Consider the following 71843-nt stretch of genomic DNA (forward strand, 5'->3'; position numbering starts at 1 on the left):
CAAGAAAAAATACTTTTTTCACTAAAAATCTTAGCATACGCTGAAAACTTACTCAAATGAGCTCTAGTATGGCCGGAGTCCTTAAAAACCAATGAGGATAATCCCTATAAGCTTCGTTGTGATCAACAAAAAAACGTGAAGTTCACTTATCTTTTACATAGCCAGAACAAATGAAAAAAAAATATTTCAATTGTATGTATGTATGTATGTATGTATGTATGTATGTATGTATGTATGTATGTAGTTGAACCCACCAGTGGCTGATAGGTCTTTCGACACGAGGCGGTACGGGAAGTCTCGATCGCACATTCAAATATTGTTCAAGCTTAATTCATCAACAATATTTGCAACACACCCAAGGGGTCCGTTACCACTGGCTTGGGACAGGTTTGACTCATCTTACTCCCTTCAAACTGTTCGAAACAAATAAAGAATCCTGAAAAGGTACTTAAGTAAGTAACCTACTCATAATTCTAAATTTGCCGAGATACTCCGGCTGGCTTGAACCCACAGTCCATTGTATATCAGTCTTCAGTTCGATCGATGCCCTATCCAACCCCCTCAACGTCCCCATCAATAGAGTTAAGCTATTTTGATTATTAAAATATAATAAAAAAAAGTTGCACATTTTTAATATCTTACCTCGTACCATTTTAAACGGATACTAGAACTTCTTCAATGAAAAGGTACTTATCTTTCTTAATAAATGGTTTCGTGAATTTTCAACTTTTCAACTGGATCGCCTATTCTACCCATATAATCCATGCGAATTTTGATCATTTCTCCAATCAAATTTACTGATGAACCTTAAATAAATTCATGATGATTATAACAGCATTTTTCCCGTAACTATAATCTCAAAATACAGTAAAAAGAAATAAAATATAGAAAATCAGGAATGTCATTTTCGTCAAATCTCAAACTTTTTGATTGAATTGAAGTGAAAATTTAAACATTAATTTAACAGCTTGGCTGTTTTAAAGATCAGTTTATCGATGAAAATTGAACTTAGTTTTTAATGACATATAAGAAGTTGAAACTAGAGTTAAGAATGTTTTCTATTTGTTTGCACGAAAAACTGAACAAGAAATAAAGGCTCCAAAAAAAAGTTGGAAATGTATGTATTCAACAAACTCATCATAAATTCCTTACTTGTTTCCCTTATAAACATACAAATTTCCGAAATGATTAGTTAATTTAGCAGATCTATTCTACAAATCGAGTTCTCTAAAATGTATTTAAACAAAATTTTATACGAAGTTTTTAAGTCAATTCTGAACTTTCAAAGAACTTGCTAACCATTTAAAATTTTATAATATAAGCCGCAAATTTATAATTTTCAACAATTAATAATTTTAAAATATTGTTTTTCTCTTAAAATATAGTTAAAAAAACAAATGAAATAAGTTACTTTTAGAAATTAAAAGACAATTCGGAAACCTAGGAGACAAGTGAAAAATGTACTCATGAATTGTTATAAATATTCCTTGAGAAAACAAAGACTTTAGACGCAGAATAAAATGAAATAAACGCGATTATTTAGCTTTAATACTTATACTGCTGATGAGTAAACAAATTTGGTTTCAAGCTCCAAAAGTCCTACAGGTATCCATTTGTCCATCGTTGGCCAGTTCGATGCTGCAACTAACACCCATGTACCGTTTGTTTACAGTCCGTTGAGAAGAAAGTACGGTCCGCCGCTTGATCCGCTTACACTAGTTGACCGCTTGTTGGACTGACCGTGGCGGTTGGCCGTGCTTATGGCTCGGAAGAATCCTCCGAAACTTTTTCGAATTCTTCATTAAGGATCTTCTGCACCGACATAATGATGATTATTCTTAATATTCTAAAATTTTCACTTTTGAAATTAACTAGAAATTTAACCAAAATATAATTTTTAAATTGCATATTAAAAATGTTTTATAGGTATTTTGTTTTAGATGAATTTCAAAGCGAAATGTTTTGTTTGGCCTGCTAGCAAAACTCGTTTCTAAATTTTGACCCGCGTGCCTGTTGGAAATGTTGGCCACCTTTGATCTAGCCGAACCAATGAAAGAAATACGATGATGGAATCCGTTAGCGCGTTAGTTGGGATGAATATTGAAATGCTTCGTTATAAAGAACGTATCTCCGATTAGAAGTTTTTCAACAAGTTTTCCGTATAGATGCCCCGAATAAGTTCTAAAAGATAAAATTCAAAAATTAACTACGGATCACTTAGTATGGCTGACGATCTGTGAGTGCGGTAATTTCAGTATTTCAGTAAGTCGTTCATAACGATTACCCAATCAAAAGCCAAATGTTTGAAGAAAAATGACTTTAAAAGCAACCGATACCCTTTTATAGGACCTACAAACTGTAAACCTACTCTGTTTTGTTTTGCTCTGGAATCGTGCCATTGCGCGAAATCAGTGATTGAGTGGTATGAAGTCTATAGAATGATGATATTGTGCTGAAAGAAGAAACTCATCATCACTAAACTTGGTAAAACGACGTTCAAAAGGAAAAAAATTGGTTTCATAAAATAGAGAAAGTATTAGAATGTGCCAAACATGTTTAAAAACAGTGCTGAAAGTTTTTTTTATTCTATGATCTTCTTTTTTGGAAGCAATCATAAAAACAAATTTACAGTTTCTCACAATAAATACCTACACTTACAAACACACATGTACACATTTAAATTAAGTTTTGCTCATCAATTTTCATCATTGTAACCTAGAGTTAATCACTAAAGAAAGTGCAACATTATTTCAAGACAAATCTTAATAGATTGACCGACTCTGTATAATTATATTTTTTTTTCTAACGTTTGGCATTTGGCTCCAGTTGTATGGAGACGCATGGTGATTTAGCTTGGATAAAAAAAACATCCAACTTCTGACGATATCTGTGAAGGTTTTTCACATTAAATCGATTGAGAAGTGAAAAAATTAACCAAATTTTCAGTTTCGAATCTTATTGTATAACATGCATTATAGTTTATTATCTCTTAATTATAAATTTTCTACACGAAAATTTTTACTTATGTTACACTGTAAAACATTTTCGAGGTCATTTGGTGGAAACTTTTTGCTATTTTTGAAGAACACATGAAAACTAAGAAAACCTCCATAGGATTTTTCGATCATATCAAAGAGTAACCAGGAGTTACTTTTTACTTCTTTGGAGATTTTACACAAAAATCTGAAAATCTATGCTGTTTAAAAAATCAAATTTTTTTTATGGTTCATAGATGGTAAACTCTCCGTAATATTTCTACCGTTTCGTCAACAAAGTTTAGGATAAAGATAATCACTATCGAAATGAAAAATAAACTTATTGGATCAAACTTCATCATCGGGGCCTCATATTTACAAACAAAGTTTATAAGTTTTCGCTAATGTCTTTGACATTTTATGATGTTTGAACCAAGAGATGAAATTGATATGACTTTATTTGTTCAAAACATTGCGTGGTTTCACCAGTTATTCTTAAATTCACAAAAAAACATGCCTTTCAACCTACTTAGAAAAGGGGGTAAGTAGCAACAAACTTTGTTTATAATGAAAACTCAAATAAAAACGTTTGAAAATTTTTAGTCTAAATATTTATGATGTCATAACGCATATAGCACACCTTGCATGGTTTTGTTCGAATTAAATTTTACATTTTTTCAGTCAAAAATGTTTTTAAAGAAAAAAGCATATGGATGCTGCCATACGTTCATGGGTAAAAATTACTACTAACAGAAATTATAAAAAATAATGGATGGATGAAATTTTGAAATTAAAAAATGCGTGATGCCAAACAATCATATTCCAGCATATGGGGACGAGATTTAAAAGGTGATTCTTTGATTTTAATGTATTTAAGCCCAGACTGGTAACTGAATTATAAAAAAAAAATTAAAAATACTTGATGTTTGTCCGAAAAATATGTTTACACAAACAATGTTGGTATAGGATAGTAAAAGCAATTTAAAGTTTTTAGGTGATATCATTAAGCAAACCGTCATAATGGGTAAAGTTTTTTATGGCATCGAAAAATGAAAAAAAATGTACATCCATTGCTATGTAATGCTAATTTTCTATGAGAATCAAAAACTTTAAAAACTATCTCACGATGTGAGAAACTATATCATCATTATGTTGTTATTATTAAATCATAACTTTATTACATTGCAAAAAACGAGCACACACATATACGATCTCAGTGAAACTTCATATTTCTTTGAAGAGATCTAATTTAATTAATTCTTTGGCGTACACCTTTCAAGAACATGATGGTTAGCATTGAATATATTTTCGGTAACATCCACCACATCACGTTACGATGTGATAGCCAAATCCGTTTGAGGAACTAAGTCCATAAAGTCGTAAGTGAGAGAGCTGTGCTCATTTTGTATAAAGAAATAGTTTAGGTAAAACTAATAAATAAATGAACCCTTCTCTTCTGAAGTGACTACAAACCAGTTCGGACGTGTACTTTATTTGTTAAAGCTTACAAATATCAAATCTCCTACTTTAATAAAATGTAAAGATTTTCTCCACTCCTCTCTGTTTGGCTGTAATCTCATTATTAATCTTTATAAACTTTCAACTTCAACAGCCTTAACTTGCGAAACATTGTTAACACTAGAAAGACCACACCAGTCAAAATGACTGGTTGGACACTTTGTTTGTTGAATTACTTCGCTTTAAAAATTCGCAAAAAATAATACTTCTCATGAATTTTGAATCTCTACAAAACTGTGTAAACTTTTTAGGAAAAATAAATCAACGTACAATTTAACAATGTTGATTCATTATTTTTATTTTCACTGTTTTCCGTCATACGACATAACTTGATGCACATAATTCCTAAAATTCACTCGGCCCATGGTAACCGTTCTCCAATTTCTAGGATGTTAATTCAATTACCATTTTATCAGTTAAATATACGATTGCAAAAACCTGTTTTTAATAATAAATAAATAAATTTAATATTTAAAGATATAATTGAAATATTTCTTTTCCAGGAATGAAAAAAACCGGAACTAAAAATAAAAATCATTATTTAAATCGTTTTGTTTCAACATGAAAGACATGGTTTAGACTTTGGTTTAGTTAAGATCTGTCAAAATCCTTTTACTTTAATTTGCAAAAAGTCCAACATTTGATGAAAATGCGGTGAATCCGTGCACCCATAGTGAAAAACCATGTATATAACTCAAATTTTCTTTTGAATCTATAAAAGTCTTTATTATTTACCTTTGGCACGCAAAAAAGTTGGTTTGGATCAATGGCGGTGAATCCGTGCACACATGATAAATTGCTCTACTTATAGAAAAACTATGCTTTGAAACCTACAATATCAGGTATAATTTATAAGCAACACGTTGAAAAATTTCAGAGGGATGGGTGCTAGAAAATATCTACTACGGCAAAATTGAAGTGAAACTGTGCACTTGTGCACCCATTTTCAATACCCATAACCGTTAAACATTGTTTTTTTATATCAGATTGATAATGTGTTTTAATGTTTTGAAAATTATTTGAAATAATCTTTCTATAACATACACGCATTCGTCATCCCATGGTGAAAAAAAATTTCCATTTTATAACAAAAATATTATAGAACAAGTAAAAAAAATATATCGAAAGAAAAAAGTTCAAAATAATATGTAATGAAAAAATTCCCCTAAACCAGTCATTTTGCCTGGTCACGGCCCAAATAATTATATTCAATTTGCCGGTTCTTCTAGTGTTAATTTCACAAGTTTTGTCGTCCATCAAAATTTATCTATCGTCTTGGCTACACAGCCTACGAGCCCTGCAACTAACAAAATTTTGGCTTTTGAGGTTTAGTTTACATGATTGATTGCTGGACAACACTTCTGTCCTTTCAGGGACAAATATTCTGAAAATTTCAGTGATTTACACTGAGTTTGTTTGGTTATTTATTATTTTGAAGTTTGGTATAAGCGGTTGTACTTCATTTCCCCGAAAACGTTTGGCCGTAATGAAAAATTCACAGAATTTCAATCATCAGAAAACGACTTTCCCAGAATTCTTTTCCTCAGAATGAACCACTTCTCAGAAACTGTTTTGCCAGAATGAACCATTTCCCAAACATTTTTTCGTCAGAATAAATCATTTCCTTAAAAAAATTTCACCAGAATGAACCATTTCCCAGAAAAATTTTCGCCCGTATTACTATTTCCTAGAAAATTGAATGTATTATTCCAAACTAATTTTGACAACTTTTATTAAAAAAAATAATTAAAATATGTATATGGATTAATTTTTTTTGAATTTTTTTAATACGTTTTGAAGCCAAGAAACACTGCTTCATTTTGTAGAGAAAAGAATTTATTTATTTATTTATTTATTTTTTATTAATTCATCGAACATGAAAGTCAAATTGAATTAAAAAATCTGGATTGGCGTATACGCCGAACAAAACGACTAGAAGGTTCTCCAAACTGGTATAGATGTTCAGTATCCCGGAACAAACGCATCATTGCACTTAATGGCTCATTGAAGCCGTACGAAGTTCGGTGAATTTGACTTGCGAGTAACGAATTAGATCGTAGATTTCTCGATGGGGCACTGAAGTTTATCAAACTTAGCAGCTTAGGCGATTGCACTTCTCCGTTCATTATTTTTGCGATGTGTGCGGCCTGTTGGGTCTTTCGGCGGCATCCGAGAGTATCGAGACCCAAGAGCTGACATCGGTCTGGATAAGCAGGAAGATCTTCGGGATGGCGCCAGGGCAGATGCCTCAAAGCAAATCTAATAAACCGCTTCTGAACACGCTCTATTCGCAGAATCCAACTTAACTGGTAAGGAGCCCAGACAATGGAAGCATGTTCAATCACTGACCTGACGAGGGCACAGTACAGAGACTTCAAGCATAGAGGATCTGTGAAATCACGTGCCACTTTGGTGATGAATCCGAGTTGACGATTAGCTTTGTTGATGACTGAAGAGCGTTGACTGTTAAACGTGAGTTGCGAATCAAGTATTACTCCAAGGTCATTTACCTCAGAAACCCGGTTCAAAATCTGGTTGCCGATGTTATAATCGTAAAGAAGTGGCGTTTTACCTCGATGGAATGTTATGACAGTGCATTTCGAAACACTAACGGACAGTTTGTTTAGTTTACACCAATCTCCGAAACGATGCAACAGCACTTGAAGGCGAACGCAATCAGCAGTAGTTTCAACGGGAACAAATATTTTTAAATCATCAGCGTATCCAATTTTGGTTCCGTCGTCTAAGCTGAGAATTAGATCATTAAAAAATAGTGCAAACAATAGAGGTCCCAAGTTACTTCCTTGAGGAACGTCAGATTGATTCGTGAAGGGAACAGATATGCTATTGCCAAGCTTTATTCTTATGCATCGCTCAGTAAGAAATGAGTTCAGCCAGACAATCATGTTGTTATGGATTCCCAGCTTGGCCAGCTTAGCTAGAAGAATTCCATGATCAATTGTGTCGAATGCAGCTTTGATGTCGGTGTATACCGCGTCAACTTGTTTTTTCTTTTCCAACTGGTTCAAACAAAAAGATGTGTATTCCAAAAGTTTCGAAGAAACTGATCTGCCTGGTATGAACCCGTGCTGTTCGATGGCTATATATTGCGATGAGGCGCGTAAAAGGGCATCACTTACAATTATTTCAAATAATTTTGATCCTGCTGACAAACTGGTAATGCCACGATATTGTTTCACGTTACGCCGTTCGCCATTCTTAAAGACCGGAAACATGAACGAATTTTTCCACATGTCAGGAAACTTACGTTGCTGAAACGACTGGTTGAAGATTCGAGCTAGGGGCAATGACACAGCTTCGATGCAACGACAGTAAACAACAGAAGGAATTCCATCAAACGACGTTTTAGGTTTCCTTGCCACAGACTCGATTGTTTCTCGATTTACTGTAAACGTATTGAAGTCAATCGCAACAACCGGAACGTGAAGAGTTGCTTCGTTGCGCTCGCTTTCAGATGAAATGATGTCCAGAAAGATCGATCGAAAATGTTCTGCAAACAAGTTGCAACACATGTCTGGGGAATTTTCAACACTTTCATTATAATACACTGAAGATGGCAGCGTGCTAGACTTTCGTTTAGAGTTAACAAAGACCAAAAACTTCGGGGATTTCTGCGTAAACCAGACTGTAAGCGCAAAACATAGCTCTTGTAGAGTAAGGCATTGAGTCTTCTGTAGGCAGTGCTTTTTGTTCTAAACCGTGCTTGCTGGTGTTCTGTTCAATTTTTTCGGAGTTTACGTAAACAGGCATTCCTTTCACGGCGAAGTTGTCGCAAGGTAGGTGTGCTCCAAGCGGGTGAAACAGGCGGTTTGAATTTTGGAACGAACGAATTTAACCACTGACAAATAACATTACAAAACGAAACTGTCATCAGATCAATCGATGAATTGCCAAAAACTGCGTCCCAGTCAATTCCATTCAGATGTTGTGAAAGCAGCGTAAAATTAGTCTTCCGGAAGTTCAACGATGTGCTGTTACTCGCAGGGTTTGATGAGGCTTCAGTGACCAGCATATTAACAGGTAAATCGAAGACGATGGGAGGGTGGTGCGTATCTACCGGTACCAAAACATCGGGAGCAGTGCAAATTATAATTTGGTCATCACTAGGGCCGAAAACGAGATCCAGGGTCCGTCCAAGGTGATTCTTGATTGCATTGAACTGAATCAAACCCAGTGAATTCGTCCCATCAATCAAGGTGGCGGCAGCAGCACTAAGAGGAGTTACAGTTAACAGTTCAGCGCCTTCATCATTGACCTCCCATATCAATCGAGGTTGATTATAGTCTCCACAAACTAATACTGACTCGCCAGGAGAAGCTCGGGTGCACAGTTCACGTATAGTCGCCACGTATAGTCGCCCCCGATCGGACCCCGGGGTACGAAAAACACGTGCTTCGATCCATCCATGTATCATTGTATAGATCAATGCAAAGTCAGCCTATCGACTTTGCTTCTTCTAGACAATAATACGATGTGGGACAAATGGTCTTGTGCGGCAAGAAGTTTTCTCAAATCACGCTCTTGGCAAATTTTCAACACCTTTCATGCTTCCTAATCTAATCTATCCGTCTATAATTTTCATTACTTTCATTTGAAATTCTTCCTATTAGAATGTATAATTCACCGAAATGCCATTAATCATTAAAATTAAAATCATAAACCAGCGGTGATAAACTGTTAACACAAAAAATAATATTTGATGCACACGGAGCGGGGCTAGAAGGCAGATATGCATAACCGGGAGAACTGCTTGAATTACACAAATACTTGCCGTGACATGGCAATTGGAAGCCTCCCCCTAGACCACCTGATCGATAAACGGGACGGCTTGGTGCAGGAACAGTCGATCGATGATGGCCAGAGTAGAGAGCTTCCGAATTGGCATGAGTGGTGCGTCCCGATATCCTAAGAGAATCAGCATCAGTCGATAAGTCCAGCGGCGGGTGGGGTGTACGGTCATCATTAAAAAGGTCCACGAAACTGAGTATTTCGGTCATAGTTTATGAATTCTCGAAAACACAAACCGTTGGACCAGGTGTCTGGGTTCAAAGCCTTGTCCTTAAAGTCAGGATCGAGACCAACTTTAAACGAAACGAAGCGCATGGTACTCACATCGGTTCCTCTAGGCACGAGTTCAATCACTTGAGCGGATTCCGCATCAAGGTTGGCTTTTACCATTGACATTACGCTGTCTTCGCTTACGTCTGGTTTAATTCGCGAAATATACAACCAGAAAAGCTTCTCATTTTCGTTACTGCACAAAGGAACAGAAACAACGTCAGCAGACGATTGTTTCGCGCCCAATTTGCAAGGCTCGTTAACAACAGGGTCGGGAGCCCGGAACCGTTTTAGTGCACGACGAAAATCGGGGCGAGCAGGTGTTAGCGTTGGAATAGGCGTTGGCGGTGGTTTTGAGCTGAGCTGTTTGATTTCCGAACGCAGTTCAGAAATAGCTTCAGTAAGCTGAGCTATTCCTGTTTGCTCTGGAGATGGCGCAAAGGCAAGCCTACGGAAGTGAGCACTTTCAAATAGCTCTGAACATCTCATGTGCTTTTTAAAACGCTCATCAAAAAGCACATGAGATCTAAATTAGAATCCTTCATCCAATGAGTTAAGCCAACAGTCCGTACTTCGGTAGCCTGCCAACCAGCGTTCCCTTAAAAGAGGATCCCCTCACTGGGAACGCATGAAATCTCTGAATCCTCATCGCCTGAATTTAGTTATTCAATAAAACTAATGCCCATGCAAATCTTTTTATCTTCTCGCCAAGGGCCGCCACCGCCCGCCACCACCCACCGCCTCCACCCACCGCCTCCACCCACCGCCTCCACCCACCGCCACCAGTCACCCACACCAGAAAACCCATTTATTAACATTGTTTCTCATATCAAAATGGAAGTGAAAATTGTAAAAAACATTGTAACAACACCGTTGAAAAAATAATTTAAAAAAATCGAATAAAGAAGTGATGAGGAGGTTTTATGCCTTTGGGAGAAGTGGCTTGAAGAGTGCTACACTCCCAGGGGCTTTTCCCTGCTTACAAAAAAAAAAAAAAAAAAAAAAAAAAAAAAAAAAAAAAAAAAAAAAAAAAAAAAAAAAAAAAAAAAAAAACATCCATCACACATCCAGAATGTATTCCTAGAAATCGTTTTAAGTCAGCGGGCAGCAGCATTGGATACGCCGACACAGCTTAAATGAAATTCTTTCCCGCAAATCCCGCGACAGACCATGAATTCGATTCCGCTGATGGCATTGGAGCAACTTGAACATGTCTTAGCCATATTCGCTCGGTAGGTATGCAATATGCAATCCAAAGCAAAGCAGATGTTTACGATTTGTTCCAGTAGATGTCGCTTTGATCACAAAAATAGGGCGCGAATGTACTTCGATGTGGAGACGATACCACTTCAATGCACTGCTCTTTGTGATAAAAACAGACACGAAATATTCACTGTTCGACAGTTCGCAATAACAGACTAAAATATAATTTAGTAAAACACGCACAGCGAGATTCGCACAGAAACTAAACAATGATTTTAGATGTCAGAAATCCTTAAATAAACGACGATAAAAATTAGTCATAAAAAGCACTTGAAAACAAAACAAGCAGTGTTGCAAATTATTTGCTATTTGATTTGTTTATATTAAATGTGATTGTTTTGAAAAGCGAACAAAAACAGTCGCAAATGAGTGAATTCACGTCACAAAAAAGGAAACTGTTCAATTTTACGAGAAAACTTTTACATTTTCTGACATAAAAAATAAGATCTTTTTTGAAAATTATAAGATGATTCTAAAACACTAAGTTTTAAAGAAATCTTTTGGAATCAAACTGAATAAATTCAGTCAACTACCCCGTTCTGTTTAAACTGAGTGAATTCACGTCACAACTTCAAATAAGCATAACTTTGTTTGTTCTTGTTCAATCGAAAAACTACGCACATCAAATTGTGGGTAGTTGATTTTTCTACAACTTATTTGAAGACACCGATATTCTATTTCCTCAGAGAGAACAGGAAATCAAAATTGTATGTACTGAAGTCAAAAATGGTCAATTCTATCGTGAATTTACGTCACAAAAGTAATCGATCACAACAAAATCAACTTAATTTTTTTAAATACCATATTATATTCATTTTGAATGAAATTCAATTTGCAATCGTTAGTTACAACTTTTTTCATTTACAAGTAAATTGGTTGACTTGTAAAATGATAACAGTTCAGAAAAGTCCGGAAAAGCGATTGCACGTCACGGTGGAATGTGTCATAAACGATTTTTTGGGACACTGAAACATGATTCAAAATCTGGTTGTATTTTTGACGAATTCGTTTTTTGACAAAAATCCATGATTTTTGTTGAATAATTCTTGGAATTTTGTCAAATTTTCACGAATATTGACCGGATTTTGGTTTGAAAATTTGGCTCTGAGAGCCTCAATTGTCATAGAAAAAAATTTGTCGCCAAACCCATCCTCCCTCCCTCCCATGAGTCAGCTCTTCCTATGGCCCTGGGGAAGGCCCGTGCGAAGGACCTGTCCATGGGGGGATTGTTTGAAATTCAAATTTAGCTAGAAATAAAAGCAATACAAAAAATGCACAACAAATAAGCTAATTTATTTCAAATCAAATTTTCTTGCTAATGTATGACCATCACACATGCTCTTAAACATAATAAGTTTTGCTGAAAGGTATAATTCAAAATAAATAAAAATCAATGTTTCAAATTAATGCGATTTTCGGTTAATCATTAACCCTCATCCGCATTAGGGTGTCATTTTGACACCATTGCAAGTTTGAAGGCTTGTAACTTTTTTCAGAAGCTTCAAAATACAAAAATTTCTTCGGGGACCCTAAATGAATTCAAAAGTTCTTCAATATTGCATCTTTACTTTTTTTATGGACGAACCCTGGAAGCCTGGACAAAAAAACTCCCTTTTCCGACTTTTGGTGTCATTTTGACACCACAAAAGTAAAATCTATTTAAGTCGTTTGAATTATTATGAACTTCATATGAAACTTATATCAATAGAAACCTTGTAATGTCAGTAAAATATGTTTAGAACATTATATACAGCTAAAGTTACAAGTTTTCTCGTTATTCAGCATGAAAGAAAAAAAATCTGAAAAAACATGCCTCACGAAAACTGCTGTAGTTCATATGTTACACGTCCAAAAAAATATTTGCCTTATGCATATGAAAGCTGAAGTTAATGCCTACATCATGAAGACAAGAAATATTTTTTTAAATTTTTTTTAATGAAATGGTCACATAAAGTTCAAAAAAGTGGTCTAAAAAACCTACTTTTCATTCGATTGCTAGTAAATACTGTTTGAGCGATGGTAGAGTTTTGAAAAAAATATGACTACAAAATGTATTAAAATTCCACCATTTTGCTGTCTTTAGATTTTTGATGTAACAAAAATTGAATTTACTGGAATTTTTCAAAGTTCACTACTTTGCGCGGTTTTTTTACAAATTGAAATTTCATCTGTTTTTGTGGTCTACCGTCAGGTTGTACCCGGATTATCAGTGCTTTTACTTTGTTTGGACCAACCAAGAGTATATTCATTGGAAAGCACATTTAATCTTCATTCTAGTGAGGTGCTGCAACTCACGCTGTGAAACTTCACAAAAATATGAAAATTATAAACGTAAAATCATTCCTGAATTTCTAGAACTACAAGCACCTCGTCCAGCAAAACGTGTTTGTTTGCTCTCCGAGTAGGTACGGTAGGTGGTGATTCGGGCAGAGAGCGAAGCCGACAGACCAAGAAATGCACGACACGCATCGTTATTTCGTCTGTCGGCTTCGCTCTTCGCTCCCGAATCACCACCCACCGTACCTACTCGGAGAGCAAACAAACACGTTTTGCTGGACGAGGTGCTTGTAGTTCTAGAAATTCAGGAATGATTTTACGTTTATAATTTTCATATTTTTGTGAAATTTCACAGCGTGAGTTGCAGCACCTCACTAGAATGAAGATTAAATGTGCTTTCCAATGAATATACTCTTGGTTGGTCCAAACAAAGTAAAAGCACTGATAATCCGGGTACAACCTGACGGTGGACCACAAAAACAGGTGAAATTTCAATTTGTAAAAAAAACGCGCAAAGTAGTGAACTTTGAAAAATTCCAGTAAATTCAATTTTTGTTGCATCAAAAATCTAAAGACAGCAAAATGTTGGAATTTTAATACATTTTGTAGTCATATTTTTTTTCAAAACTCTACCATCGCTCAAACAGTATTTACTAGCAATCGAATGAAAACTAGGTTTTTTAGACCACTTTTTTGAACTTTTTGTGACCATTTCATTAAAAAAAATTTAAAAAAATATTTCTTGTCTTCATGATGTAGGCATTAACTTCAGCTTTCACATGCATAAGGCAAATATTTTTTTGGACGTGTAACATATGAACTACAGCAGTTTTCGTGAGGCATGTTTTTTCGGATTTTTTTTCTTTCATGCTGAATAACGATAAAACTAGTACCTTTAGCTATATATAATGTTCTAAACATATTTTACTGACATTACAAGGATTCTTTTGATGTAAGTTTTGTTTAAATCGGTCTAAAACGCCAAAAGTTATAACGATTTGAGCTTGTGGTGTCAAATTGACACCACAAGTGCTGATTAGGGTAATGAAATCTAATGCGAATGAGGGTTAAGGGGATTTTTTTTATTATCTGACGGGTTTGCGCCGGGGGTCTTCAGATTTTCCCCAAAATTGAAAATGTGGTTCATTTTTGCGACTTAAAAACACATGTATTTTTTCAGATTTCTAACATTTTTATTTTTTGAGTTAGCTTCGGTTAAATTTTTTTGAAAATAAAAAATAACCATTTTTCAAAGCTACATAACTCTGTTATTTTTCAACGGAAATTATAAAATAGCACATCAAAATGCATTGAAATTTTATCAGCTTTCCAAACAAAATATTTGAAAAAAATTAAATAATTACCTTCAACATGAAAAGTTGTAAATAAACTTTAAATGGCGTCTAAAAGTACCGTCTGCACCACCGAATATTTTGCAAAAAATACCATTGTATAGCTTGATTCAGGATGCAACTTTCATCTGAAGACACCAAAGTGGGTCATTAACACCTTGAAGAGTTATAAAAGAAATAATGACAATAAATCTCTTTTTTTGCATCGAAAACATACAATGGTGGAACAATTGCACTCACATATGGAGATAGCAAGCTCTTCTAACAACATGGGAACAAAAGAACTTATCAAAGCAGGTAAAAAACACTTTTTTTTCATCCTTTTCAGACTGCCCCTACTCGCATAACAGTCCCATATGAATTTTCGTCATTTTAGGTCAACATAAGGCTTCAAAATAAAACACTGAAAAAAGAGGTTTTGTTCTAGAAATTTCGAAAAAAAAATATCAATTCGGGGCTGTCCTATAGGAAATATACCTGAATAACAGTCCCATATGTGAAATACCACGGATTTGGTTACTTTTTAATGCTTCTTTCGGCGAAATAGTCTTTGGTTTATTGCTTTGAATCATTTAAACTTTTTTTTTAACTCACTTGATGTCGAATGATGCACAGTAGTTTTCGAAGGCAGGTCTTACTTTCTTAGGAATGACTTCCTGAGCGAAAAACTATCGGATGCAATCAAAAATCGTAAAAAGATTCAACTAACAATGTGGAATTCACGATATTTTTTTCCAAAAGTATGTTTTTTTTCTGGCAATTGCATTTAGAAGTTTAAAAATGATCAAATGTAAGTCCTAGAAAGTAGCTTGGTAAACAAAATATACTATGTATGGGACTGTTATGCGAGTAGATTTGAAATAAGTTTCAAATATGGTCGATTAACAGTCCCATAATCAATAAAAATGGTGCTCTCGACCTTACCAATAACCCAATTTCGAAAATTTCAGTTCTAACGATTTATTATGACAACCTAGAAACGATCTTCGTTTATGCTGAAAGTGGTGGTCACAATTTAAAAATATATTCCAAAACAGAAAAAGCTGATTTTCTCGCTTGCTTATTTTTGTACATGGGACTGTTATGAAAGAAGGGGCGGTAGATTGTTGCAGCTTAACTAACTTCATGTTATATCCAAAAATCTAATAAAGTATTCGTTTATACTCAGTTTTGCACCAGGTCACAACAAGTTATGCACATTTTACTGTCATTTTTAGAAGTTCATGCGCTAAGTTTTGCATCCGTAATTCCCCAGATTTGATTTAAAATGGACGGTGGAACACTGAAGATTCGTTTGTGAGCGATCGAGGTAGCAAAACACTGACGACGAATTATGTTCTTTCTAGTATGGTAAACCTCAAAACTGGTCTAATGTAGAAAACGAATACGGTAAAAGTATCATATTTTCATTATTTTACAGCTTGGGCTGGCCATACTGAGCTCTTCGATTACACTGAGTAACAAAAAAAGATTTTTTGAAAATAGTCCAGGGTTTTCCAACTGAATTAGACTAATATTGCTCTGAGTCCGAAAATGACCATGGTTTTGTTCAATCAGGTCAAAACCCCTATTACTAGCATATTGAAGCGTATATTGCCATATGGCTGTTTCTCAAACCTGATTGATTGTTGATTGTTGACCTGATACAGCAAAATCAATGAGATATTCTAACTCAGGACACAAAAATTAGTCTAAATCAGCTGAGAAACCCCAGACTATTTTTTGCCTGTCACCCAGTGTAATTTCTACAACATTTGTGCCACTTTCTCATACTTTTTTGATCAATGGGAAAGGATTTTGGTGTCCAGTGCATAGCTCCTGATAAAAAAAACAATGTAAAGCACGTCTATATTTCATTTTTTAATCACATTTTTGTGATCCCAAACCCAGGGACTGAACCTTCTTCTATTGGCATTGATTATGCTTTACAATGATCTTTGATCGAAAAGTTAATAAGTTATATAGTATATGGCCAGGTTGTTAAAGCAACATTCCCATTATTAGTTATATCACTTTAACAGTACGATACTAAGAATTTTGGTTAAAATTTAAAGTCAGTTTTGCTGCAAACACTCTACAAAGCACGAAAAAGTAATGTTTTTTACCAGCTTTGATAAGTTCTTTTGTTTCCATGTTGTAAGAAGTGCTTGCTATCTCCATATGTGAGTGCAGTTGTTCCACCATTGTTTGTTTTCGATGCAAAAAAAGAGATTTATTGTCATTATTTGTTTCATAACTCTTCAAGGTGTTAATGGCCCACTTTGGTGTCTTCAAATGAAAGTTGCATCCTGAATCAAGCTATACAATGGTATTTTTTGCAAAATATTCGGTGGTGCAGACGGTACTTTTAGACGCCATTTAAAGTTTATTTACAACTTTTCATGTTGAAGGTAATTATTTAATTTTTTTCAAATATTTTGTTCGGAAAGCTGATAAAATTTCAATGCATTTTGATGTGCTATTTTATAATTTCCGTTGAAAAATAACAGAGTTATGTAGCTTTGAAAAATGGTTATTTTTTATTTTCAAAAAAATTTAACCGAAGCTAACTCAAAAAATAAAAATGTTAGAAATCTGAAAAAATACATGTGTTTTTAAGTCGCAAAAATGAACCAAATTTTCAATTTTGGGGAAAATCTGAAGACCCCCGGCGCAAATTGTCAGATAATAAAAAAAATCCTCTTTACAAGAAGTTTAATAAAAATAAATTTTCAACAGTCTAATTACAAACATGAAATTAATACTTGAGAAACACCAGAATCAGAAAGCGAATCGAAATTTCGAACAAAACCAGAATTTAAAGTTTCATACATAAGATTCAGTGCACAGAAATAGAATGTTTCAAATTTAACACCAGATTTAAAAAGAAATCAAAACCCAATTATAAAATATTTAAATTTCAGACACGGTTAGAAATTGTTCAACAAAATGATAATAATTGTTGATTATTGATTATCTTAAATTATATTTCTTCCTCATTTTTAGTTGAAGGGTTTATGAAACAACATGTTAAATGTATCATTGAAAGCTTACTGACAATGTACAGGTTGGGTAGTGAGTTATTTCTTGAATGATGAATAAGGAACTGATAGAAATAAAAAAAGGAATTCCCAGTAATGTTGAAAGAACAATTCATATAGGGGAGAGTGGGGATACTTGACCCCCTTTTCTTATTTTCACCATATATTTTTGGAAAAATTTAGCAACTCGACAGCGTGTAACTTCAAGTTTCTATGCTCCTCAAATTAGAACGATACTTGAACCCGTAGATGAACTAGAAGCATTTTCGTAAGAGTAAAAAAATTGCGATATTTTTGAAGTTAAAGGAGACTTGATCCTTTATTCAGGAAGCCTTAATCCATGGAAAAAATCAAACAAAACCCCAAGATAGAATGTTAATTGACTATTTTGGTCATGTTTGTTCTCATTTCATAATCAATAATTGTCAGAAAAAAAATTCTATAGCTTATTCTCAACCCTTATGACATTGCATACTTACGGGCGCAATTTTTTATAAACAAGAGAAAATCAATTATTTTAGCCCTTTTCTTCAGATAATTGATGGATGAATATTAGCTATTGGATAAATATTAGTAATTTCGTAATCAGGAATGACCACGATCCATAGAGAAAAATAATATACCGGAATCATTTGTACCCATATACTAGGGATCAATTGTACCCAAAATCTACATTTTAGAAAACCTTTTCTGAAAAAAGTTGGGAGTTTTCCATCGCTTTGAAAATATTGTATTTTCAAGTTTATTTTGAACTCGATGTATTGGAATAAATATTTTTGTTATAATACTTCCATGTTAGGAACATTTTAAAATGATGAAAAAATATCTTCAAGTCACATTTTGTGAAATTTTTCAAACAAAGTTCAATAACCCAAAAACTTATTTTGTTAAAATTTTTTAAGCTTCAACCATTGCTGTTTTGTTCCATTTGGCACATTTTTCTAGAACATTTGATCTTTGTACGACATTCCAGTTTGGAGATATATCTAAGGAAACAAGTATTCCCAGGGATCAAGTATCCTCATTCTCCCCTACTAATTTACTTATCATTGCGCTTTCAAATTTAGCTTTACAGCTGCTACTTCGAGTCATTTTTCGAACTTTTCATGGATTAATTAATTTTTCATTTTTGAGCGCGAGTTTTGTTATCTTAAATATGAAGCACTGAATATTTTGTCGCCATCTTTTGGAACATTGGGCCAATATTATTGGGTTCATGAAGCGACAAAATGTATAAACTATGTTTTAATTACCAAAAAGAAGGCTTTAAGAAGGTTATATTTTCAAAACCAAAAAAAAAAAAAACAAAAATAATGACAAACTAAATAAAAATTTCACGAAAACTTGAAAATTTGTCGTAAAAAATATGTATTTAAAAAACGATTCTGTAAAATTCGGTAATAAATTTAAACAAAATTTTGAAATGTAAAAGATAAGTTTATTAACAAGAAGTTAAAACTTTTTTGAGAATAAAATTTTTCCATAAAAATATCCTAACATTTTAAAATCTCATTTAAAGAATTTAATTGATTACTCAAGGAAACAGCATTTTGGAGCCTCTGTTTTCGAAAATTACTGACTGACTTTCGTCCTGACTCTAATGTTTTGTAAGATTTGGAGATACGATGTTTATGAATTTTTAAATGAAGATGAGTTGAGTTTTGAGTATAATCTATCATTGAAAACTGATGAACTAACATATCTAAAAGAAATTGAAAAAAACGATTCGGAATATACTTTATCCAATTAATGAATAGCATTTTGGTGAAAATGATGTCTATGATCTGAAAAAAATAAATTTTATAATTCCAAAACATTTGAAAACTACCATCACTAGCATAACTAACATTACTGAAGAAAGTTCGAAAAAAAAGGATTTATTGCATTGAACAAATTTGATAAATCTTGCAAAACGATTTGATGTTTGCTCTAAAAGATATTTTAAATTTAATTTGGTTTAAAACTTTTTAACAACCCGTTGTTATTCCCGTAATTTACTAATTGAGGTAAAGGAAAGAATTAGAAATTCTCTATAACTTTTTTTACAGAAGTTGAAAGTACTTGCGGTCTTGAGGAAATATTATTAGTTCAAATACTTCATTCTAATTTTTTTTTTGTAAAAATTATGCAGAAATTTCCTTTATTATTTCACCCTATTTTCAAAAGATATTTTACAAAAAAGCATATAGAAAAAAAAACTAATTGATTAATCGAATTAAAGTTACTCAAATTAATCATAAAAAGTATTTAAACCCTTTTGAAAGTATATTTGAACATTGAGAAAAACAAAAAAAATTGAGTCTGAAATTGGTTTCTCAAACAATATTTCATATTAGCATAGAATTCGTAATGACATAAACAATTTTTTAATAATCAAAAACGATTAGTAATAAAGAAATGAATACTAGGTTTTCGTTTTTTTTTTTTGCTAATTCTTTTGACTTTTGTGAGTATCGAAAACCTGTTACATGACTTACAACTTTTTGATGTGTGAAAATAGTATTCGATGCATGCATTTTGAAGTTAATATGGTTGGTTTCAAATTCTGCCCTTATTTAGTTACACTTCTTAATAAAAAAAAACCCCATTCATAAGGTTGGGTTTTTGTGTGTCATGATTTGTGTTTCAATATTAAATAAATAATAATTAAAATATGTTTAGATCGCAAAGCTATTTAACAATGAGACTACTTTAAACATCCTGAATTGGAAAAGGACATATTTCGATCTTTGCTTTATTCCTTAATTTAGCACGAAAAATTTTGCGAAATTTTGAAGTAAGTTATGAAGTTGTACTAATCCCATAGTTTCATAAATGTTATTGCATACTCAGCAACAGATTCTTCATTTTAAATTTAAACTTCATAATTCTAAATTCATTATAATAAATTCAAAATTCTTAATTCTAAATTCTAAATTCTAAATTCTAAATTCTAAATTCTAAATTCTAAATTCTAAATTCTAAATTCTAAATTCTAAATTCTAAATTCTAAATTCTAAATTCTAAATTCTAAATTCTAAATTCTAAATTCTAAATTCTAAATTCTAAATTCTAAATTCTAAATTCTAAATTCTAAATTCTAAATTCTAAATTCTAAATTCTAAATTCTAAATTCTAAATTCTAAATTCTAAATTCTAAATTCTAAATTCTAAATTCTAAATTCTAAATTCTAAATTCTAAATTCTAAATTCTAAATTCTAAATTCTAAATTCTAAATTCTAAATTCTAAATTCTAAATTCTAAATTCTAAATTCTAAATTCTAAATTCTAAATTCTAAATTCTAAATTCTAAATTCTAAATTCTAAATTCTAAATTCTAAATTCTAAATTCTAAATTCTAAATTCTAAATTCTAAATTCTAAATTCTAAATTCTAAATTCTAAATTCTAAATTCTAAATTCTAAATTCTAAATTCTAAATTCTAAATTCTAAATTCTAAATTCTAAATTCTAAATTCTAAATTCTAAATTCTAAATTCTAAATTCTAAATTCTAAATTCTAAATTCTAAATTCTAAATTCTAAATTCTAAATTCTAAATTCTAAATTCTAAATTCTAAATTCTAAATTCTAAATTCTAAATTCTAAATTCCAAATTCTAAATTCTAAATTCTAAATTCCAAATTCTAAATTCTAAATTCTAAATTCTAAATTCTAAATTCTAAATTCTAAATTCTAAATTCTAAATTCTAAATTCTAAACACTAAATTGTGCACGCAATGTGCAAAAGTTCACTTTTTGACTAACTACATATATGCTGGACGTTCTTATTGGCGATTTGCAGCAAAACTATTTTACATGCAACTCCAACTGGTTGTCACTAATGAAACTAACAAAAGGGTCATGATAGCAGTTTTTCAACATGGAAGTGAATACAAATTGTTTTAAAAACTAAGTTTTATCTGGAAACTATTAAGTTTCGGACAATGATAATAGCAAAGTCTTGTAAGAAAATCATTAATTTACTTGTTCCAATGGTTTTCGCTTAAATAAATATAATTTGCATGTCTTTTTCTGATAAAATTAAATTTTTTATGTTTTCAAATACACCTCAAATTGAAGCTTTGTTTTGAAAGAGTGCGATTTGGTGGACACGCTCGGCTATATTGAACCATTAATGTTTGAAAAATAACCATAATCCAAGTTCTGTGGGTTAAGTCGTTTTATGACTTTTCAGTGAAAACTCATAAAATGAGATTTGGTGGAGAACTTCGATTATGGTTATTTTTCAACCGTGTTCGTATAGGTGGAAAATGCTTGAAAAATAACCGTTTTCAGAAAAAGGGAACGCGATTATTTTTTTTGAAAATTAGAAGGAACATTTCCGCAATGAATTTGATGTTTTTTTTTCAAATTATTATTCCAAATTTTATAAAATTTATAACTTTTTATCATTACATTATCATTATCATTACAAAATATTTGAATAAGAATCCAAGCAATTTTTTTCGATGATTTCCTTTGGGCTAACTGGAACAGCGGGGAACGATGATGAGTGCGCGGAACAAAAAGTCTCCCCAGTTGAATACGGACTGGAATTTGCCAGACTAAGCATCCGGCTCGCGATAAGATCCCGGTGATACATCCTGTTTCCCGAACTAACACGATATTTAGAACGTCTGCTCCAGCTAGCTGCGTTTGTTCCGGAATTTGGATTAGGAATTGGTCGTCTTCATCGGATAACCTGTAAACAAAGAAACGAGAAATAACACTCAAAAAGGTGCTCCGCTAACATAAAATAAAAAACACTCACCTCTTACGCCTTGGACACGATTTCTTCGAAATTAAGCCATCCGGATTTACCTCGTTCGGGAGATACTTCCTTGGCAGATAATTTTTCTCAGCCATTCCAAGGTGTTGATGCTTGCAGACACAATGGCGGACCGATCAAAAAAGAAAATGTTCTAGAATTTTTAACCATTTTTTTAGTTTTAAGCTGGAACTTTGAAAATGGTTGAAATTCAACAGTTTACTATGGTTAAAAAATAACAATAATCGTTGTTTTTAGGAAAAAACCATAAAACGGTTGAAAAAACTCGAAAATGGTTATAAAAAAATGAGCGTGGATGAATGTCAATTCAGGGGGGTGAATAAATCTCTTATTGAGGTGTTGAGGATACCCAGGCTGCATAAATACTTTTTATAATCTAAAGGGTCGTATCCACAAAAATAGTAGGTACCAAGATATATCTTGACAATTTGCAGGAAAATTGAAACAACGATACAGTTAAAATACAATGTACGGTTTTTTGTTTATTATGTTTATAACTATTTTACGAAAATATCAATGAAAACTGTCAAACTCTTAATTGCTCAAAATCGATGTTTTTAAGGTGGACAAGTGGGCCGCATGTTGCTGTGTTGCTTATTTGGATTAAAAAATGCTGATGCTGGATAACATGCGGCTCGGAAAGGCCAGTTTGACATGCCTACTCTTGACTGTGTTGGTGATTCTGTCGGACAGATGTTAGTCATTTTGTTGATACCGTAGAATTACAAACATTCCCTGTCAACGCAGTTTCTTATCGATTCCATCCGTTCTATCACATTCCTTGGCACTTGCTATACAAATGAGCTTGAGTTTTTTTTTTTAAACTGAATAGGTTTCTTTTCTAAATTTTGACACGTATCTGAAAGTAATCTTTAAGAAATATTTTAGTATAACGGACCTTGTAAAAATAAATACAAATATTACGCACAATGAAATCTTCGTCTCAGCTATTCTTCAACAAATTCTTTCCAAGCCGTTTATTCACTCGTTTTTTTTGATTTTTTGTTGTTGTAGCACTTAAATATTCTTTCTCTGTGTAGATTTTCCAAGCTGCTGCTAATTAACACTTAACATTTTTTCCGGAAAACTGAAAATGAATGAATATTAAATATTGAACATGTTTAAAAAGCATAGGCGATTCAAGAATTTACATTTTCTTACCATCTCCCCCAATCAAAACCGACCATATAATTTTCTTAACAGCGAAATCTTCAAAAATAGTCTTGTGTTTTGAAAAACTACTACGCGTTTTGACACTTGCGTCCATAACATCATCATTTTGATCGCAGGGCCCTCTGATAGTCGTTTTGAGCTGCAAATCGCCAATTCGAATAGAATTTAAAATAACATCATGAGGAACTTTTTCCTTTGCCGATTGCTTCGATTGGCAGTTAGAACTGAATGAATTCACCACGGATTGCAGATTGAATGTTCTTCGATCCGATTTTTTCCATGCTTGTGTGGGCCTTTTAAAAATTATACAAATTTTACCAGACCTCACCAGATATCCACGTGGACAGATTTGTAATTGTTTTTTTTTCTATGTCTTATTTAACAGTTAGAAAACACTAATTTTTACCTTCTTGTTATTGAAATGGCTGATTTTGAAAAAAAAAAGCGAATAACCATTTCCAGATATCCTCCCCTCAATTTCTACGGCCATGCTTCCATGTAATGAATAACTAAGCCATTTTTGGAATGAGAAACTAGAACAAAAAATAGCTACACAATTTTCAAACCTTCATTAAATATCACAACCAATAGGTACACGCAAAATAATTTTCAATGAAAAAGTAAGTGACATCTGTAGTAAATTCTCGCCATACGTAATTTCATTTGAATTTTAAGTGATGGATCAAGTGAATTCACTTAAGTGACCGGTCAAGTGAATTGCACTTTGACGTTCGAGTGAATGTTATTTGTTATACCCCCCCCCCCCCCCTCCCCCTCTTCGGAATTTCCAAAAACCCGAATGGGGAAATAAATAAAGTTTGAAGTAGGGGAGATGAGGGCATAACGAGCACCCAGGGCATAATGAGCACTCCTTTTTTCTACATAAGTACGTATTTTCTTAAACAAATTTTCATAAGGACTTGTTTCGTACTACCCATAATATTAATTTTTCACCAAAAAAGAAATATTCTTATCATCTTTACAGAAATATTAAATAAAAACCAGCTAGGTTCTCAAGTGACAAAAATATTATAATTTTTGAGCACCACCAAATAAGCTTTTATGACCTTTAAATCATCTTGATCTGAAATGTACGCACTGCAACATGATCTACACATTGTTTCTCAATTTTCACCATCAAAAATTTTTTGATTTTTCACTTTAATCAATTTTAAAACGCTTTTTTACTGTAATTTGTTCACTAGAGGCGAACAGAGCACTATCAATGAAGGCATAATGAGCGTTTTCTACCGGGGAATCTAGCAGCAAATTCAACTCGATGAAGTCAAGTGAATAATAGAGCTACAGCTCGGCTTGTTTCGTCTGACGATTTGAACTATTGGTAAGGTGTCGGAGAGGTAATCAGTAGACTCGAGTTTGATTCCTGTTCGAGGGTTTTTTTTTGCACATATGATTGATTTTTTTAATTGTTTCATTATACGGCTAATAGCATCAAAGCATCATCCGTCAAACAAAACACCAGAAACATAATGTATGAGCATGTGTTAATTCTTTGAATTCTACAAACAGACCTAGATTATTTTGTTATTGCTTTTTTTGATGAATCTACGCATCACCGTTTAGTGCAATCATGATCATGAATGATAAATGAAAAAAAAATCACCTTGACCAGGAATCGAACTCGAGCCTACTGTTTACCTCTCCGACATCTTACCAATAGGCCAAATCGTCAGACGATACAAGTCAAGCTGTAGCTCTATTACTCAGTTGACTTCATCGAGTCGAATTCGCTGCTAGATTCCCGGGCAGAAAACGCTCATTATGCCTTCATTAATGGTGCTCATACTGCCTCGGGGGGTTTCTCATTATGCCTCTACAGTGACTGGTTTTCAGCTTTCGGCAAAAATTTTTAAAATGCATTTTTAAACGTTTTTATCTACTTTTTCAAGTTTCATCCAATTAGGCAATAGACTATTTGAGTGTCTGAACACGAAACAATGATGTAATTCACATATTACAGCTGTTCTCTATGGTTAAATAAGCGTTTTCCTTAAGGTGGCCATTATGCCCCCATCTCCCCTATTTAATGAAAATTTCGAAAAAAATTCAAGAATCCAAAAGATTAGGGGAGATGGGGGCATAATGGCCACCTTAAGGAAAACGCTTATTTACCCGTAGAGAACAGCTGTAATATGTGAATTACATCATTGTTTCGTGTTCAGACACTCAAATAGTCTATTGCCTAATTGGATGAAACTTGAAAAAGCAGATAAAAACGTTTGAAAATGCATTTTAAAAATTTTTGCCGAAAGCTAAAAACCAGTCACTGTAGAGGCATAATGAGAAACCCCCCGAGGCAGTATGAGCACCATTAATGAAGGCATAATGAGCGTTTTCTGCCGGGGATTCTAGCAGCAAATTCGACTCGATGAAGTCAACTGAGTATTAGAGCTACAGCTTGACTTGTATCGTCTGACGATTTGGCCTATTGGTAAGATGTCGGAGAGGTAATCAGTAGGCTCGAGTTCGATTCCTGGTCGAGGTGATTTTTTTTTTCATTTATCATTCATGATCATGATTGCACTGAACGGTGAGGCGTAGATTCATCAAACAAAGCAATAACAAAATAATCTAGGTCTGTTTGTAGAATTCAAAGAATTAACACATGCTCATACACTGCCGGCCAAAAGTTTGGGATCACCCACTAAAAAACATGCAAATTTTGATCGTTCATATCTCAGCCGTCTTAGGACATATTGAAAATCTTCTGATATCATTTGAAAGAAAATGAGCAATAGCTATCTCGGAGGTATTTTGCCCAAATATAATGTTTTATATTTGAACTTAAAACTTAACCTAAAGTTATACCATTTTCAAAAAATCGCACTCAATATTCAAAGCCGATCATCTCGGGATAGGGTGGACCAAATCTCAAAATTTGAGTGGCATTAGAATTCCTGTTCTTTACTTCTCAAAACACAATCAAAAAAATTTGAGAAAAAAATCAAGAATGTATTTTTAAATAATAAAATAGACACTTGCGTTATCGTCCAAAAGTTTGGGATCACCTCTTTGTATGGTGAGTTTGGGATCATTCTTATAAAAACATGCAAGTTTGTTTTATTCATATCTTTCTCATCTCACATCGTATTGCAGATCTGAAGGGTTCATTTGGAAGCTTAGGAATTGTTGGTTTTTAATAAATTCATTCAAAAATTATATTTTAAGGTGAGAACTATTAAAAAAATCTGGGAAGTTTCAAAAAAACAATTAATTTCAGGTGATTTTTTATGGTTATCACTTCAAAAAATAATTTTTGAATGAATTTATTAAAAAACAACAATTCCTTAGCTTCCAAAAGAACCCTTCAGATCTGCAATACGATGTTAGATGAGAAAGATATGAATAAAATAAATTTGCATGTTTTTATAAGAATGATCCCAAACTCACCATACAAAGAGGTGATCCCAAACTTTTGGACGATAACTCAAGTGTCTATTTTATTAATTAAAAATACATTCTTGATTTTTTTCTCAAATTTTTTTGATTGTGTTTTGAGAAGTAAAGAACAGCAATTCTAATGCCACTCAAATTTTGAGATTTGGTCCACCCTATCCCGAGATGATCGGCTTTGAATATTGAGTGCGATTTTTTGAAAATGGTATAACTTTAGGTTAAGTTTTAAGTTCAAAACTAAAACATTATATTTGGGCAAAATACCTCCGAGATAGCTATTGCTCATTATCTTTCAAATGAGATCAGAAGATTTTCAATATGTCCTAAGACGGCTGAGATATGAACGATCAAAATTTGCATGTTTTTTAGTGGGTGATCCCAAACTTTTGGCCGGCAGTGTACATTATGTTTCTGGTGTTTTGTTTGACGGATGATGCTTTGATGCTATGAGCCGTATAATGTAACAATAAAAAAAAATCAATCATGAATGGAATGTGCAAAAAAAATCCCCTCGAACAGGAATCGAACTCGAGTCTACTGATTACCTCTCCGACACCTTACCAATAGGCCAAATCGACAGACGAAGAAAGCTAAGCTGTAGCTCTATTACTAAGTTGACTTCATCGAGTTGAATTTGCTGCTAGATTCCCCGGTGGAAAATGCTCATTATGCCTTCATTGAAAGTGCTCTGTTCGCCTCTAGTGAATAAATTGAAGTAAAAAAGCGTTTTAAAATTGATTAAAGTGAAAAATCAAAAATTTTATGATGTTGAAAATTGAGAAACAATGTGTAGATCATGTTGCAGTGCATACATTTCAGATCAAGATGATTTAAAGGTCATAAAAGCTTATTTGGTGGTGCTCAAAAATTATAATATTTCCGTCACTTGAGAACCTAGCTGGGTTTTATTTAATATTTCTGTAAAGATGAAAAGGATATTTCTTTTTTGGTGAAAAATTAATAATATGGCTAGTACGAAACAAGTCCTTATGAAAATTTGTTTAAAAAAATACGTACTTATGTAGAAAAAAGGAGTGCTCATTATGCCCCGGGTGCTCGTTATGCCCTCATCTCCCCTACAAGACGAAAAAAAAACAAATTTTGAAGATGGAAGTTATTTCACCTTTTGTATTCTTGGTTTTATTGAATTTTCCGATAAAAAATTACTTATTTTTTAAGTTTTTAAGATGTATTCCAATTTATTTGTTTTTCACATTATTTTTTATTGTCCCCCCCTCGCAATGTTCCAACTCCGAGTGACAAAAGAAGGATTTGAAATTTGTTCCGGCCTTAATAACATACAGTTGGCCAACACTTTTCGAGAAATAATTTCAACTAATCCTCTGCAAGTTACTGTTTTATATTTCGAAAAATTTATGCATCAAGAACCCAGATCCCTGGTTTTCTAGCTTTGCTATAAAAATTCTAAGACTATGCCCATTTTTTGATTAAAAGATATCCTACTTTTTGTTTGTTTTTTTCTGATAAAAGTCCTACTTTGCTGTATTTATTTTCTGGTAAGCCTACGCGTAAAGATTTTATTCAGTATATCAAAATAGACTTGGCGTCCCCATAAAACAAATGAGTTTTAAAAATCTACTTTATTGATGCTTTTTATCTAGATTTAAAGTTTCACATCGAAAGCGCGTTTCAAACGGATTGTGTCTTGGCTAAGCTTTTGCGTCGAGCATGTGGAACATGTGGAAAATTTATAGAAAAGCGTTTTGTGTTTTTGATAATCCAAGGAAGCTACTATTTTATTTTAAAGTGTGCTCAATTCGGCAAGAATCAAAACAATAATCCACGAGATTTATACTAAAAATGTACGCACGAGTTTTTATCCGGCATGTTTGTGGATATCGAGTTCCGGTAGTTCAACCTTTACTGCAAAATACCCAGGTATGCATTTCTAGATAAGCATTTTTTAAAAGAAAATATTAATCTTCAATTCTTAGGTAATCCGCAATGCTTCGTTCCGTTCATCAGAGCCTGTTGGGGATTTGACCCAATTTCCCGAAGTGGAAATTGTGAAAAATCCTTCTGAGTGGAGATTTGTTGAAAGATTGATAGCTCCTCGGGTGGTGCCAGTACCATTGGAACAAAAAGAGTATCCCTCCGGATGGAAGCCACCGAGTCCTAAGCCGGACCTCAAATACCATGTTAACCGCACCAAAAACTTTATGCTTCCGGTATATTTGAAAAGAACCTTCCGTGGGCAGCGTATTCTAACTGCAGTGCGGAGGATCGAAGGGGACATTTGGCAGTTGGAGGCTGAACTAAGATACTTGATAGAAAAAAAGTTTAACAAACCCATCGTGACTCGGATCAACGAAATGAATGGACAGATTGAGCTAAAAGGAGACTACGTAACAATAGTTGAGGAATATCTTCTAAGTAAGGGCCTTTAATCGATATAACTAATAACATGTTGACTAGTTTGCAAGCTAAGAACTATTTAAATCGAATTATATCACAGACCTTCTTTGTAAAAACAAAAACTCGAAACACTTATTGAGCAAATGAATAAAAGAGATTGCAAAGCTTGAGTCTCGGTAAAATGAATAAAATAATGTTGTCTGGTTGGCAGCTGTTTTCAGTTTCTAATGCGATATAAGTTAAACGTATCCTAACGTAACCTTTGTATCATTCTTTGCTAATTTCAAATCACTGTTGAACAAATTCAAATGAATTCAATATTATGTAATAAGAAATATTCATACGATAATTAAAATACTTCACGGTATTATTATTTTTTTGATACAAATTGCGTTGATTTCGTTACAACTAATTGAATGATAAAACTTAACATACCATTGCTTTCTTTCATAGATACAAAGCATACAAGCACTATGTAGATATATTTATTAATTGCCACATTAAAAAGCAATACAAACTCGTCAAGTACAGTACAAAACAGGAAAAAATCATTCGCTGGATATTCGCTTTTTTGTTTTCGAACTCAGGAAGTACTATCGATATTATTTTTCATCTTTATAAACCTTAGCATACCTTACATCCTAATTCGATTGAACATTCATTTATACGGGCTTTTTGCTAGCACAATAAAATTACTTAGGCGGTACAGGTAAATTTTATAAATCTCTACAGCAAATATCAGGTAGCGGCCGCCGTCGATCTTTTCAGCGCCTTTCGTATCGAGGTCCAGTCTTCGAGGATGTCTTCATCTCTCAGCATGTACACTATGTAAGGACCAGACACGGTGACGGCCTTCCGGCGACCTGGACCACGAACCTTCGATGCCCTATGGCTAGCGCCCCAGTCGGCCCATGAGATGTCTACGTTATGGCGATCCTCTTCGAGTCTTCGTATTTTTTCCATCAGTTCCTCGTAGATGGTGTCCATGGCTAGTTGTTTTTCACTCTAGAATAAGAAAAGTAGATAATTCTTGTTTTAGAAACTTACTATTTTGAATGCGTTAGATCAATACTTATGATTGTTAAAAATCTGGTAGGTTTTAAAATCGTTGCAAAAATTTAACTGCTCATATTTGAAGATATACTCGTTTTCCAAGATCAAAATCAACTGAATAACGATGTGATTTCTAGTCAACTAATGCAAGAGTTAAGCAAATAGTATAAATTCAAGGGTAGTTTGAAAATCTAAGGAACATGAGCATGGCTAACGTAGAATCTCATCAATACATAAGGTTTTACGATGAGAAGACAAAGATTCCCATGCTACGTATTCGGTTTACTAAATTAAATTAAATTTACGATACATATATTCGAATCAAATGCAACTCACCTCAAAGTGTTGTCGAGCTGCCTGCAGTTCCGACTCAAATTTGTGCCGAATGTTGTCCATTCGGAAGTTTTTGAGTATCTCGGCCACTTCTTTCCGAGCGTTCATATTATTGGCCAGCCGCTTCAGCGGTTCCACATATTCCTGTGATCGGCCATCACGAATTTCATGCAGCTGCTGTTCAACCTGTTTCAATTTTTCTTTGTACAACTGCTCCTTCAGAATTGCGAATTGCTTCTCCAGATTAGCTGCAAAAGGTGAACAACAAAATCGGGGTAAAATATCCGGTTCCCTCAAATAAATCGCTTTACTTACTAAGATTATCCAAACAATCAGCGCGCCTTCGTTCGCACTCTCCTTCGCTCATCTCGGATGAATCGTCGGAATCAGGTTCATCCGCTTCCTCCGCACTGGAATCATGATCCGGAGCACGGCTTGAAGCGGAATGATCCGATTCTGCTCCGGACATGTCGCCGTCCGCGTCACTTTCTCCTTCGTTCTTAACTGGAGGCATTTTCGATTGGTATTTTTATGTAATGAGTTAGATACACTAATTATCACTGATTTACACAGATAAATTGAAATTTTTTCGACAAATAAATCGCACGAAAAGATGCTAAGTTTCGCTAGAAGAATTTCTCATAGCAGCAGCACCTTCTGACGTATTAGTGCATTTTTTGACACATTTCTCCTCCCCTCCAAAAGTAAGAGTTTCATTTGTTTGAGCTTTTTAAAGCATTATACACTCTTAGATTGTTTTGTCCTATTTTACGTTTGTTTTAATCGTTTCTTTAAAAAAGTTTTCGACATTTTCATTTATATCATTACACATTAAAAAGAGTAATTTGTGCATAAAGAGTATTTTGAGGGTATGTGCAAGGGACTGAAGAAAACAAAAATTCCCGTACCAAGTTTTCAGTCAAGAAACCCGCAGGAAGAAGAAAAATGAAACGGATGAAACACGTATAGGGGCGACATGGCGTCCTCATTGCAAAAATTTCAACCAGAGGCAATTTTTTAATAATCCTTAAAATGGTATCTACGGCTCGGGAATGTCAATCAAAGGGATCTTTGGTAACATTAATAAATTATGGTTGGGCACAAAATGCTGAGTTTTCAGCATAATCCTTGTTAAAATTGATTCTAAATCTGCAGTATGACAACAGCAGATACGTTTGGCAACCAAAATGATACCCTATTTCGAGACTGTTATGGGGTGATGTATTTAATTTCGGGAACCACACTGACGTTCTGGTACCAAAAATTTGGTACGGTGCATTTGTATGCGATTTGACAGCTGGTTCAGTCCTCTGAGTATGTTTACTTATGCAGATAATTTAGATTAACATCAATTCAAAATTGAGGTTTCATAAATAAATATTAGGTGTACAATCGAACTTAATTTTGAAATCGGTCTGAATCTTGGTATATAATAATGAAACATTAGTTTTAAATTTATTTATTTTTTATTCTATATGTTTTAGCAATGATTATTAAAAAATGAATGAATAATATATGAATGTTATTAAGGAGCAGGATAGCCGTGATTACTTCTAATTTAGTGTGAAAGCTTTAAGCCGAGGGGTCTCGCTAAAGTTATTAATAATTGCGCACAGTCAGAGGTGCCAGGAGTCTCGACTTTTCAGGATTTTACCTGATTTTCGGAAACCGTCCTGATTTTTCAAAACTCGCGATGATTTTTGAAAATTGATTTTCAAAATGTGTTGAATTTTCTTGATTTCCAAAATAAAAACATCTAAATTATAATCATATGTGTAGTTAAACCACTGACCACACTGACATGACACTTAGAACAAAATTTCGTTCAAATTTTGTCTAAAAGCCTCCTACCGTCGACATTGCGCGGCAGTAATTCGAGCATAAAAATTTGACTCAATAGCATGGACTCCAACCTGTTCAGTCCGTTCGAGTAGTATGAACTGATCGATATTTATCAAATGTCTGGTTTAATTTTCCAGCCGGGCTACAACATCGATCGAAGCGCCTCTGGTATCGACATTGCTCGTTAATTTTTCGAGTAGCCAAAAAACGAAATCGAGTGTCCAGTCAGTGTGGTCAGTGGTTAAACTATGAGAACATCGAACATATATGTAATAGAATATTTAAAACAATTTAACCGTTGGTAAGCTTCTCGCTTATTTTAAAATTTTCAGAGCCCGGCTCAATTTTACTCAGACATCGCCTTTTGTATGAGCCGTCGCTAGATCTAAAACGACTCAGTTTTCCCGAATGAGACTTCTCAGACGACACGAAAATTGACACTCAGCGAGTTTGATAGCATGAAGGCGACAATTGAGATAAAAGATCAACAGTTTGCTAGCCAACCGACTTTGTTTGTGGCCCCCCTCAAAAAACTTTGAAAAATTTCAGTTTTAATTGTAATTTAAGAACAATACGTATGTTTTATACTATTACAGGGTATATATAGATGAAAATTAACCAAACAATCCTACGGCTGTCCCATCCAGGTGCACTAGGAAACATCCGTGAAAGCGTTTCAAACAGATGGGTGGAAAAGTCTAGGAATGGTAGTTTTAACCTGCTGTTTTTTAAATAAAAATTTATGAGCAATATTTGGACTTGTTTGGCCTAAAAAAGTTAGCGAGTTCGGTTCAGATGATATTAAAATGGTTGTTTTCTATATGAACTGTATATGAAACTTACTGGTATTTCGGTAATAATTACCAATATTTCGGTGAAATATACCGCTTTTTCGGCGAATATTGATGAACTTTTACAGATTTTCGGTAAAAATTTCGCGGTATTTCGGTAATATATACAAATATATCAATAACAATTACAGGTATTTCGGTAATAATTTAACGTATTTCGGTAAAATTTATCCGTTGTTCGGTACATATTACAAATATTTAATAGTTTTTCGGTTATCATTACCAACCTTTTGGTAATAATTACAGGCATTTCGGTTCAACAATACCGGTTGTTCGGTAATGTAGCGAACTGCCACGTTGACAACTGTCAAATTTTTGACAGATATCTAAGATATGATTTACCGAGTTTCGATTATTTTTACCGAAATAGGACCGTAACATTTGACAGCTGTCACTAATCTGCCATGAAATAAATTACCGAACGGTTTAACGAGTTCCACATGTTAGGATTTCGGTAAAAAAATTACCGAACTCGGTAATTTTCGTTTACTGTGTAGTAGGCCAGCTAAGAAGCTGCTCGCTTCTGTTGCATACATTAAGGCGTTTATAGCACATATATTCCGCCTTTATTTATGCAATCACAGCAGAGCTGCAGTTTATTTCCATAAATCTCGTAGTATCCTGAAAATTTCTGATTATTTCTTCATCATGTACTGATTTTTGGCAAAATCACCTGGCACTTCTATGCATATTAGAGATGCCTTTTTCGAGATTCGATTTTAATTGTTCCTGCTCATGAGCCGATGTCCGCGAGTTTGAGCCCAAGAGTAAAGATCGAACTCAGTTGTACCGGATCAGTTTTTCAATAACTGTCCGCCAACTTCTTTTTTAAATTATCCTATGTACGACAGAGAAGACGAAATTTAAACCCCGTCTAAAAGCTGGGTATGGAAAATCGGCAACAAATCGACAAGTATGTACAATATTTGCAACCGAAAAAGTTTTGAAATTAAGGTATTTAGCCCATGAGGTTATGCAATTTTTGAAAAAAAGAATATCAAAAATGTTTCCTGAACGATGTAGGAAATAAGATGAGGATAAATAAATATCTGAATTAATAAATATCTGGTTCGGTTTGTGACTGGCCGCGTATTCAAGCGGTTTAAAAAATATTCGGTCGGTTTCGACAAACGATACAGATTTTCGTCAAACTGAAGTGAAATAGAATTATCAAAATAAACTTCCGTGAATTTTTAAGCGAAAAAAATGGGTTTTAAGGGGTAATGATTTCAATGTTAGAATGTGAGACTACCACTAGAAGTCCTACGCTTTTGAAGTGCTTATTGATGGAAAATTGATCACTCCAATGGAAAATTTGACTGCAATTTGAATTTCATACTTTAACGCTATTTCAAATAATCTCTTCTGTTTGGTAAACACTCCCAAGGAGTAGAAAACTCAAGGGTCTATCAACAAGGAAAATTTCTGAAATTTTATAGAAGTTCGAGCACTTTCGTGTATTTTTGAATGAGTTTTTTTCCGCTTGGGGAGGAAGCATGAAGGAATTTGGGAACTGTGTTTTACTCACTTTCTTCTTTACTTATTCGCTGAATTAAGAATTATTGTTAGTTATTTTTTCAGCTTTTGGATTCGGTATACCATTTGAAAACAGGTAGAAATTTATCTAAAAAATATGTGCTTTTTACCAGGAATTTACCACATTGTGGCATTCTTCGCTACACAAAAAAAAAACACCCAAGTCCGAAAGCTTTATGAACTTTTCAAATAACATGCTGTAGGGGAGATGGGGGCATAATGGCCACCTTAAGGAAAACGCTTATTTAACCATAGAGGACAGCTGTAATATGTGAATTACATCATTTGTTGATTGGTGAAGAAACAGGCGAAGCTTTCCGATTTTTAATAGATTGGTATATTAAAATATCCTACGAATTATATAATCAGAAATTAATCAGACTTATAAATAAATCAGAAATTTGGACTATTACGTTTACTGCTCTTCGTTTGCTTTAGTGCTGTTCTGATTTCAACAAACTTCTAATCGAAGCACGCTGGCGATTTTGATTTGGAACCTGAGATTTTCGTATGTTCTCTATAATTTGATAGTTACATTTTTATCGTATAAATCTTTACCTGCTCAACGGAAACAGTGAACAGAAGTTGAGTTTTCTTAAACTAGGTGACTGCTACCACGATGCTGTTTTAGAACCTGTGATTTGAGTATGTTTTCTTATAATTTTAGTTTTCTTTTATCGTTCCAGGTTTTACCTTCTTCACGGAGTCAGAGGACAGGACTTCCGTTTGCTTTAGGTGACTGCTGGCCCGATTTCACGGAATCACGTTATTGGTCACGAACGATTCTGGTCGCTTCGAAAAACGAATCTGTTTACAGAGTTGCACGAATTGAGTGAAGCAGGAATAAAAACAATGATTGAGAAAATAAACTTACTTATTGTGCTTCTTGCACTTTTCCACGCAACTAGACCTTATCTTTAAACGATGCTAAAGTCCTAACTAGATCACTGTTCACGACTTCCGTTTATCTTCTACTTTTTACAATATTCCGCTCATAGATTTCTTGTTCAAGTTAGCTGCTATCCTTTTCTATTGTAGACTATATTATGCCCTAGATTCCGTTTAGATAAATATACGTTACCCCAGTGATAAAGTGTTTGTTGTTGAAGCTGTGGATGGAGACGCTACGTCTGAGAAGTCGTCACATCATTGTTTCGTGTTCAGACACTCAAATAGTCTATTGCTTAATTGGATGAAACTTGAAAAAGTAAATAAAAACGTTTAAAAATGCATTTTAAAAATTTTTGCCGAAAGCTGAAAACCAGTCACTGTAGAGGCATAATGAGAAACCCCCCGAGGCAGTATGCTCGATGAAGTCAACTGAGTAATAGAGCTACAGCTTGACTTGTATCGTCTAACGATTTGGCCTATTGGTAAGATATCGGAGAGGTTATCAGTAGGCTCGAGTTCGATTCCTGGTCGAGGTGATTTTTTTTTATTTATCATTCATGATCATGATTGTACTAAACGGTGATGAGTAGATTTATCAAACAAGGCAATAACAATCTAGGTCTGTTTGTAGAATTCAAAGAATTAACACATGCTCATACATTATATTTCTGGTGTTTTGTTTGACGGAGTATGCTTTGATGCTATTAGCCGTATAATATAACAATAAAAAAATCAATCATGCAAGGTATGTGCAAAAAAAATCCCCTCGAACAGGAATCGAACTCGAGTCTATTGATTACCACTCCGACACCTTAGCAATAGGCCAAATCGACAGACGAAACAAGCCAAGCTGTAGCTCTATTATTCAGTTGACTTCATCGAGTTGAATTCGCTGCTAGATTCCCCGGCAGAAAATGCTCATTATGCCTTCATTGATAGTGCTCTGTTCGCCTCTAGTGAAAAAATTAAAGTAAAAAAGCGTTTTAAAATTGATTAAAGTGAAAAATCAAAAATGTTATGATGTTGAAAATTGAGAAACAATGTGTAGATCACGTTGCAGTGCATACATTTCAGATCAAGATGATTTAAAGGTCATAAAAGCTTATTTGGCGGTGCTCAAAAATTATAATATTTTCGTCACTTGAGAACCTAGCTGGTTATTATTTAATATTTCTGTAAAGATGAAAAGGATATTTCTTTTTTGGTGAAAAATTAATACTATGGATAGTAAGAAACAAGTCCTTATGCAAATTTATTTGAAAAAATTCGTACTTATGTAGAAAAAAGCAGTGCTCATTATGCCCTGGGTGCTCGTTATGCCCTCATCTCCCCTACTTAACATGAAAAGTGTTTTTGTGTTAGGGGAGACGAGGGCATAACGAGCACCCAGGGCATAATGAGCACTGCTTTTTTCTACATAAAGCCCGGTTTACAGTTCTTGTGAACTCGAACTCGAACGTGAACGTGAACTCACCACAGTGAAAAAATATTCCGCAGTGAAATGTCAAATCGGTCAAATCTTCAAAATTAGAGAGGTTTGTTCAACTGCGGGTAGAAATTGGTTTCGATCGGAAAATGACAGATCATTCAACCAATGTTTTGATCGATACTTGTCGAACCAATGCTCGAATTTAAATTCAAATTTCTCAAAAAAACATATTGTTCTTCTTCAAAACATATTCAGCTTTGAAAACGATTGATTTAATCAAGTAATCCCAAAGTTCTTATCTTTGAATACAATGAATTTAAATTAAATTTTATGAATTTAAAGTACTCCCAAAAAGTATTTATCGATCAAGGAATAACGAGCTTTAGCGATTCGTTTCTTTTGAAAAACTTATTGTAAGGACGTGATGAATATAACTTCTACAAGATAGCCATTTTTTGTTCTTGATTAAAAACTAACAAACAAAAATTTCAAAATTACTTTTAATTAGTGAAACAATTGAAAAGGTTTTTATTTAATTTAAATGCATCAGTACTCTTTTGTTTGTTAATTTTTCTGCTTTTCAGTTCTCCTTAAAACACATTATTTTTCAATGATTTCATAAATTTTTATAATTATTTCCATACCTTTTCTGAAACACATATTTGAACAAAGCGGAATCTATTTTTTTATTTCAATGGAATCTGGCCATTCGATGATCTTCATTTACATTTATTCGTTGAGAAGCTCTTCCAACAGGTACATTTATTCGTCGAGAAACCCTTCCAACAGGTGCAATTAAATGATGCCCAAGCGGGTTTTAAAGTTAAAAAAAATATCGTATGCGTTTCATTTCAAACTCGTAGTATTTTAAGCCTTTAATTGCCTTCAAATGTGCTTACAAATTAAAAAACAAATTTTTTATGAAGCAAAAATTTTTCCGTCATCGGTGAAATTTTTTCAGAATGCACATTGCCATTCGGACGTGAAAATGAACGCGGAATTTATATTCACCACTCTTGTTCGTTTTCCGTTTTCACGTTCGCTCAGTGCGTTTACACTTCGAGCGGAATGTCAGTGAACGCGGAAAAAATATTCCGCAGTGAAAATCGGGGGAATTGAAATAAAATTAATATTAAAGGGCTTTGAACAAGGAAATCAGTTAAAAAATAATCGTTCAACCATTCCGCATCTATTCCACCTAGTTTCGCAGCCATGAAATGCAGCATAGTCGAGTTTTTGAAGAATATAAGTTTTTTCATTTTCACGTTCGAAAGAACTGTAAATGCACCTTAAGTACGAATTTTTTCAAATAAATTTTCATAAGGACTTGTTTCTTACTATCCATAGTATTAATTTTTCACCAAAAAAGAAATATCCTTTTCATCTTTACAGAAATGTTAGGGGAGATGAGGGCATAACGAGCACCCGAGGCATAATGAGAAGTCCATTTTTCTACATAAGTACGTATTTTCTTAAACAAATTTTCATGAGGACTTGTTTCGTACTACCTATAATATTAATTTTTCACCAAAAAATAAATATCCTTTTCATATTTACAGAAATATTAAATAATAACCAGCTAGGTTCTCAAGTGACGAAAATATTATAAATTTTGAGCACCACCAAATAAGCTTTTATGACCTTTAAATCATCTTGATCTGAAATGTACGCACTGCAACATGATCTACACATTGTTTCTAAATTTTCAGCATCATAAAATTTTTGATTTTTCACTTTAATCAATTGTAAAACGCGTTTTTACTTTAATTTGTTCACTAGAGGCGAACAGAGCACTTTCAATGAAGGCATATTGAGCATTTTCTGCCGGGGAATCTAGCAGCGAATTCAACTCGATGAAGTCAACTGAATAATAGAGCTACAGCTTGGCTTGTTTCGTCTGTCGATTTGGCCTATTGGTTAGATGTCGGAGAGGTAATCAGTAGACTCGAGTTCGATTCCTGTTCGAGGGGATTTTTTTTTTGCACATACCATTCATGATTGATTTTTTTTAACGTTACATTATACGGCTAATAGCATCAAAGCATCATCCGTCAAACAAAACACCAGAAACATAATGTATGAACATGTGTTAATTCTTTGAATTCTACAAACAGACCTAGATTATTTTGTTTTTGCTTTGTTTGATGAATCTACGCCTCACCGTTTAGTGCAATCATGATCATAAATGATAAATGAAGAAAAAAAAAATCACCTCCACCGGGAATCGAACTCGAGCCTACTGATTATCTCTCCGACATCTAACCAATAGGCCAAATCATCAGACGATACAAGTTGAGCTGTAGCTCTATTACTCAATTGACTTCATCGAGTCGAATTCGCTGCTAGATTCCCCGGCAGAAAATGCTCATTATGCCTTCATTAATGGTGCTCATACTGCCTCGGGGGGTTTCTCATTATGCCTCTACAGTGACTGGTTTTCAGCTTTCGGCAAAATTTTTTAAAATGCTTCTTTAAACGTTTTTATCTACTTTTTCAAGTTTCATCCAATTAGACAATAGACTATTTGAGTGTCGGAACACGAAACAATGATGTAATTCACATATTACAGCTGTTCTCTATGGTTAAATAAGCATTTCCCTTAAGGTGCCCATTATGCCCTCATCTCCCCTAAATAATAACCAGCTAGGTTCTCAAGTGACGAAAATATTATAATAACCAAATAAGCTTTTATGACCTTTAAATCATCTTGATCTGAAATGTATGCACTGCAACATGATCTACACATTGTTTCTCAATTTTCAACATCATAACATTTTTGATTTTTCACTTTAATCAATTTTAAAACGCTTTTTTACTTTAATTTTTTCACTAGAGGCGAACAGAGCACTATCAATGAAGGCATAATGAGCATTTTCTGCCGGGGAATCTAGCAGCGAATTCAACTCGATGAAGTCAACTGAATAATAGAGCTACAGCTTGGCTTGTTTCGTCTGTCGATTTGGCCTATTGGTAAGGTGTCGGAGTGGTAATCAATAGACTCGAGTTCGATTCCTGTTCGAGGGGATTTTTTTTGCACATACCTTTCATGATTGATTTTTTTATTGTTATATTATACGGCTAATAGCATCAAAGCATACTCCGTCAAACAAAACACCAGAAATATAATGTATGAGCATGTGTTAATTCTTTGAATTCTACAAACAGACCTAGATTGTTATTGCCTTGTTTGATAAATCTACTCATCACCGTTTAGTACAATCATGATCATGAATGATAAATAAAAAAAAATCACCTCGACCAGGAATCGAACTCGTGCCTACTGATAACTTCTCCGATATCTTACCAATAGGCCAAATCGTTAGACGATACAAGTCAAGCTGTAGCTCTATTACTCAGTTGACTTCATCGAGTCGAATTTGCTGCTAGAATCCCCGGCAGAAAACGCTCATTAGGTATGCCTTCATTAATGGTGCTTATACTGCCTCGGGGGTTTCTCATTATGCCTCTACAGTGACTGGTTTTCAGCTTTCGGCAAAAATTTTTAAAATGCATTTTTAAACGTTTTTATCTACTTTTTCAAGTTTCATCCAATTAAGCAATAGACTATTTGAGTGTCTGAACACGAAACAATGATGTAATTCACATATTACAGCTGTCCTCTATGGTTAAATAAGCGTTTTCTTTAAGGTGGCCATTATGCCCCCATCTCCCCTACATGGCTGCATAAATGAGACTTTTGATCCGCTTCTTTTTTGAAAAGTGGAACTTTAGAACTGATATTCAACTGGAAGCAAAATTTTTATGAGAAATTTTTAGTATACTTTTAAAGTGTTTAAAACAATATTCCCTCCTGTCAACTTACACGGTGGGGCAAGAGCAAACGTCCAAATTTTAAGAAATTCATCTTCAAAATGATTAAATTTGTTGGAAAGACCAGAAGGGGTATTGCGAATGTTTAAACTGAAGCGGATATTTGAAACTCTTAAATGCCTTTGCAAATGAAGGTCATTTGCTTTGAACAGCATTCATTAAATGTGGAATACAGTAGTTTCTCGATTTTATCACGGTTAAAAAAAAATTCACCGTGAATATGGCGAAAACGTGAATTTAGCGAAACTAAAAATAAAAGTGGAAAAATGTATTTTATTGTCTTTAATCGATAGTTTATAATGCTTTCAGTAGTGGAAACGTTTTATATCAATAAATTTTGATCAAAGGATGTAATTAGCATAGATTACTAAATACAAAGGATCGATTTCAGTTCAGATTATTCTTCTCTATAGCAATTTTAAGATTTTTCTTGAAATAAAATCATGTAGAGTATCCATTTGATAGGCTACATCTAATGAAAGCGAATTATTTAATTTTTAATGAAAGTTTAACAGTCGTTATCTGTTTTGTAGATTTCTAAAAAAAGTTCAAAGAAAATGCATCAAAAAATTTTCTTCTGCAAATTTAAAATTTCAATATTTTAATCTTCACACCTTTGATTAACTTGAAAATTTACCTTTTCGAAAAATGTTTTGCAATTTCCTCTACTTAGACTTTTAAAGAGTGTTTCTCGAAGTTTGCTTTATGGGCAGATAATCCTTTGTTATTCATATGTAGATAAACAGAAATCTTAGTCCTTTTAACATACTTCAAGCTAGCAGAATTTTATGTTGATCTTCCAAAATTATCCATTCAGACAATACCAAAGGCTGCCTTGTGTCCAACCAGGAATGCGCACGCCGCCCTTCAAAATTAAACAAAGAAATCAGAGACACTTATCTCTTCTCAAAAACGTTTAAATTTACATAACAAAAAAGTTTACTGTTTAAGAGCGGCTAACCAAGCACAAATAACAACACTAGCGTTAGCGTGACGTTTAAATACTAATGTCGATTATTACAAGTGTTTTTAAAATCAAAATGTCGATTTTACACACTTTACAGCTAAGGTAAGCAGTTCAATGGCATTTTCATGTTACTGAATGCCTATATGCCAGAACATAAACCATCAAAATTTTCCATGAACAAAGACGCTCTACACTTTTGAACAAAAATTAAGGTCCTGAAAATGGTTTCTGAATGATTTCTTGAACAGCGTGATAAAATCGAAACAATAACCGTGATAAAATCGAGCGTGAATTTGGCGAGTATTGATAAAATCGAACAGTGATAAAATCGAGAAATTACTGTATCAAACATAAATTTATACTGCTGGAATACTGCAGATATATCAATGAAACTTGATAAAACAAATAGATACACGTATGTATTAAATCAATTACTCTGACGCATCTGAAAATATACGGGACAAATGTTAATTTAGAAATTTGTTTTTACCAACATTTTTGAATATTTGACTTTCAAAGAAGAAATAAAAAACGCGAAGAAATTATTTAGTAATGCAACTGATATTTTTTGCTTTAATAAATTTATTTAAAAAATAAATTTGCATTGTATAAAATCGAAAATTTTCATAGCATGATAGGTGTTGTTTGGGAAAACTTCAAGCTATAATGTCTCATGTCCACGAATTTGGCATATGGCGAAACATTTTTTTAACATAATTTTGGTGCAAAAAGGATAGATATTCAAACTACTTCGAAGGGCGGGGATGGTGAAAAAAGCCGTTTGAAATTGTTTATTAAATTTTATGAATTCACGCCCCGCACGGTGGCCGAATAATTAGAACGCGAACTCATAAGAAATAACTAATTAAAACCGTTAAAATATAGTGGAATTGTCGGAGCAATTAAAACCGCGTGTTACTTCTAGGCTTACATTTATTCAACTCATTCTTTAAGACACTCTTATTGTATTCTTCTTCTTTTGGTTGGCTTCTTGTGGCGTCGCAAGGGAGACAGACCGAGCTGTCACACCGGAGCTCAGAGGCGTAGATGATCGAGGGGTTTTGTAGAGCAAGACGCCCACAACATCCCCCGGCTTTAATAGAGATGGTAAGGGTGATACCACTGCGGCTGCCTTCGAACTCTCGAAGAGCGACGTGGTTCTGTAGGCACCGATGTAACTTGCCCGCCATTCATGGAAGCGGATTCTTGACTCGGTGCTGATGAAGATGTGGTTGACGACGACATTGATGAACTTGTATCCATGGCAGACGACTCAGGGGACAGAGCTGAGCCACCTACTATCGTTGATTGGAGTAGGGAACTTGATTGATTCGGTGTAAAATGGAAGCTGGCTTCGGTTGGTTGTGTAGACGTAATTGGTTCTGGTGACACTTTGGCAGGTAGTTTCCAAGAGTCCAGTAGAACGTCGAGAGGCAAATTCTGCTGAGCTCTTTTTGGTTCACCACTCGTATCTGGTTCGGTACGGCTTCGAAGCTGATTTGCATGTGACCGAATCATCCGGCTTTCTTCGATGAACACTGTGTACATGACTCGCCCAATCTTGCTGCATACGATGCCTGGCGCCCAACGATATTTGTTGTTGCTGAACACCTTAGCGTAGACCAAATCGTGGATGTCGAATTTTCGTTTTAAAGAACACTGATCAATTTTTGTTTCTGGTGGCCTCGTAGGTGGGCGTAGTAAGTCAAGATTCATCCTGATGCGACGACCAAACATAGCTTCAGACGGAGAGGTGCCGTTTGTTACCTGTGGATTTGGTGTACAACGGTAAGTTAAAAGGAAAATGTCTAAAGCTTCTTCGATGGATCCCCTTCCGCCGCTAATTTTCTTCACAGCTCTCTTGAACGTGTCCACGAACCTCTCTGCTTGCCCATTCGATTGAGGGTGGAACGGAGCGGTGGTAATGTGTTGGATTCCGTTGTCGTCACAAAACTGTTGAAATTCACTACTGGTGAACTGGGTCCCGTTGTCGCTAACCAGGATCTGCGGCATTCCCAACCGTGAGAAAATGTTTCTCAGAATACCAATCGTTGCTGTCGTTGATATACGGCGCGACGGAATCACTTCAGGCCATTTCGAAAAGGCGTCAACGGCTAGCAAGAAATAGTCACCGTCGATCGGGCCAGCGTAGTCGATGTGGACGCGACTCCATGGGCCTGTAGGCTTAGGCCACGGAATCGGTGGTAAGGATGCCGGTGATCTTGCTGCTGATGCACAATTCTTGCAAGACTTAACGTACGCCGCAATATCGTCGTCCAGCGTAGGCCAGTACACATAGCTCCTGGCGATGGCCTTCATACGCTGGATTCCTGGGTGTCCCAGGTGTAGCTGCTTCAAACAACGGTTTCGGTGTCTTTCCGGAATGACCAAGCGCTCGGCGAATAAAATACACCCATCGAAGGTGGTCAACGAATCACGACGAGAAAAATAGCGCTTTATTTCCGGATCTGTAGTGCCAACGTCTGGTGGCCAACCGTCTTTCACGTACCGGAATACCTTACGGAGCTCGGGGTCAGATTGGGTGTCCTTCTCAATCACCTTGAAACTAAGAGGAAGAGCATTAGTAGCGTCATGTACGACTGACCTGATATCGGTTTCCAAGGTGACGGTTGCGATGACGTAGTCTTCATCCGGCTTTGCGTGGTGGTCAATGAGCCGCGATAGGACATCTGCATGTCCGAACTTTTCGGTTGATACGTGCTCGATCACAAAATCGTACAACAGTAAAGTGAGAGCCCAACGCTGTAGACGGTTTGCTGTGTACACTGGGATGCCCTTTTTAGAGCCGAAGATGCGGAGAAGAGGAGCATGATCCGTTTGCAAGCGAAATTTCCGGCCAAAAACCATTTTATGAAATTTGGTTATGGCGAAAATGATAGCTAACCCCTCTCTATCCGGCTGACTGTACCCTTGTTCCGCTTTGGTGAGAGCACGAGCAGCGTGCTGAACCACTTTGATTTTACCATCCGGGAATTTGTGGCTAATCGTTGCACCGACACCTACGGACGATGCATCAGCGGATACAATAATCTCAAGCGTCGGATCGTAGTGAGTTAATAACAAATCCGAGCTAAGAATCTCCTTGAACCGATCAAAAGAACGTTGGCAATCGGTTGTCCACCGGAATTCGACACCTTCCTTGAGTAGTTCGTCCATCGGGTATCTCAAAGTGCGCATATTTGGGACGAACTTCCCGTAATAATTCAGCGCTCCAAGGAACGATCTCACACCACTAACGTCAGCAGGAGCAGGTAACTTGAGGATCGTTTCGATCTTAGCTGGATCTGGTCGGAGCCCGTGACGATCGAGGAGGTGACCCAGGTATCGGATTTGACTTTTCCCGAAAGAACACTTTTCTGCTCGGATCGTAAAACCAAACTCCTCGAACCTTTGGAAAACTGCACGCAAATTTTTCCTGTGATCTTCGTCGTTGATGCCACCAACAACAACGTCATCAAGGTAACCAGAAGTGTGTACGAGACCAGTCAGCATTTGGTCCACGATTTGCTGAAAGGCTCCGGGAGCCGCCTTCACTCCTGGTGTCAACCTGTTGTAGCGGTACAAGCCCCGATGCGTGTTTATCGTCAGCAAACTTTTTGAACCATCCTCCACTTCAACCTGGAGGAACGCATCGCTCAAATCGATCTGGCTAAACACTGTACAATTAGCCAGACTCGCAAAGATGTCTTGGGGCAACGGGAGAGGGTACTGGTGGGGCTGCAAAGAATCATTCAACCCTGTTGAATAGTCACCACAAATCCTAATCGATCCATTGGCTTTCCGGACAACGACGATTGGGGCTGCCCAATCCGAAAAGTCGACAGGTGTGATGATTTTCTCCCGTTCGAGACGATCCAATTCGTCGTTCACCGCTTCGTGTACCGCATACGCCACTGGCCGCTTCGGCCGGAACACAGGTGACTTGCCGGCTTTTAGCTCCAGTTTCACTTGCACTTTCTTACAGAGCCCCAGTTGCTCTGTGAACACCGACGGAAACTCGCTCTTCAATCCTTCTACGGTCGATATACTGCTGGTCACTTGGCCACAGACGGTATCCAAAGGAACCGACCACAACCCAAACACTTCGATGATATCCGTTCCCAATAGATGGAGGTTTTCACTTGTCACTCGTAGTAGTCCAGGCAAGGTTTTGCCATTAATCACTAATGTGCACTCAAATTCGCCACAAATGTCCAATGGCTTTCCGGTTGCGGTTTTGGCGACAACAGTCGACGAACAAAGTCCGGGTTTTCCAATTTTACTCCACGTATCACTGGATATTATACTGATATCCGACCCGGTGTCGACTTGAAGTCGCACAACTGTTCCGTTCAGATCAACTTTCACATATTTTCGTCTTTCTTTTACACTACAAGTGTTCACTGTAACCACTTTTGCTGCAACACTGCCCTTCCGCTGCTCGAATCTCCCACTTCGCATTTTCGCTGCGCTCTGGCAGAATCCAGGTTTGTGCCCCACTTTCCACAATCATTGCACTTTTGGTTCATATGGACACAATCACGAGCATAATGCATCCCCCCACAGAGCCAACATGCACTTTTCGGGAACGATTTCGTTGGATTTTTGTTATTTTTGTTCACCGTTCTTGCTCGTTGTTTACCGGACCGCAAAACTTTCACGGAAGCTGCCGAAGCTTCGATCATAGCAGCATCGTGACGCAGATTCAGAAGGCGCTGACATTCTTCGGAAATTTGTTCTAGAGTAACGTCATTCCGCTCTTCTATTTTCGTCAGCAAACGTGTTCTGATTTCCGAATCTTTCTCCGACTTTAGCCCACACACAAAAACTAAACATTTGAACTGTTCTTCGCTTAGCTTAGACAGTTCGAACTCAACACATAACTTGTTTAGTCGGCAGGCATACGTCACATAGTCTTCGCAAGACTGTTTGGAAATCTGCAGGCAGCGGTATCTGCGGCTGATGACCGACTCTGGTGATCCGAACAAGGTAGTGAGTTTCCCAACTGTTTCCACAAACGTAAAGTCTTTCGGCGTTTTCGGTAAAATGAAACTCACATACCTGTCATGTTCCGCGATTCCCAATTTTCTCATTAGCAGGCGAACTTTAGCTGCTGGTTCCAGCCTGCTTGCATCTTTTTCAAACAAGTCCTCGTATCGCCGATACCAGGCGGCGAATGTTATCTGGCCATCCAAATCGTACCGGAACTCTTTTATATTGTTTGCTAAAGAGTCTAGTAGCGCTTCAGGATTCGGAGGAACTTGGACCTGAATGGATGACATCATGCTCCGCATCAGTTGTTCCTGCTGCTGGATGAAGGCAAGTTGCTGCTGTTTCATTGCCTCCTGTTGTTGCCTCATCATCTCCTGCTGCTGCCTTAACAGCTCCGAAACATAACCTTGCTGCTGCTGCTGTAGGTACTGCATGTACGGATCGGCACGAGATGGAGGAACTTGCTGGAGAACTGGTGGACGTATGAACGGCTGCTGAGGAAACGATGGAGGAGGGTTCCTGGCACCATTTGTAGGCTGCTGCTGACCGTTTTCGGTCGGAACTTGGTCCGAAATGCCCTCATGAGAAGAATTCATTCTTCTACGTTTCCACGTGGTCGACGTTTTACCCGAAGGGTTTTAGCTTAAAAACTCGAGTAAAATTCCACTTCCGAAGTCGCCACTTTTATGAATTCACGCCCCGCACGGTGGCCGAATAATTAGAATGCGAACTCATAAGAAATAACTAATTAAAACCGTTAAAATATAGTTGAATTGTCGGAGCAATTAAAACCGCGTGTTACTTCTAGGCTTACATTTATTCAACTCATTCTTTAAGACACTCTTATTGTATTCTTCTTCTTTTGGTTGGCTTCTTGTGGCGTCGCAAGGGAGACAGACCGAGCTGTCACACCGGAGCTCAGAGGCGTAGATGATCGAGGGGTTTTGTAGAGCAAGACGCCCACAACATTAAAAATCCCTTTTATCGTTTTTTTTCGATAGCTTTTTTTTAACTCCAAAAAATACTTCACCTAATCAGGGGCTGGAAGTGCTCATAATACAGAATTTTAGGAATATACTCAAAAAACTGTACCGATTCAAGCTGTTGATCGGTTTTCAAAATTCTATTTCCATAAAGTACAATGTGCAATAAATTCCAATATGCGAATCTTTTTCTTTCAATTAGAAATTTATGTAAACTCGAGCCAGGTAAATCAGCCTACCTTCTTCAAGCAGTGGGGGACAAAATTTAAAAGTGGGTTTTTTGCGTACGGATATTTGGCATAATTTAAAAAATCGATGTGATAAATGTTTTTATGGATGTTCGTCACTTCCCACTTTGGGAAACAAGGTGGAAAATCCATAAATATTGACATTATTTGAGTCATTATGAAGCTTTAAAACAGAGTACAAATTTCAGATCTTGAAAAACAAATTTAGAGATCAAGCTTCAGTAAATGATATATACCATCTTTAAATTGTAATTCGGAACTCCAGCTGCAGCTCTCATTTCAAAGTTGTTGGTTCTAAACCATGACGAGGTTTGATTTAAAAAAAAATGCTTACAAAAATCTAAATTTGGATAAATAATTACAAATTACATTTGTTTTTGCAAGGTGTAGCAATGCACACCGGGTCAGCTAGTTTATCTTTAAAATATGTGCTTTTTTACCACATTGTATCGTTCTTCGCTACACAAATAAAATTCACCGAAAGCTTTATGAACTTTACAAATAACATGCTGTGGTCTTTGAAACCAAGCACTTTTATTGTTTCAATATGAGCTCTTACTCTATGTGAATTCATCCCAAGCTCAAACACAGCTTAATCAGCATATTCCTCGACTGTCTTCACTACCTTAGATCGTTTAAGAAGGTGCTGTTTCATAATCGCCCAGTACTTCTCGATGGGGCGGAGCCAAATCCGACCAGAAGATTGTTGGGACGTTGTGGGCCTTCAGGAGAGGAAGCAGCCGCTTCTGTGTGGCAGATCTCTTGCCGGAATTTTTAAATTGCAGCAATCTTGCTGCTCTGCAATCTGTGCACGAAATGAAAAGAGTGCGTCAGATGCGAATCAAACCATTAATGAATAAAAACCATAAACCTTAAGCTTACCTTGATGTTTCTGGTGATATGTTCACGCTCGGAACATCACGCTCCTCTTCTCGGCAAGAAAACGACGCAAGAATCCCTTCAGCGCTCGAGGCTGGAACACAAGCTTGAAACGCCTTGTTGGGCGGCAATTCCCGGCATCAAACACTGGCCTTTGCTCGGGGCCGGATCACGAGCAAGGTCCTTTTGGCGCTGGGGGCCGGATGAACAAATGGCCACTCAATCAGCACTCACAAACCCGACATCCACTTATGGACATTGCTCGGGGTCGGATCACGAGCAACGTCCCTCTTGGCGCTGGTGGCCGAAATAAAAAAACAGCACCTTAATCGGCGCTTAAACAACGGCACTCAAATTCCCTTCGGCGCTCGTGGCCGGAATACAAATAACCGCTGACCCGGTTTTGTTCTCCGGGGTAACTTCCCCTACGGCGCTAGTGGCCGGGGAATAAAGTACAGTAGGCAAAAGTGCCTGAAATAATTTGCAATCCGCTCCGGTGGTGTTGATCGCTGCGCACTGAGGGTCACCACAGTTCACTTCGAGGTGAACAGCTCCCTCAAGTGCTGGCCGGAATTGACTTCTCTTCGGCAGTGAGCACCCTTGAAGCGATCCAACACCGGTAGTCTCCTGCAAGCGAAGATCCAACGCGGCGACGATTCCACGTGTGTGTGGAAAATACCACACCACAAAAAAGCCCTGCAAAAAGACCACCATAAGTTTTTTATTCCTAACCACAAATTTAATTTGCCTACCTCTTTTCAGAAGGCCTCTTTTTGCTGGATTTCGTCGGATCTTCGTCGGATCTTCGCCGGGTCGATTCGCAATCAAAAGGGGTTCCGTTCCCCTAGCACTTTCCGGAATTCCTGTGTGGAAACGGGAGATGGTTACGGTTAGCATTTTGTTAACGAAAGTTTGCAGCTAGCCGTTATCCGTCTTGTGATTCTGAACGGAACGGAATTTTTATTTTCGTTAAAATGTCATCTGACATTCACTTACCCGAAGCTTCTTAATAATTCGGTTTGATTACCGGGAACCGGAATTCTGCCTCGGATTTTCGGCTTTCGAAATGACGCGGCGTGTTTTTTCGACGGCAACCACTTTTCTTTTTTCCCGCTTGATTCTATCCTATGATGTGTGATAGACCGGTCGGCGCTTACGCATAAATTTTATGTGGTTTTAGACTTTGGGTTTTTTGTGACCCAGTTAGAAATTGTAACACAATCTACAATTTATCTTAAAATTTTGTGAATTTTTATGACAAATTCACAAAATTTTACCAGCGTTATGTGTCGGTCTTTTAACAGGAGAAGTCTTGTTATCTTAACTAATACACTCTCGACAAATTATTCTCTGCGATCTTTGCAGCTACGATGAGTGTTTGATATCTCTTACAATTGCGAAATGTTGCAATTTAACTTAGTGCTAATGCTTGAACTTAAGCTTCGCTGATCTCGTTGTCAGCCTTCCAGCTATGCTCTGGAAAATTTGCTTACTGATAACGTATATGCTTCTCCTGTTCGGATTTTTCTCTGTGGTGTGGTTGAATGGTTCTTTGGTCTTGGGCTATGGTTTGGTGGCTTTTGGGTGTGGTTATTTGATGATGGTAGTTCTTTGGAAGAAGACTCAAACTTAAGTAATACACTCTCGATAAATCCTTCCGCAATTTGCAGCTACGAGTGTCTTGGTGTCTCACAAAACTGCATAGCGCTTGCAGCTTATGTTCGGGCTAATACTTGAACTAAAATTCGAACTGATTGCATTCTGTGTCAATCAGCATTCCAGCTAAGTTCTGGAAGATGTGCTTCATAGGTACTATTGTATTTGCTTCTCTCCGTAGAACATTCATCTGTATTCTTCGTTTGATGGGGTGGCTATTGCTTAGGTTATGGTTGGTGGAGTATGTTTGTTGAGGGTTTGATTATTATGGCTTTAGAACTACAATATCTGATTATACTACAGTGAGGAATTATGGACATGATAAGAATGGAATATTTTGCCTTGGATTTTGATTTGTTTAACATTAATTTTGCGATATGATGACTTAGAGTCTTGACCGATTAGCGATAATTTTCAATTGACATTATTGTTCATTGATTAACTTGAAGTATTTTTACTTAACCGCGCTGCGTATTTTTAGCTTGACAGATGTTTCCAAGCATGGTTCGGCGACTGATGTCTTCATTCATAACTGTGTCGACTTCAGGTTGTTCTACCTGTTGGTGTTTTCGAATGATTGGTGCTTACTAACAGTTGTTTACAGGTATGGCAGTCTAGTAAAGCTTGATGTTGTTTCGTTTTTTGTCAAAGAGCATTTTTTGGTACCGCGAGGCGTATTTTATGCTGCTAGTGGTTCTAGGCATAGTTTGTTGACTTTGTCGTTTTTTACAGCTTCGTGGTTCTAGCGATATCACACGTTCGAAGAACTAGATTGTTTTCTTCGGCCGCTGTGCGTGTTTTGATGTTGCTAGTAGTTCTGGATGTTGCTGGTTGACTTTAGTCATTGTTCATAGCTGCGTGGTGTAGTGATGTTTTGTTTTTTGGTGAAGGATTGATTCTTAGCCGCTGTGCGTATTTTAGTGTTGATGTTAGTTCTCGACGTAGTTCGTTGACTTTGCCGTAGTTCATAGCTGTTTCTTGTTGTGATGTTTAGCACTCGGTGAACGGTTTAATTTCTTTGCCGCTGTGCGTATTTTGATGTTGCTAGTTGGTTGACTGTTTGGTTGTCGTCTTTCGTAGCTGCGTGGTTTGCCGATGCCGATATGCGTGTTTCGATGTTGTTATTTGTTCTTTTGGTGACCGGAGTGTCTGCTTACCGCTATGCGTGTTTTGAAGTTGTTTGTAGGTTGATGTTATCTTCGTTCATAGCTGTGTTGTTACCGGTTTTTCGATGAACGGAGGGTCTGCTTTGCCGCTTTGCGTGTTTTGGTGTTGTTTGTTGGTTGGCTTTTATATTTGCCTTCGTACATAGCTGATTATTTTCCGATGTTTCTCGTTCGGTTGACGGTTTGATTTCTTCGCCGCTTTGCGGGTTTTATTGTTGTTCGTTGGCTGACTGTGTGGATTGTCATTTTACATAGCTGATTTCTATAATGGAGCAGGATTTTAATCCGATTTGATGTCTTTGGCGTGGTATACACCCTGGTAGTCGCTGGAGACATCTTCTAATCGGTAGTTGTTAGCGCCTATCCGTTCTCTTACGAAACAAGGAACAAATTTGGGTCCCAGTTTTTTCGTTTCCTGTTTTGACTTCGATGAAAGCTGAAACGATCTTCTCCAAACTAGTTGACCTACTTCGAAACTCCTATTTCGGGCTCGAAGGTCGTACCTTGCCCTGCTTTTTTCGTGAGCATCTCGAATTCGCTGTCTTACAAAGTCATGTACTTTAGATAGTGCTTTGATTCGTTTCTCCTGCTCTTCCTGAGGATTTTTGGAAGCGTTCAGATCCTGTATCTTGTAGTTTTCGGTGAAGACGATCATTTCTCGGCCGTAGTTAGCGAAGTGTGGCGAGATCCCGGATACTTCGTGTCTCGCTGTGTTGATCGCGCAAACTATCTGCTGCAGATGTTCGTCCCATGATCGGTGGTCGTCATCGATGAGTGCTCGTACACAAGTGATGAGTGTGCGATTCACTCGCTCGGCGTTATTGCACATTGGTGAATAGAAAGCAGTTTTCATGTGCTCAATCTTGTATCTTCGGAGTAAGGAGACAAACGCAATGGCTTTAAATTGAGATCCGTTGTCTGTTAGTATTATGCGAGGCGTTGAGAATTTAAGGAATACATATTTCTCTAGAAAATTTATCATTCCGCCAGTTTCAGCAGATCTGAACGGTTGAGCGATTACATATTTTGTAAACCAGTCGACAATCACGAGGATTACTGTATTCCCTTTCTTCGACCTTACTAGCGGACCGACCCAGTCGATCGATACTAATTCCCATGGTTGAGCTGCAGGTTTCAGACCTCCCATTGTCGGTGTTAAGCATTCATTTGGCGCCTTGACTGCCTTGCAAACGGAACAGTTTCGTACATATTTCTTGACGTCTACTGCCATGTTTGGCCAATAGAATGATTTTTGAATTTTCTGCAACGTGCGATCTGCACCCAGGTGCGCTGCTGTAGGTATGTCGTGATGCTTTCGTATTACCTCCTGCCTTGCTTCATCGGGAATAACCTGCTTCCAAACGTGCGTTCTTGCACCAACTTCATCTGTAGTGGTGCAGTGTTTGAATAGTTCACCTTGAACGATGCGAAAATTCGGGAATTTATCGGGATCTTCGGTAGTTCCTTTCACTAAGTTCGAATACCATGGATCGTTGGATAGCTGTAGTGAGTTGATTTCGATTCTGCTTAAGCAGTCTGGTACTTTGTTCAATGCTCCTTTTCGATATTTTATATCAAACTGGAAGGCGTTGAGTCGCAGAATCCATCGGGACATCAGAGCTGAAGGGTTTTTCATGTTTCGAAGATATTTCAAACTAGCATGGTCACAATACACGATAAATCGGGAGCCTTCGACGTATCCCCTGAATTTTTCAATACATCTTATAACCGCCAAGCATTCACGCTCCGTTGGGGAATATTTTCGTTCAGACGATGAAAGTTTCTCTGAGTGGTAACAAATAGCTTTTTCCTCTGCATCCTCTCCTTGAGTCAGGACTCCACCGATGGCTATTTCACTAGCATCACATGCTATTTGAAAAGGTTTTGTGTAGTCTGGCGTTGTTAGAACTGGTGCAGTGGTTAGACATTGTTTGAGACGTTGAAAAGCTAATTCGGCATCTTCGGACCATCGAAATTTCGTTTTGGATCTCGTCAGTTCTGTCAGTGGTACAGCAACTTTGGCGAAGTTCTTGATAAAGCGCCTGTACCAGCCAGCCATACCTAGAAAACGTTGGACATCTTTTCGGTTAGTGGGCTGTGGGAAATTGGTGATTGCTGATGTTTTGTCGGGGTCAATGTTCCACCCGTTCTCGTCCAGAACGTACCCTAAATATTTCAGTTTGGGTAAACAAAAGCTCGATTTCTTTTTGTTAATGGTGAATCCTGCGTTTCGGAGTCGATAGGCTACTTCTTTTAACAGGTGTACAAATCTGTCGAAGGAATTGGCTGCGATGATTATATCATCCAGATATGCGAAAACTTCAGGTTCCAAATCAATAAACAAACTCGTCATAACTCTGGCAAGTGCCTGGCTAGCAGTGCAAAGTCCGAATGGAACTACGCAATACTGGAAATGACCGCGCTGGGGAATTGTGAATGCAGTTTTTGGTTTCGAGGCGTGGTCTAAAGGTATTTGCCAAAAAGCTGCTTCTAGATCGATTGACGCCAACCATTTACTTCCGCTGAGATTCTGCATTATTGCTGCTATTTGAGGAATGGGAAAAGCTTCTGGCACTACGATTTTGTTCAGTCCTCTTGCGTCCAAACACAAGCGTATCGAATCGTCTTTCTTACGAACTGCTACTACAGGAGAGTTCCACGGACAGCAGAAAGCTTCTTCTATCACACCCATCTTTAACATCCTGTCAACTTCCTTATTAACATCTTGCAGAATGAAGCGAGACATTGTGTAGAACCGTTGCTTCACTGGTTTTGCTCCATTGGTGTCAATTGTGTGAGTGTACAGATGTGTTCTTCCTAGCTTGCCTGTCGATTCAGATGAAGGGAATTCTTCCACTGCTTCTTTCAATCGCTGTTTTTGTTGCTCAGATAGACTGTTTAAGCGAGCATTGTTGTCTTCTGCGATGCTGTTCACGAGTAATTTCATTTGAAATTTGTTAAAGAAATCCATTCCCAGAATAAAACTGTCAGGTAGGTTCTCTAAGCATATTACTGGCATAACGTGTCGCTTACCATTGAGTTCTAGCGGCAGCATGACGTAGTGTGATATGTTGTGTTTTGTGTTATCGGCTGTGAATATTGATCCTCGTCCTGGAATTTTCTGTAGTTTAAGAGTTTCCGCAATTTTGGTTTTACTACCTCCTAGGAGTGAACACATTGCTCCTGTGTCCAGCATGCCTTTCATCGGGATTCCTCTGCATGTCACGTCAAGATACGGCCTGTTGTCAATTGTGGTGATGTTGTGTACTGCTATGTTTGACTGGCCGAAGTTTTTAACTGTACATTTGATGGGGTCGAGTTTGGTTTTCGGCAGCAAAGTTGGACCCTCTAGCAGTTGCCGCCTCGGGCGTTTCCCGGATGGCTTTGCATGAGATCTCTGGCCATTTGGATACAATCAGTACCGTTCCGTACCGTGTAACCTTGCTTCCCGCAACGATAGCAAAACAGGTGTGTTTTCGGGAAAGGGCACGTTAGAAAGAAATGATCATCTCTGCCGCATTGCCAGCATCTCAATGTCGTTGTCGGGTTGATTGGTGTTTGGCGATTCATCATTCTGAAGTTTTGCCCTTTATTGTCCACTTGAACTGCGTTGCAACCTGCACCATTCAGTTCATTTCCAAATTCGGATACTTCGGTCTGTCTTTCCCTTGTGGATTGATAGTTGTGTATCGATGGATCTAGAGGTATATTGCTGTCGTACTTTTGTGATGAGTCTAGCATGTTATGCTGCATCAACGACGAATTCCATTGTTGTGTGTTCTCACTTTCAATTGCGTTTATTCCGTGTTGAACTGTTGGCCTATTGTCCCTCTGCATCTGTGGTCTAAGCTGTCTGTAAACGTTTGCTCGTCCTAATTCTTGTGGTCGATTTGAATTTGCTGCGAAACTACCACTATTGATATTCGCTTCATCCACCTCTTCACATACTTTGATTAAGCTAGCCAGTGATGAAACTTGAGCGGCGATACACAGTAAACGAAAATTACCGAGTTCGGTAATTTTTTTACCGAAATCCTAACATGTGGAGTTCGTTAAACTGTTCGGTAATTTTTTCGGTAAAAAATAAACGAACGTCGGTAAATCGATTCTTCATTTACCGATGTTCGTTTATTTTTTACCGAAAAAATTACCGAACAGTTTAACGAACTCCACATGTTAGGATTTCGGTAAAAAAATTACCGAACTCGGTAATTTTCGTTTACTGTGTAGTTACTAGCCTGAAGTGTTGATTCAAGTTCGTCCTAATAATGTGGAATTGGTCCATCTCCGAAAATGGAGGATCAGCTGCACCAAACATTAGAGTCATTTCCCAATTGAAAGTTTCAAAAGATTCATTCGGCTTTTGTACTCTGCAATATACTTGTTTTCTTATCAACTGTGCAAAGTCTCGCGGAATGAATTGTTGTTTAATTTTTGTTTTGAATTCGTCCCAGGAAATATATGCGTTGCATGACAAGCAAAACCAGTCTAAAGCTTTGCCAACTACACAGTAAACGAAAATTACCGAGTTCGGTAATTTTTTTACCGAAATCCTAACATGTGGAGTTCGTTAAACCGTTCGGTAATTTTTCTCATGGCAGAGAAGTGACAGCTGTCAAATATTACAGACCTTTTTCGGTAAAAATTATCGAAACTCGGCTGATCATCTGTCAAATTATTGACAGTTGTCAACGTGACAGCTCGTTAGATTACCGAATAACCGGTATTGTTGAACCGAAATGTCTGTAATTTTAACCGAAAGCCCGGTGATGTTTATCCGAAAAACTATAGAAGCTTGTTAATATGTACCGAAAACCGGTGTAGTTTACCGAAAAACCAGTAATTATTACCGAAAAACCTGTAATTGCGATCGGAATATCTGTAAGTATTACCGAAATACGGTGTTTTTATTTACCAAAAATCGGTAATATTTACCGAACAACCGGTAGATTTTACCGAAATATCTGTAATTATAACTGAAACTTCACTGACTTTTACCGAATAAAGTGAAAAATTTTAGTAATATTTACCGAACAATTGGCGAAATTTACCGAAATACCTGTAATAATTAACGAAAAATCGGTAATTTAAATCTGTAATTTTTACCGAAAAACCGGTAATTTTCACCGAAATATCATCTATATTTACCGAAAACGGAAAATTTTTCGGTAATTATTGCCGAAAACCGTTAAATCGTTCGGTTATTCCAGCTTATGATGCACAGCGCATTAAGCGAGATGATCGAAGTTTCCAGAAAACACTTTAAGCAAAATTTGTTAATTTTGATGAGCACAATGAGACTTAGGCCGATGACATAGTGAATACGATGCGATGCGATGCGGTGAATGCGGTTCAATGCGGTGAACCACATTTGATGAAAATGTATGTGAATCGCCAGGGTTGCCAACATATATTTTCAAAAATCAGGGAACTGGTGAAATAAAAATCAGGCAAAATCAGGCTACATAAGTAACGGAAATTCCTCTAAAAGTGATAACTTTTTTTTTTTTTGGTCACCACTCTACATTACTGTGGGCCTACTTGGTTGCATAATTCTACTGAATCAAAGCCGAAAGCTTCCTTTTCATTCCCTTTTTAAGATATGAATTAATGGGAATCTTTCTAATTTAGTTCCTTACTACCCATTTTTCATCACATTCGCAAAAATCAGGCAAAATCAGACATTTTTTGAAAAATCAGGGAAATTCAATGGCTCTTCAGGTTGTCAGGCAGAGCCTCGAAAAATCAGGCAATCCCTGAAAAATCAGGCATATTGGCATCTCTGTGAATCGCTTAAACCTGACATACTCAACGCGGCGAAGCAGATGTCAATTTGTTCCGCCGCTCGAGTTCGCGTAGGCTGCGTCCGTAAATTTTCCGCCAATTCGCATCGCATCGCACTCACTATGTCATCGGCCTTAGGCCGATAATGGTTATTATAATGGTTTTAAAGGTATCTAAAAAATTAATTATAAGAAAAAACAATTGACTAATCTGTGCTCATCAGAATTAAAAACTTTCGCTTCTAGTGTCATTTGGAGACTCTGATTATCTCGCGTTATGCGCTGTGAATAATAAGCTGAAATTACTGAACGTTTTAGTATTTTCGACAATAATTACCTAAAATGTTACAGTTTTCAATAAATATTGGCCTAAAAAAAAAATATTGTGAGTTAAGGTGGAACAACTAAACTCATGGTAATGATTATGAATAAACACTTGCGTATATTGCTGTTAGTTTTCCCAGCAATTCTCCAAGTCCGCGGGTCTACGAAGAAAAATCTACGGCAGCGAAAAGCGAAGCAAGGTACCGGGTCCGATCATCAGATCAACGACTAGGAGAACCGGCAGCTTATCGAATGCGAAGCCCCAACGAATCCCAACCCATTCCCTCATTTGGACGCTTTCCGGTCATGAGCACCTTTTTGAAAAGCATGATTGCAAAGGTGAACAGCGCCGGAGGGATGAGGATTTTAATTTCGGGAAATCCGGCCAGCTTTTCCAGGATCCTGGTGCCTACCGCAGTTTATTTAATAAGCACATTGTCATGCAGGCATCCATTCCAAAACCGGATTGAAAGATGAAAATGACGACCACAGCCCACAAGGTGAAACAGAAACGCTTGAAGCCATAAATTCTCAGACATTAATTGTATGACATATTCGACCAAATATTAAATCATAAATGCTTTAAATTTATGTGAAATTGGACGCACAACAATGAAGCATCGCTTTTGACTTAAAATTAGATTTTTTCATAAATTATATTGCGTAGGGTAAATTTCGGATGACATAAGATTTCGGAGACAAACATTTCCATGAGCAAATTTTTAGTTTATTGTCATATTCTACCAAAGCTTTTGTGTAATCAAGTGTTTAACATAAAACAGATTTATTAATACATTATAGCGTAGATTTTTCAAACTTCCTATATCATTACAGTAGTCACTCGCTAGTCAAACACTGTTGGGACCGAATGGTGTGTTCGAATACAGAAGCTGTTTAGAAAAATATGATTGGGATCAAATATGCAAATATGCTAGTTTGTATTATTTTTATAATCACATTGACTTGAATTAAGTAAACTTAATTTAGAAAAAAAAAACAGATCGATTATACAGCTGCCCAGTGAAACCTTTATATTTGTACTTTGGAAAATTTAACACATTTGTTTTTCTCAAAGATGTATTTACATACATACGTTTATGTAGAGCCGCTAACATTACCAGTAAGCGACGAAATAGTCGAATAGTAAAGCAGCAATTGTCTACTCAAAGGCGATTAAAAATTGTGCTCATATGAAATAACAAAATCTGTTCTCGGGATATAGTTATAAAAGATGAGATGAGGAAGTATTGATCCAACCAACCATTAAAATTTTAAAACCATCGTTAATGTATGATTAGAAGGAAACAAACTCCAGAAGATATCGTATTCTATTCTTATTTTCTCTTATTAGGTAGAAAGAAATACAAAAAGCTTAAACTTTCTGGTGTTTTTTCCTTCTCCTAACGAAGCAAGCTTTTTTAAACTTTCATAGTGCTTTGTCAATTGATTTTTAGCGTATCTTCTGACTAATTTTGTGTTTTGATAAAATTGAGCACTGCAAAGGCTTCTATACATTTGCCTAGTCCGATCAATCACTTCAACCACTAAACTAATTCACGAATGTTAAGTTAATTACCAACAAACATCTCTCTCGCAATGCTCATCAGACCAGAATTGTTAATGATGCTCTGGATTTTCAATTCTTACCTGATTCTTAGGTCAGTGAATATTCCTTCAAAAAAGATTTGTCTGGACAAAGTCATCATCCTTCCAAAAAAGCACACCAGACAGTACCATAATCAGTCCAGCAGTTTTATATTGAATCAAATAACATGGGGTGTTAAATTGTCGTCGCAACAAGGTTTTCTTGATGAACCCTTCGAAAAGAACTAAAAAAAACAAAACAATCATTATCGAATCTTATTTAAAGTGATCATTTAGATTATTAATTGATGCTTACTCAATTAGTTCTGGTTTCATAATATTTTAGTAGCTTTCAACAACGACAGCTGTACTTCCGGAACATTCAATTTCCCATTGCTTTAATCCAGTGGTTTGCAATAAAGACCAATAAGCTGGTTCAAAAATTTCAGACACTATTGGTGCCGTTATCAGAATAGTTTCAGGCAAACAGCACTCATTTCCATTTTGTTCAAATGATTTGTGCAAAAGCGGTTGCCATTAAGCGCATAGAACGGTTTGCCCTGCTGGTTAATCTGACACTGACTTGGTCACCATATTTTCCGGTAGAATCCGGATCTTGAACCATCGATTGAACCAAAAAGTCCTCAGAATGTTCACCTGGGTTTACCCGAGAACATGTTTATGCCCATGAATAGCAGGGTGAAGCTGCTGGTTGGAAACGCTGGTAATTATATCGTCTGGTCCGACTGATCGGACGCGGATTGATCGACTGATGGGAGCTCATAGTATCGGTGCCATATTGCTGTACTTGTGGCACATAACTCTTCCAAAACCAACCTACAAAGATAAAATATTGTTATAAATTTTACAACGTAGTTTCTCATTAGATTGTCGTAATAAAACTTACCATATTAACCGCCGTCTGCCCAAGGGCTGTGGAACCCGGGCCATTTGTTTTAACAATAAGACAAACTACCCGGACTAGCTGGAGGTAGCGCCATCATCGTTTTCGTCCAACGTTAGTTTCGCTCCTATTCCATCGGTAGCCGGAAGGGGTAGAACGACTTACCCATCATGATCTTCTTGGTATCCTCTTCAATCCATTTTTTTTACTATGTGGCCAGAAACTTTGTCAAAATGGGATTTAAGTTGGCTGTAGCGGCTACGGATAAGGAAATCTGGTGTCGATTTTGGGCTACATGAACCAGAACATTTATGTTTGCCTTACCTTATGCATTACTATCGTGCAATGCTGAACCAAAAGAGGAAAAGGGAACCGCCTTATTTACCTGCTACAACACTTCAAAACAGAAATTTTCAACGGCATTTCGCACCAAAATATGTTGTTTACTCTTGCATTTGTTTTTGATTCTTTTTCTTTGAAGGGTTGCCAAATTGTCATTTCGTACATAAAATTACATCATCTCTAATTTAAATTTAGGTCTCTTGTGAGAAAATGTGATGTTACGCTAGAATCCAATCACACATGCTGTGAATTTTATGTTTGATGTGATTGAAAATTGCATCTTTCGTGGATTAGATCATGATGCAGTAAAGTTTAAATTAAAAATGATGTAGAATTAGATCAATTTCAAATTAGATTGAAACCTCTTTAGGTCTTCAAGCGTTTCTGTCTAGATTAATTTTATAAAATTTTTGGTGTGCAGCTCAATCTTATGGGCCATCATACGACCCATTAATAATAATAAAAAAAACTCACCAAAAATTCTTAATCCTAGGTCTTCAAACAGCATCGTTTTAAGTTTTAAACCGGATTATTTGCAGCTGACTTCGCAGTAAAGGAAACACCCGGGATGATTCCATGTTCCAATGCCGAGTATTAGCCTTCCGTTTGTTCACGAATGTCGAAATCGGTTCTCTTGTAGGTGGGCTGACACCTGACTCCATTGGCGTGTGGGCCAGCTTTATGTTCAACGTTTCCTGTTCCACGGTACGACTGTTTTAATCCGGTGTCGTTAATATTCTTCAGGCAGACGCTTTTTTGTCGATCGAACGAACGACATCCTCCAGTGGAGAGCTCAGAATTCTTTTGATAGGTAGAGTGTCTCGAAATCCACGGGCCACATTGGAAGTGTTAGAACCTAGACAGAGCATAAGATTATTAGAGAAAGAGGTTCGAATTGGAACCCGGCGTTTCCGGGTCATAAATTGTACTGGTTTGAACGGCGGATCAGAGAGCAAATTCTTTCATCATTCTTTTTTTTTTGCAGTTTATCTCGATGAGCTCTGCATCTCGATGCTTGTTTACTCCCGTGGAAAACTAAAAAAAAGTTAAATGAAAACTTACCGCAGTCATTTAAGAAACTGTAAAAGACCTCAAAAATCGGACACACTAGGAATAGTTTTACAAAACGAAACTTTCCTTACTCGACCCCGAAAGTAGACGGTTGTTGTTGTTGGGACAACGCTCGGTGCAACAGCAGCTGGAAAACGCGATATTTTCTCTATTATTTCAACCACTCATGAAAACAACACGCGGTACAGAAATTTGATTGAAAACATCCACACGCGCATACGTTTTTTCCTGCTTTGCTTTTCCTAGAGCGCAAGCGGGATGCCACTAATACATATCGATTATTAGAGAGAGACAGTTGCGCTCAAAGCTGCCAGAAAGAGACGCTTGATATTTCACGTTTGTGTTGACCGCGATACTGATTTACAGTTTTCGGTGTTTTATTACCGAAAATTTATGGCAAAGCGATTTGTTTACATGAAAACTAACGAACTTCGTTAAATCAAGAATTGATTCACCGAACTCGGTAAAAATAAGCTGTCAAATTGATCAATTACCGAAAATTTTCGAATTGCAGAACTGGTTCTGTAAAATAAATTACCGAACTCGGTAATTTTCGTTTACTGTGTAGCAAAAATTTTATTTGTGACATCAACTCGTCACCATTCATGTCATCAGTCATTGCAAATTTCTCTACCTTCTTAATGAAAACAATCAGATCCAAAGGACTACCCTTTCCGTCGTACTTAAAAGGCCAGGCGTGAATTGGTTTTCCTCTTGGTCCTCTTTGATGCCTATTCTGTTCCCTGAGTATCGAAAGCAATACTTCATCTCGGAGCTCCTGCGACATTTCATTGTTCTGATTCTCCCGATGTAAACCTCGATGCCTCTGAGAATTGCCTCGATCTGGTAACGGCGGCGCCTGATGCATCTCTACTTGCTGCAGAGCTGCATTAGTGTTTTGATGAAGTGTCTGATGATTCTGGATTACTTGTTGTGGCTGCGCAATGGGTAACTGCCTCAGTCTTTCCAAGATCTCTTCCAACAGCTCCGTTTGATTCCTTTTGTTGGAATCGATGTCACGTCTCGCATCTGCGTTGGTGTTGGATTTGGGGATTGCTCCAGTTCTCTGCATAGTTTCCATCCGACGACTTAAATTGACCGGATCTGTCGATGGTACGGTTGCACCCCTGGTGCTTCGATCGTTCCTCAAATCCTCTTCACCGAATCCTCTAAAAGGGCTGGATGTTCTCGGCATACTGTCCGAAATCGTCAAATTTGCTGCTGCCTCAAGCTGAGTGTTGTCTACACCACCAGTATCTTCATTCGATGTCAATATTGTATGTAACTGTTTCACTTCACTTGTAAGTTGCACTAGTAACTCACTACGCGGTTGATCCTTAGGAATTAAATCCAATCTATTACGGTAATGCTCAAGACGCGAAAGCAATTGCTTTTTCGAATTCGAATCGTTATCAATGACAGCTTTACGTGTATTTAATTTGATCGCTTCTAAGTTTGTTAAACATATGTTGAGATTATCTTCAATATTCATCACGTGATCTGAGGACTTAGCAAAAGTGTTTGCTTTTTTCTCCTCCGTGATTAATGATCGCAACGCACTAAGTTTAGTTCTGCGATTGCTAAAACCAAGGTCAAATTTGTTTCTGAGCCGAAGCTCGTAATCAATTTCCTCATCATTCAAATCAATTATGTCCATTTTAAATTTTATTTTTGTAGTATTTTACAAAAGTTCTATTTTATTCGGGCGCCAATGTGGCAGATCTCTTGCCGGAATTTTTAAATTGCAGCAATCTTGCTGCTCTGCAATCTGTGCACGAAATGAAAAGAGTGCGTCAGATGCGAATCAAACCATTAATGAATAAAAACCATAAACCTTAAGCTTACCTTGATGTTTCTGGTGATATGTTCACGCTCGGAACATCACGCTCCTCTTCTCGGCAAGAAAACGACGCAAGAATCCCTTCAGCGCTCGAGGCTGGAACACAAGCTTGAAACGCCTTGTTGGGCGGCAATTCCCGGCATCAAACACTGGCCTTTGCTCGGGGCCGGATCACGAGCAAGGTCCTTTTGGCGCTGGGGGCCGGATGAACAAATGGCCACTCAATCAGCACTCACAAACCCGACATCCACTTATGGACATTGCTCGGGGTCGGATCACGAGCAACGTCCCTCTTGGCGCTGGTGGCCGAAATAAAAAAACAGCACCTTAATCGGCGCTTAAACAACGGCACTCAAATTCCCTTCGGCGCTCGTGGCCGGAATACAAATAACCGCTGACCCGGTTTTGTTCTCCGGGGTAACTTCCCCTACGGCGCTAGTGGCCGGGGAATAAAGTACAGTAGGCAAAAGTGCCTGAAATAATTTGCAATCCGCTCCGGTGGTGTTGATCGCTGCGCACTGAGGGTCACCACAGTTCACTTCGAGGTGAACAGCTCCCTCAAGTGCTGGCCGGAATTGACTTCTCTTCGGCAGTGAGCACCCTTGAAGCGATCCAACACCGGTAGTCTCCTGCAAGCGAAGATCCAACGCGGCGACGATTCCACGTGTGTGTGGAAAATACCACACCACAAAAAAGCCCTGCAAAAAGACCACCATAAGTTTTTTATTCCTAACCACAAATTTAATTTGCCTACCTCTTTTCAGAAGGCCTCTTTTTGCTGGATTTCGTCGGATCTTCGTCGGATCTTCGCCGGGTCGATTCGCAATCAAAAGGGGTTCCGTTCCCCTAGCACTTTCCGGAATTCCTGTGTGGAAACGGGAGATGGTTACGGTTAGCATTTTGTTAACGAAAGTTTGCAGCTAGCCGTTATCCGTCTTGTGATTCTGAACGGAACGGAATTTTTATTTTCGTTAAAATGTCATCTGACATTCACTTACCCGAAGCTTCTTAATAATTCGGTTTGATTACCGGGAACCGGAATTCTGCCTCGGATTTTCGGCTTTCGAAATGACGCGGCGTGTTTTTTCGACGGCAACCACTTTTCTTTTTTCCCGCTTGATTCTATCCTATGATGTGTGATAGACCGGTCGGCGCTTACGCATAAATTTTATGTGGTTTTAGACTTTGGGTTTTTTGTGACCCAGTTAGAAATTGTAACATCTGGAGGCACTCTTTCATGTACATCTGTCCGTTCATCGTGTTTTTTCATCGTGTTTTTTTTTGCCAGGAATTTACCACTAGGTGGCATTCTTCCCTACGTTCATCGTGTCCTAGGTCACGAAAGATGCAATCCGCTTCCCGCACGTGCAGATGGTTTGCCAAAAAAGGAATTTATTCGCAAATTAAGACATCTTCTGAGTGCAGACCTGCTCCGGAACGCTGAACTTATCTTAATTTGGCCGTGAAAAATAGGTTACCGGAGATCAGTTTGAAGTCGGCCTTCACATATGTTTCGTCGTCCATGATGCAGCATTCAAATTTAGCCAGCATGTTGGCACGGGTTTTGTCGCGATTAGGGGCCTTTTGTACCTTGAACGTTCGAAGTCCAGCCTTAGTTTTGGACTTCTGGGAAGTTGGGCTTAGGTGCGGCTGCTTGGCTTGGAGGCGTTCGTGTTTCGGTTGAATGCCTTAACTACGCGGTTGTGATTTTTATTTTTTAGTATTGTACGGAATACTTTTTCCTTCACTACTGGGCTTTCGATCGGTGGTCAATTGTTCCTCGAACCGCTTAATCACTCGCGACACCGTGGAATTCGCGATTCCCAACCTGATGGAACGATGCGAGAGATCCTTGTTCTCCTGATGAATGCGCAAGATCTTACGACTTCATGTCAACGAGTTTTGATCACAGGACTTTAAAACTTGCAGGATGTAAAAAATGCACTATGAACTAAATCCACCCAAATTTTCATTGTATTCTACCCAACGGTAAAAAGTTAGAGCAATTTCATAGTGTGGCAATTTCTTCGTGGACACCCTTTATCAATCAAGCTTCTCCAAAGTGGTCTACGGTGAGTTTCATACTGACTGCATACAAAAATAACGTGGTTTGGATCTGCTAAACCTTCACCACTGTGCCCCAAATGACCCGACTTTTGAAAAAGTTATGCGCTGCAGGCTGAAATTGATCCTTGGCCTAGTACAAGATCTCATGCCAAATTTGGGCCAGATCGGATCACGGGAAGGGGTCGCTCAACGAGCCTGAAGTTTGTATGGGATTTCGAGACATTTTGTTCGGGAGAAACATGAAAAACCAGTCTTCCGATTTCTTTCAAAAACGGGTTTTCTTAAAGCCTGAATTATGAAAAATATTTCATGCGAAGACTGCATTTCGATAAGAGTTAAGATAAAAAGTTATTGAGCTTCAAAAATGGGCTAACTTTTTTAACGGTGGTATTCAGCACTGTTAATGAGGCGTCAATATGTTCGACCGCCTCGATTTATTAACAGTGATGAATACCATCCTTAAAAAAGTTAGCCCATTTTTGAAGCCTATAATAACTTTCTTATCTTAACTCTAATTGAAATGCAGTCTTCGGATTTCATGTTTCTCCCGAACAAAATGTCTCGAAATCCCATACAAACTTCAGGCTCGTTGAGCGACCCCTTCCCGTGATCCGATCTGGTCCAAATTTGCCATGAGATTTTGTACTAGGACGAGGATCAATTTCAGCCTGCAGCGCATAACATTTCACAGGTTTTGAATTTCCCCTACAAATTTGGGGCAGTCTAACGTACACGTTACGTCTGCGATTATTTGGTTCCGAGGGAATATTTTCTTTCGGAATCTCTTGTTCGGAGAAATAACAGTTCTTGTAGTATAATACTTATTCATCTTTACGATTCTTTATTTCTGTTGGTGGTTTATTATTCGTTTTTACGACTATACATGCATAATATTGAGCGTAATAATATTCATTTTCTTGTTCATTTATGTGTAGTTTTCGAAGGCGATTTTTATCGGACCGGAGAGAATGTTGTCAACTATTTTTTTTTTTCTTCAAACTCCTCAAATATTTCATCAGTAGCTACCTTTGGCAAAGGATTTCGTTTTCACACACTAACGGATACGTATCAAAAATATCGTGTTTATCGCCCTCTTTCCTCATGCTTGATTTGTATTGAAAGAAATGAATTCAAGTTAGATTTTTTTTTATGTATTTTGCTCAGTAACGCTCTACTAATCTGTGTGGGGTGTTTTTCCTTGAAAGGTTCATCAATTTGTTATACCTGCTAGTTATCGCCTATAGTATGTTGTATTTTATTTGTTCTTCTAGAGTAAATTGTGAACACGAATACTTTTTTGTGTTTGTTGTTGGTTTTCATATATACTTTTGTTGCGAACTGGTTCAAGGGAATGTTTCGTCGTTTTTTCATTTCTTGTTATTTAAGATTGAATATTGTAATGCGTTACTTTTATTGAATTATGTAAGGGGTTTTTGAGTTTGACTATTTTTTTATTTAACATTTAGAAATTGCTTTTATTGTGTTCAGTTTTTTCTCCATTATCGTACAAATATTTGTATAGATAAATAAAATTTACATATAAAACAATGCTGCTAAGTACTTTTTACACAAAATAATCTATGTTTGTATAAAATAAACTATATACTCTGTTTTAAAAACGAAAATAACAACGTGGCTTAGACGTATTTTTATAAATTGGATTTTATTTTGCAGTTTTGTTTTGATTTTTTTGCTATATAGTAATCGTATGCGATCGTCGTCATTCCGATTTGTACATGCATAGGAATGGATCTTTCTCTGTTCGTGGAATGTGTTGCGAACTACTTACATAAATTACGATAATTTACTTTCATATACGCTTCACTAAGACTTATCAGACTTAAACAATAGGTATTTTCTTCTATCATACAATTAACAAAATGAAGAAATATCCATAAGTAGAGAACGAATCACTGACTTCCTAACTTATCTTAGTTGTGTAGCCAGCTACTTGGCACCCATTGTGGTTCCCGTTCGAGTGAGTTGATTTCGGCCAGCAGTTGGTGGTACGCCCGTTCTGTATCATTGTTGATTATGATCATGTCGAACAGGTGCCCCCAACGTGCTTCCATGTCTCTTGCGGTTGCAATAATTTCCTTCAGCTCCTCTTCCTGCAATTGTTAAGTAAAAATCGATATGAGCACACATGGCATTAACGATTAAAATCTGTTTTAAGTAATACCTTGTATGGTTCGCCGCTTCGTATTCGCTTCTGACGAAGCTTCTCCAGACTTGGCGGCGCCACCAGGACTGTGTAAGGCTTCAAATCTGATGACCTCAGCAGTTTTAGGCTCTGTGGGTGTAGGTTTAGCACACAAATTTTACCACTTGCCACAACCGCCCGAATAGCTTCCAGTGAGGTCCCTGAAAAAATAATAATTATTTTGTTGATCGAAAAATAACTTCAACGATATAATTTCGATTGATAGGTATGTAGTACTTACCATAATAGGCTTTTTCATATTCGCCATGTTCGACGAATTTTCTAGCCAGGATATCCGATTCGAACTGTTGCCTTGATATGAAATGGTAGTCCTGACCAGGTATTTCACCCTCCCTTTGGGGTCGCGATGTATCTGCAAAAAACTAGGGCGTGAGTATATGTTTTCGAAAAATCATGCATTTTAATGAAATGTGAAAAACACTTTTTATTTGAAAGTCTTAAAAAAAACTTACGAGGTATTGCAGCTGCAAATCTCTCCGAATCAGCCATGAGTCTTTGTCGCAGTTCATGTCTTCCAATGTTGGGCGGTCCAATAAGTACGATAGGTCGTTTGTGAGATGCACGAGGATAGTATAGGGCAACTTCTTCGTATGTTAGAATCTCCTCCGGGTCGGGATCTTCGGCTGTGGTGGTTGCATACAGAGGGTATCCGTGTTCGCTACTGGCCTTCTTCTTCTTTTTCTGCCCCTTCCGTGCACATAGTAGAGTGAATCCGCCCGCTTTCCCATTGGCATCGCGACGTGCTCGCAAACCTACATCACCAGCATTGGCCATTTTCATCGATTCACACAAATGCTGGAAGGATTGACTAGGTATCAACCCTGCCAACGTTTGATCTTCCTCTCCTTCACGATACGCCTGCCACCAGTTGGGATCATCGCGGGATATCACATGCAATACATCGCCCTTCTGAAAGCTGATTCCCAACTCGCGGCAAGGGATGTATCGATCATCCTCCGGATCATAATCAAAATGAGCTCGGACATGCAGCACCGCACAGTTTCGGGTTCCTCGAATTCCTGGATCGACTGGAGGCCTTACAGCTGGAACTACGAGGAACGTGAGCGTACCAGTCATTGCACCGAGAAGGGCACACACGTCATTTATAGATTTGCCTCTCATCTCAATACCGTTCACTTCTAGAATTTCGTCTCCTTCGTGCAATAAGCCGGATTTCTCTGCTGCCCCACCACGAACTACTCGTCCTATAACAACCGCTTCCCCTTCGTTACGAATTGTAGCTCCTAATGGTTCTGAGGATTTTTCGATTTGTATTATCCTTATGTGATCTTGACTGCCGTCTCGCAGCACTCCTAAAGGAACGCTCATGGGTTCACGCTATGGAGAGGGATGAGATAATAAAAGATTATAGGATTTTTAAGGGTGCTGAGGGATATCGCCATTGGACTCACCTTTGCTATATTATTGTTATTGTTATTGACTAAGCTAGTGTTATTTGGAATAGATGGCATAACTGATGACGGTTTGACCGGTGTGGTGCTGGTCATCGTGTTGTTGTTCAATGACAATGGCACTGCGGAGTTCGCACTGACGCCGTACGCTGGCGATCGATCGGTGGTAGACGCGATCCGATCATGGGCCAAAAGTAGTCCTTCCATTTCGTAGGTCGATAGCAAATCACATAGTTCTACCGCGGCAGTTGAGTTGGATTGAGCCAGCGATTCGACACACTAAAATAAAAGATTTGTAAGGATTGAGAGTTATAAATCGATGGAACTCGCGACTTACATCCTTGGCCAACGCTTGAGCATTTGAGCAAATGGGATTCTGAATACGTGGTCGCCGTCGTTCAAGGACTGCAGTTCTGGCTGCAAGAGCACGTGCAATTCCAGGACCCAGCAGCAAGCTCTGTGCCGCTGTAACTCTACCAGCGAGTGCGGCCAGACCATGCTTGTTGAGGTGACCTTGTAATCGCTGCAACGCCGACACTAATTCGTTATATCCTGGATAAAATAAAGCCCAGTGTTAGGGTCTTAATAGAAGAGACCAGTGGAAGTTTCAAATGTTACCAATAATTTTCTCCGGCTCCTCGTCATCAGCGTACGCCTCATTGTCGACACCGGTGGCGGGTTTTTCAACGACCGGATTGTCCTGCAAAGCTCGTAGCCGTTGAGAACCCCGAAGACTGTTCCGTAGGAAGTCATTCTGAGCAGCTATCCTTTCCTCTTCCTCGCGTCTCCGACGAAGTTGTTCCTGTGATGATAAAAGCAAAAGGATAAGATTGAGTTAGCCTTCAATAACTCATGAAAAATTTAACATTTTTTCGAGCACAATCCCCAAGGAGTCCTTAACTTGCCTGTTTTTGCATGTAGAATGAGTTGGAGTGCATGAGACTGTTACCCCCGGTACCGTTGACAATCTTGCCATTATTGCCACCGTAGTCTGCCACAACCATTTCGATTCGAATATTAAACTTTGTTGTCGATCGATTTGCAGTTGCATCAAAACGGCTCAACTTTTATAAATACTCGTAAAAACACACAATCGCAAAATTAACTACCGGTAGCTAGCTTGAGCTAATAAAACTAGAAGAAAAATCGTTTTCTAATCACTTTTTGTGTGCGGGTGTGCACAATTAACTCGAAACAGTAAATTAGAACAACTACCTAGGTACTGTGTGCTGGTTGATCAAAAATTCAGCCCACCGAAACAAAAAGTGACCAAGTGGCAGTGCTTGACTAGTTGGGACTAGGGGGGAGAATTTACGAGGTCACGGTCGAATAACCGTTCACATTCGGTGTTAGAAGTTGTCGTCCTAAAACTCAAATAGCAATGGTTGTGTGAATAAAGTTTTCTTTTATATACTGTAAGCATTCCACATTGCTCGGATTTAACCGAAATTGTCCAGATAGTCAATGTAAAAGTTTCTAAAAGTCCGGTCCGGCTCGGATGTTCTAGAAAGTTTTGGGAGCTTGCCGGAATTTTAGCATGATTCAGAAAATTGGCTTAGCTTCATTAACTACTCACATCCACCTTTAGTAATTGAACCCGAAATGCTTCGCCATTAATTGTTCAAGCGATATTTCTCTTTTACGTATGAAGTACTTTCTGTTTAAGATTTATTATGGTCTGATTGTATTAGAATGATCACGTTAGCATTGCATTTTAAACATTTAGCATGATTCAGAAAATTAAACATAAAAACTTAAATTGCGTTATCACAATTATTGAGTCCAACACCGAAATTTCTAAATCAATTGCAAGAAAATAAAAATCATAACCATTTATGAAATCTGACATACGAATTGAACGCTGCTTGCGTGCTTCGAAATTAAAAATAATAATTTCAAATGTTTTTTGTATCACTTTCAACCTTGATTCTTTTGAATGCCTCGATTTTGCCCAGATTTGATGTTGATCGTTTTTTTTGGAAAAAGTTTAAATTAAAAATTTTGCTAGGTTTCTTACAAAAAATTGAGTTGGGCCAATCTCCACAAAATCAAACATAAACAGCTATGATATTCGTTTTCTGATGTAGGTACCCACATATTTCTTTACTCGGATTTATTCAAAACTAGCTGATCCCATACGAACTCCGTTTCGCTTTTAACTTGGAGTATGTTATGAACAGTTTGTATGAAAGTCAATTGCCAAGCATTTGCGAGATGCACTTTCGAATTCATTTTTAAGTAATAATTGCAAAAATATTGGACGATGACTTTTTATGTCGTCTGCTACTAAATTTGAAATCAGGAATTATTGCCCGTGCCAAAAAAAACCCCGTGTAAAAATTTCGACTCGATCGTTGCATAATAACGCAATTATTGCCAAAAAGGTAAACCTCTTTCTGTGACCTCTTATACAAT

The 71843-nt window shown here is 37.0% G+C and overlaps 5 protein-coding genes and 1 long non-coding RNA gene across 11 annotated transcripts in view; 1 reads left to right on the plus strand and 5 right to left on the minus strand.

The window, feature by feature from the left end:
* Positions 1 to 28610: 28610 nt before the first annotated feature.
* Positions 28611 to 29426, plus strand: LOC129756396 (probable 39S ribosomal protein L49, mitochondrial). Its single transcript, XM_055753259.1, has 2 exons — positions 28611 to 28743; positions 28800 to 29426. Exons 1-2 carry the CDS (start codon positions 28666 to 28668, stop codon positions 29250 to 29252), a joined length of 531 nt encoding a protein of 176 aa, XP_055609234.1. The 5' UTR covers positions 28611 to 28665; the 3' UTR covers positions 29253 to 29426.
* A 263-nt stretch (positions 29427 to 29689) lies between these two features.
* LOC129756395 (breast cancer metastasis-suppressor 1-like protein) lies at positions 29690 to 31303 on the minus strand. The gene is made up of 3 exons (XM_055753258.1): positions 30922 to 31303; positions 30610 to 30854; positions 29690 to 30225 (listed from the first exon to the last, which is right to left on the minus strand). The coding sequence occupies exons 1-3, from the start codon at positions 31118 to 31120 to the stop codon at positions 29959 to 29961; spliced, it is 711 nt and encodes a 236-aa protein (XP_055609233.1). The 5' UTR covers positions 31121 to 31303; the 3' UTR covers positions 29690 to 29958.
* Positions 31304 to 42951: 11648 nt separating this feature from the next.
* LOC129752931 (uncharacterized protein K02A2.6-like) lies at positions 42952 to 47541 on the minus strand. Its single transcript, XM_055748721.1, has 2 exons — positions 46596 to 47541; positions 42952 to 46452 (listed from the first exon to the last, which is right to left on the minus strand). Exons 1-2 carry the CDS (start codon positions 47539 to 47541, stop codon positions 43049 to 43051), a joined length of 4350 nt encoding a protein of 1449 aa, XP_055604696.1. The 3' UTR covers positions 42952 to 43048.
* An 11227-nt stretch (positions 47542 to 58768) lies between these two features.
* Positions 58769 to 60921, minus strand: LOC129756397 (uncharacterized). The gene is made up of 3 exons (XR_008739457.1): positions 60797 to 60921; positions 60476 to 60730; positions 58769 to 60405 (listed from the first exon to the last, which is right to left on the minus strand). It is a non-coding gene; the product is annotated as an uncharacterized LOC129756397 (long non-coding RNA).
* Positions 60922 to 61326: 405 nt separating this feature from the next.
* Positions 61327 to 63983, minus strand: LOC129752932 (uncharacterized). The gene is made up of 3 exons (XM_055748722.1): positions 63731 to 63983; positions 62479 to 63653; positions 61327 to 61525 (listed from the first exon to the last, which is right to left on the minus strand). Exons 2-3 carry the CDS (start codon positions 63540 to 63542, stop codon positions 61327 to 61329), a joined length of 1263 nt encoding a protein of 420 aa, XP_055604697.1. The 5' UTR covers positions 63543 to 63653; positions 63731 to 63983.
* A 2622-nt stretch (positions 63984 to 66605) lies between these two features.
* Positions 66606 to 71843, minus strand: part of LOC129756393 (protein PALS1) — a 14295-nt gene continuing 9057 nt past the window's right edge. For 5 of the 6 annotated variants that reach the window (XM_055753255.1, XM_055753254.1, XM_055753253.1 and 2 more), the window contains exons 2-9: positions 70334 to 70562; positions 70047 to 70230; positions 69766 to 69980; positions 69429 to 69707; positions 68469 to 69354; positions 68237 to 68368; positions 67975 to 68156; positions 66606 to 67903 (exon numbers count right to left, since the gene is read on the minus strand). In XM_055753255.1, the coding sequence (XP_055609230.1) occupies positions 67724 to 67903; positions 67975 to 68156; positions 68237 to 68368; positions 68469 to 69354; positions 69429 to 69707; positions 69766 to 69980; positions 70047 to 70230; positions 70334 to 70432 (2157 nt within the window). In that variant the 5' untranslated portion in view covers positions 70433 to 70562 and the 3' untranslated portion in view covers positions 66606 to 67723. The remainder of the gene's footprint in view (positions 67904 to 67974; positions 68157 to 68236; positions 68369 to 68468; positions 69355 to 69428; positions 69708 to 69765; positions 69981 to 70046; positions 70231 to 70333; positions 70563 to 71843) is intronic. The other variant, XM_055753257.1, reaches the window with a different exon arrangement.

Source organism: Uranotaenia lowii, chromosome 3 (assembly GCF_029784155.1).
Source record: "Uranotaenia lowii strain MFRU-FL chromosome 3, ASM2978415v1, whole genome shotgun sequence".
NCBI classification, from domain to species: Eukaryota; Metazoa; Arthropoda; class Insecta; order Diptera; family Culicidae; genus Uranotaenia; species Uranotaenia lowii.

Excerpts from the sequence above, each read along its gene's own strand:
- LOC129756396 (XM_055753259.1), top strand. The coding sequence starts at position 28,666 with ATGTACGCACGAGTTTTTATCCGGCATGTTTGTGGATATCGAGTTCCG. Across the intron at positions 28,744-28,799 it reads CTTTACTGCAAAATACCCAG|GTAATCCGCAATGCTTCGTT; the intron begins GTATGCATTTCT and ends TTCAATTCTTAG.
- LOC129756395 (XM_055753258.1), bottom strand. The coding sequence starts at position 31,120 with ATGCCTCCAGTTAAGAACGAAGGAGAAAGTGACGCGGACGGCGACATG. Across the intron at positions 30,855-30,921 it reads TGATTGTTTGGATAATCTTA|CTAATCTGGAGAAGCAATTC; the intron begins GTAAGTAAAGCG and ends CACCTTTTGCAG. Across the intron at positions 30,226-30,609 it reads CAGCTCGACAACACTTTGAG|AGTGAAAAACAACTAGCCAT; the intron begins GTGAGTTGCATT and ends TTCTTATTCTAG.
- LOC129752931 (XM_055748721.1), bottom strand. The coding sequence starts at position 47,541 with ATGAATTCTTCTCATGAGGGCATTTCGGACCAAGTTCCGACCGAAAAC. Across the intron at positions 46,453-46,595 it reads CGTGAAAGTTTTGCGGTCCG|TGGGGCACAAACCTGGATTC; the intron begins GTAAACAACGAG and ends GATTGTGGAAAG.
- LOC129752932 (XM_055748722.1), bottom strand. The coding sequence starts at position 63,542 with ATGGACATAATTGATTTGAATGATGAGGAAATTGATTACGAGCTTCGG. Across the intron at positions 61,526-62,478 it reads GATGACATGAATGGTGACGA|TCGTACCGTGGAACAGGAAA; the intron begins GTTGATGTCACA and ends GGATTAAAACAG.